The sequence below is a fragment of the Arvicanthis niloticus genome, chromosome 5, assembly GCF_011762505.2.
Source record: "Arvicanthis niloticus isolate mArvNil1 chromosome 5, mArvNil1.pat.X, whole genome shotgun sequence".
Classification (NCBI taxonomy): Eukaryota; Metazoa; Chordata; class Mammalia; order Rodentia; family Muridae; genus Arvicanthis; species Arvicanthis niloticus.
In genome coordinates this window covers 103134042-103194989 of record NC_047662.1, presented here as the reverse complement: position 1 = coordinate 103194989, position 60948 = coordinate 103134042, and the positions used below count along the sequence as shown (strand labels likewise).

At 42.9% G+C, this 60948-nt stretch overlaps 3 protein-coding genes across 4 annotated transcripts; 1 reads left to right on the top strand and 2 right to left on the bottom strand.

Moving 5' to 3' along the window:
* Positions 1-14460: 14460 nt before the first annotated feature.
* Topors (TOP1 binding arginine/serine rich protein, E3 ubiquitin ligase) lies at positions 14461-24752 on the bottom strand. The gene is made up of 3 exons (XM_034503030.2): positions 24612-24752; positions 23229-23426; positions 14461-17985 (listed from the first exon to the last, which is right to left on the bottom strand). Exons 1-3 carry the CDS (start codon positions 24612-24614, stop codon positions 15058-15060), a joined length of 3129 nt encoding a protein of 1042 aa, XP_034358921.1. The 5' UTR covers positions 24615-24752; the 3' UTR covers positions 14461-15057.
* Smim27 (small integral membrane protein 27) lies at positions 24483-25157 on the top strand. The gene is made up of 2 exons (XM_034503031.2): positions 24483-24657; positions 24971-25157. Exons 1-2 carry the CDS (start codon positions 24613-24615, stop codon positions 25073-25075), a joined length of 150 nt encoding a protein of 49 aa, XP_034358922.1. The 5' UTR covers positions 24483-24612; the 3' UTR covers positions 25076-25157.
* Positions 25158-25417: 260 nt separating this feature from the next.
* On the bottom strand, positions 25418-33926 carry Ndufb6 (NADH:ubiquinone oxidoreductase subunit B6). Of its 2 annotated transcripts, XR_013110719.1 has the most exons (5): positions 33624-33926; positions 31902-31994; positions 31366-31470; positions 27431-27475; positions 25418-25602 (listed from the first exon to the last, which is right to left on the bottom strand). XR_013110719.1 is itself a non-coding variant. In XM_034501717.2 (4 exons), exons 1-4 carry the CDS (start codon positions 33801-33803, stop codon positions 25534-25536), a joined length of 387 nt encoding a protein of 128 aa, XP_034357608.1. In that variant the 5' UTR covers positions 33804-33922; the 3' UTR covers positions 25418-25533. The 2 variants fall into 2 exon arrangements, 1 of the variants encoding a protein (XP_034357608.1); XM_034501717.2 differs by lacking the exon at positions 31366-31470 and having other exon boundaries at positions 33624-33922.
* Positions 33927-60948: the final 27022 nt, after the last annotated feature.

Below are 60948 nucleotides of genomic sequence, written 5' to 3'. Positions count from 1 at the left end.
ACTGAATAAATGGGTTTATTTGGCCTCCAGGTTTCAAGTCCATCTGCAGGGGAAGACAAGGCAGGAGAAACTCGAAGCTTTAGAGACCTGGAAGCTGGGATGAAACAGAAACCATGGAGGGATGTGATGTCCTGGCTTTTTTTGCTCTAGGTCTAGTTAGACTTGAGGGAAAAACAACAACAACAACAACAAAAAGCAAACCACTTGCCCACCTGTCTGATCAAAGCATGCTGAATTTAGAAATACACAGGGGTCTGGCCAGATGACCACCTCTTCTTAAATTGGGGTTTCAGAAAGCAGCCTCTCACTGGCTTTTGAGATCCCTTTTATGGGAAAGGGTTAGGGTTCATAGAAAAAGCTGTTAGCCAAACCCTGACAGAAGAGTGAGGACTCAGGGCTCAATGCTTTCTGTGGAGTAGAAGTGCAACAATACATCTTGTGGAAGGGGAGTCTTCACAGGTGCTCAGGAGCAAGGCAACCCAGTGGGTACACATCATGGGGTCACAAGTTCAGCGGAGGCTGAGAAACATGGTTTGCAGGATACATTACTTAGGAAACAGACTTTTTGTTTGGTTGGTTTTGGTTTTTGGAGACCAGGTTTCTCTGTACAATTTTGGCTATCCTTGAAATCACCCTGTAGACCAGGCTGGCCTCCAACTCAGAGATCCACCTACCTCTGCCTCCTGAGTGCTGGGATTAAAGGCCTGGGACAGCACTGCCAGACCAGAAACTTATTCTTGTTAATAAGGCTTAACAGCGAAGTGCAGTGCCTGCTTGGTTTCACACTTGCTCAGCTCCCTTTCTTATACAGCCTAGGACAAGCTGGCTAGAGGGAGTAGTGCTTGAAGTGTGATGGACACTTCCCATGGTTAAGAAGACAGGCACAGAGACCAATCTGCTGGAGGCCATTCTTCAGCCGAGGTAAGTCATTCGAGGTTTCTGTCAAGTTGACAAAAACTATGACAGACGCTCTCTGTCAGATTAATGATACTCTTTTTTTCTACTTTTTAAGTTTTTTTTTCCCCCATGAATGGGTGTTGAATTATTTTCAAATGTCTTTTTCCACATCTATTGCAGTGATCATATATTTTGTTATCATGCCAAATTTTATAGATTGATTTTTGTTTTGTTTGGGACAGGATCCTATGTAGCCTAAACTGGCCTGGAACTTAATATGTAGTCAAGGATGGCCTTTAAACGGTTCCTCCTGCTTCTGCCTCTAGACTGCTGAGATTACAAGACAGTGCTAACATGCTTGTCTCATTGGTTGACTTGTGAAGGCTAAATTGGCCTAAAATTCCTGCACTAAATCTCCTGGTGATGTCCTTTTTATATACTTCTGGATTCAATTTGCTAATACTTTTCATACAATTGGGGGTTTTGTTTTTGTTGGTTTGGGTTTTGTTTGTTTGTTTTTTTGTATTTTTGGTCTGTGCTCATAAAGGTTATTGGCTTGCAGTTTTCATGTAGTGCTTTTTGTGCTAGCATCCTGACAGTCTATGTACTAGCAGCACCTTTTCTCCTTAAATATTAACAGAGTTCACCAACAGACTATTTGGGCTGGGTATCATAGTCGTCATATTTGTTTGGATTCAATTTCTTTACTACATATACTGCTGTTCAGATTTCTTTAAACTCCATCTTGAATGCATTTTGGGAAATTATGATTTTATTTTTTCAAATGCTAAAACAATTAAATGAGAATCTATTAGATTGGGGCAATTCTAAGACCCAGAAAAGAAACCACAGAAACAGAGAAGAAGCTCAGCCAGTCATGGGTAGCCACTAAGCATTCTTTACTTCCTCTTGAACTGCTCACCAGGAAAGTCCAAGTAAGGCCAGAAATGCAACCGATCAAACAAATTTGCTTCCCTCGTGGATTCAATTACAAAAGCAAAACAAAATAAAAAAAAAAAAAAAAACCAACCAAACAAACAACAAAACAAAAGAACTTTTCCCACCAACAGAATTTTCTGGCCAAACTCTGAAGCACTTTTAGTTTGGAGATGACCAGTTCATGACTCACCATCTGCTGAAATAACCATGTTAAAAAGGTGACATGCCCCAAGAATCTTCCAGAACAATACATCTATTTCTTTTAAATTAGTAAAATAGTGTCGTAACTTGTTCATTGCATTGCTTAATTCTTTTTAAAACCTTTAAAGAAACTCATCTTTGCTAGACATTTACCAATGCTACTTTTTTGTTACCAGCTTTTAGTGACACATTTCATTATTATTATTCCTTTTCTATTTTATTGATCCCTGCTGTGATATTACTGCTTCTTGTCCAGTTGCTATTATTCATCATTCCTGTACTAGCTTCTCTGTGTAGCCCTGGCTGTCTTGAAACTCGCTCAGTAGACCAGGATGGCCTCAAACTCAGAGATCTATCTGCCTGCACCTCTAGAGTGCTCTTGTACTAGCTTCTTAAAATAGGATTCTGGATTGCTTATTTTTATAGTTGTCCCTGCATAAAAGCACATGAGTCACCCTGAGTTTCCCCTTTTCAGATGAGAACCTGGAACATTCTAAAAATCTTGATGTTATTTTCACGACATTCCATTTGCAAGTTTCTAGTATTCTTGTGAATTCTTCTTTGACCCCTAAATAAGTATGCTAGAAATTTTCCTAAATAGCTTTTGAGATACTGACTTCTGATTCTGACCTGCTGTGGTGACAGACACTGCAATACTTAGCCTTTTGAAATTTAGTGCAATTTGTTTAGGGCCTGGGCTTATAAAATATTTTAAAATACATCCCAGAGGCAGTTAAGCTTAAAAGAACCAGGGCTTGGGAATATGGCTCAGTAGGTAAAGTGTTTGCCACACAAGCATGAGGAGCTGGGTTTAATCCCCCGAGCCCACATCAAAACGCCGGGTATGGTAACACATGCTTGTAAACACAGCATGTTTACAATGCTGTGAATAATGCAGAGACAGGAGGATTTTGCAGCTCTCTCTGTTCATCCTATCTATCCTAATTGGTGATCTCCAAGCCAGAGAGGAGAGAGACTGTCTCAAGGGACATGGGACCATGTTCCCGAGGATGACACCTTTAGGCACTATATCCACGAACACATCACGCACCTGCAAGCATACACATGTACAAAAGGAAAGGGCAGGTACTGTGTAACTTTAAGGCATAGCGTTCTATAACGTCAGTGAAACCACTACTTTGGTTTATAATGTAGCCCACATCTGCTCTAGTCTTAATAATAGCCTGTGTCTCCTGGCTCTATCAAACACGGAGAGGAGAATGTCAAAGTCCCAACTATTACTGTTTTCTTCATGAGTCCCTTTGTTGGATCAGTCAGTGTTCACAAACACTGAAACTGTTACTAGACACTTTCACATTTAAGACCACTACCTGGTTCTGATAAATTATGTTTTATGTCATTTCAAAAGTGCTTACATCAAAGTCTACATTGTGATATTCTGTAAGGATCAGGTCCTTAACCGAGCTGACTCCATATTGTAATAGGAAAGAGAACAAGTCTGGACAAGTCCAGAAAACAAGTTTGGACATGTTTTAAAGAATTATGATAACCAAAAGTCCACCTGCAATGAAGTCATAGCCCACAGATAACCAGACACACCTGGTTATCTGCCGTAAACGTCAGAAGTACCCCCAATTCAAGCATAAAAGAGGAGGCCCCGGTTGGAGCACTTCATCACATGACTGGCTAGTGTGATCCTCTGTTCAGGCCTCCTCTGCAGCCAAGATAGCCGAGCACTTTGCAGCATGGATCATCAAAGCAGCAGCTGAGAGGCCAAAGCCCCTGTCTTTGTGGTCAAGCACTCTTATGACCTGAGCTGCTGGAAGCCTCAGAACGAACCTATGCTTCGTTAAGCACTCTCTGGACCTAAGCTGCTGGAAACTGCAGTCATAAGGACTCAGGTCATATAACTCATGAAAAATGATGTACTTATGCTTATTTCTTTGGTAATTAGCAACTTATGTTTATTGTACTGATATTGATAGAGTCAATGCATAGGAAACCTGCAATACCTCATTGTTACAATAGCTTTGGCATTGGTGATAATATATTGTTTGCTGTGCATTATTAAAGAGCAATTAAATGTTAATTTACAGTCAATCCTGTATATGATTCCTGAGTGGAGAGGACCTATCGCTCCTCTCCCCACGGGGACCCTAAAACCTTATCACAACCTGCTCACAACAGGTAACATACTGGGCTCGAGACTTATTCTTACAGCCATACCAGCTTCCTGTCTTATTTTCTGCATGCCGTATCTTTTTCTATCCTATTTGTTTCCTTCCTCTGCTTATATGAAAGGTGTCTAGTATACATACATACATACATACATACATACATAGTTGGGCATTACTTCTTACTCATTTTAACAATCGTTGCCATTTCATTGAATTATGTTTAATTATTTAATTTCACTCAATTATGTTTAATTATTGATATGGATTTAAATTTTTGATTTTGCTGTTTGTTGTACCTGATTTTATTCTTCATTTTTTTTAATTTATACAAATATGATTTTACCTTTCACCTTTTAGTCACATATCCTTTTTCAATTATGCATGTATGTCTGTGTACATATATGTCATAGTTAGTGGTTACTCCAAAGATGACAATACTCATCCTCCTTGACTTCGTAGTTCACATGGAGTTGATACTCTTCCTCATCAGGTAAGGAGAGATCCTTACAACCACCACATTCCACCCTCTCGCCTCCCCCCCCACCCCATGGGCTACCATCAGGAACAACCCTTCCATGTCGTGTGTGTAAGACATGATAAACAGATATAAGCTGTGTTTTGAGTAGTCTGCTGTCCTTTCCTGTCATCTTTACTACATCCGTTAGGCTTCCACTCCAACTTAGCCGTTCACTCCTGGAGGCACCAGCTTCCTCCTGATTTCATGCTGTCAGCTTTTTCCAGTCTGTTGTCAGGGGTTGTTTCACTTTCCATTTCCTTTCAGACTTTTTTAAAAAACAGTTCTAGGATTTCAGCTGTGCTTCCTCCTTCCCCTCTGCTTCATTCCCCATGACTCACCTTAAAACTTTTCTCTGCTCATTCATTGTAAACTTTTAAATTTTACATATGCTTTTTTTGTTTTGTTTTTTTGTAAGTGGGGGTTCAAGGACAGGGTCTCACTATGCAACCCTGGCTGTCCTGGAACTCACTCTGTAGACCAGGCTGGCCTCGACTCAGAGATCCACCTGTGTCTGCCTCCCGAGTGCTGGGACTAAAGGTGTGTGCCACTGTGCTCAGCATTACATATGTATTTCTAAAAACATCTTTGAAGTCCTAGCCAGGCCTGACAGGCAGGCTTGTAGTTTGGCCTACTTGGGATGCTGGGACCAGAAAATATTAAGACCAGTCTGAATAATTTAGTGACTGCTGTCTCAGAAGTGAAAAAGAACACTAGGGAGGTGTCTGTGGTAGAACATTTGCCTAGCAGGCACAAGGCCTTGGGTTCAACTGATCCCCAGTAAGGGAAAATTTAATCCTTGTTTGGAAATTTCATTATTGGGTTACTGTTCCTTCTCTTCACTTTGTGTCTCCTCACTTTTAATAATTTTTAATTTTACGGAGGGCACTGTGGATAAATTATGGTATCTCTCTAGATTTCTATGACCTTAATCTTGGGAATGTCACCTTTTGTTCTAACATATCTCTAAATTATTAGCATTACACTCCACTTTGAACTCCCAGAAGCTTCATTTACACACTGTGACAACTCTGTTTCAATTTTGCCCTTAATGTGAATTTAACCCTTAGTCTGGATCGTGGTCCTTCATAAAAATGCCTGTTTCCCTAGTCACTCAGGACCCGTAGGCCTCAACCTCTAGAATATCCTCTGTGGCAGCTCAGACATCTGCAGGTTCACGCATCCTTCCAAGCTCTTCCTTCCATGGGTCCTTCCTATCTTCCCTGTACACAGGCATCTCAGACACAGATAAAAACTACAGTGCATCTTCATATACAACTTCAGGGCTCCCCGGGTCCCTCCTTTCCTTCTGAGCTTTCTCCCCCAGACTCCATGGTCCACCTTATAAAACAGTACGTATGGCTTTCTTAGATTCCAGCTTCCGTCTCGACTGAGGATGGCTCAAGTACTTGTTTCTACAGAGACAGCATTTCTCTGTGTGGCCCTGGCTGTCTAGACCTTGCTTTGTAGAGCTGGCCTTAAACAGGCTTTCATAAAAAAGAAAAGCCAGCTATTTTTATACAGTGCATTCATTTCCCATTTCTCAAAGGTTCAATTCTCTTTACTTTCTTTTGGGTTTTTCCCCAGTGCCTTCATGTGTACCTTTTCTATTTTGTACACTTGAGACATACCAGTCTTAAGCGAATGACTCTCCCGACTCAGCCTCCCGAGTTCTGCAATTACAGGGATGTCACCATATCTGGATTAGGTCTAGTGGAAATTTTTTGTCCTAAGTGCTTGAGACAGGGTATCCCTATGCAGCCCAGATTGGCCTACAACTTTCCCTGTAGTCCAAACTGGCTTTTAACTCCTGGTCTTCCTATATCTACTTTATAAGTGCTGGGATTGCAGGGTATGCCACTAGATTAGGCCCTGAGCATGGGTTTTTTTTTACTGAAAGAAAGAAATATGATCAAGAATTGCTTTCAGAAGGTAAAAGTGCAGCTGGACAAAGTGACAAAACTTGGGAGGTAGAGGCAGTGGCAGAACTTGGGAGGGAGATTTGAGTCTGAGGTCAGCCTGGTCTTCATAGGGAGTTCCAGGTCATCCAGGCTACACAAGTGAGACCCTGTATCAAAAGAAGAAAAAGGATAAAAATGTCTTATTTTATACCACCAGTGGAAAACACTGTATCCTTGAATGCAATGGACTTATTAAACCACAGTTGCAATCTGATTTCTAGGTCAAATGTGACCAAGCCTGGAAAGGGGTGCCAGGATGGTGAGAAGACATTTTTGGCTGGGCATTATTACTTGAAACATTTAGAGTATGCATCGAAGTATTCCATACACAGACACAATTAAAAGCCATCTTTATGAGCTTAAAATCTGGCTGTCAAGGAAAGACAAAGATGTATAAACAAATGTGTACAAACAGAACCGAATAACTGCCAAATGTGAAATGATGTAAAGACAAATTGTTCGACACTGTGGTGGAGGAATGCCTAACTGAGCAGGGCGGAGCTCAGCGAGTCCTTAAGAACGAGAAGGATTCTGCTTTAAACATGCCGGGAAAAGAGAGGTGGCTGTCAGGTATAGGGGCAGAGCTCACAAAAGGGCCAAAAAACCAAGGAGTGCATGTGATCCTGGAACTCTGAGCACTGAGCAGGTGGCAAGAGTTGGTATGAAAATATAAGTGGGGCCTTTAAGACAAGGAATTAAGTCCAGTCGAAGGACTTCAAGCACGGGCTGACGTAACTACATCACTTGTTTACAATCCCTGTCTGTCTCCTATCTAGAATTAGTACACCAGTCTAGAAATGACTCGGGAAGATGAGGGCATGGGTAAGGACAGAAACAGAGGAGACTCAGCAGCGATCGAGCTTGGACTGAGTGGCTGGCATTGTAAAGGAAGAGGAAAACATCTGGCCGGAGGCGACCGGTACCGTGATAGAGAAAAGAGCGTAAAAGCCTCTCACATTCTAGTGTGGAAGATGCAAAGAAAGATCCATATAAACGCAGTGAGAAGAGAAAAGCAGGGTGCTACAGTGTGGTGTAATGGGGGCTACATTTATTAGATGGTTTGGTCAGAGAGACCTTATGAAAACAGGAAGTCTTCAGAGTAAAGTGCAAAGACCCCAAGGCAGGAGCACAGGACCTGGCAAAAGGAAAGGAGGTAGTTAGAGTTGCCGGAGGAGAAAGTCAGGGAAAGAGAAGCAGCCTAGGCTGCTCAAGGCCTTATAGACCACAGGGCTTTGGTCTTAAATACAGTGATACACCAACACAGAAGTTTGAAAGACAGGATAACTTTTTTTTTTTTTTTTAAATAATTGAAGTGACTAGACGTGAGAGGTGCAAGGGAGCAATGGCAGAATAGGGACTAAGGAAGATGCTATAGTACCAGCTGAGTTTCCTGCTCAAAGACTACACTTCCCAGATTCCCTTTTTGGACTCCAGGGCCAGAACATAATATATGGTTAGGGTTAGGGTTGGGGTTGGGATTAGGCCAAGTATCATCTCGTAGCTTCACTTCCTGCCCCGAATCAGCCTGGACGCATCGGTTCAGTAACTCGACAGCAGCTCCCTCAACCATCTCACCCCTGCCCCTTACTGCACAGATGCATCAACCTTCAACCCTAAAACGGGTGGTGGTGGAGAGATGGCTCGGCAGTTGAAAACACTGGCTGTTCTTCCAGAGGTCCTGAGTTAATTCCCAGCAACCACATGGGATAAATAAAGGGATCTGGCCGGGCGGTGGTGGCGCACGCCTTTAATCCCAGCACTTGGGAGGCAGAGGCAGGCGGATTTCTGAGTTCGAGGCCAGCCTGGTCTACAGAGTGAGTTCCAGGACAGCCAAGGCTACACAGAGAAACCCTGTCTTGAAAAACCAAAAAAAAAAAAAAAAAAGGGATCTGACATGCAGGTATATATGCAGATCCTATACGGTTCTCTGCTTTTCCCACTGACATTTACCAGGTTGAAAGAAAGCACAAATCTTAGTGTTCTAAAATTGAAATATTCCATCTCAGATAGACCTCAACATTAATCACCAACTCTTTACCCTTAATTCTTGCCCCTGAAGGGGCATTTACCACTCAAGCCCAGTCTCACTCATCCGCTGTTGTTTTGTATTCTCAGCTCCATCCTGTGCTACTCTCTTCAAATACTAAACCACTTCCCTGACTGCCAACCTGCATCCCTTGAGGCGGTTCACTTTTTTGTTGTTGCCGGGTTTTTTTTTTTTTTTTTTTTTTTGAGACAGGGTTTCTCTGTGTATCCTGTTTTTCCTAGTCCAGGGAAAAAAAGAGCTGTTTTAGGCAACGCTCTATTCACCTATAAAGTTCTTTGTGCACTTTGCCCCCTCTGCCATTTTGAAATCTAACTACTTCAGTAATTGCCTGACTTTTGGATTCTCTACCACTCACTCTGCTTTATTACTGCTTTCAACCTTCCCTTCTTCAAGGGTTCTGTCCCCCTAAATTCAAGTGTGTCCCTCCCTAGGGATTTACGTAACCCATGAAAGCACCCTACCACTGAGCTATGCATCCCAGCAGTACACAAGGCTGCATAAACTGCCCAGGCAGGATCTGATTTTACAATTCCCCTGCCTCAGCCCTTTACCTAGCTGGAATTACCTGTGCCTCTAGGCTGCCGGACCTATCTTAAACATAAAACAAAGCAACCCTTCCCTGGATTTTAAACACCCTTAGTGTAATCCCAGCACTCTTCCTTTCTTCTCTTTGCATCCTTCCTACAGCATCAACGTGCTCTAAGTCTACTAAACTGCTCCACCACTGACTTCCTCAGGCACACTGGATGGCCTATCACTTCTAACCTCAGCCCATCAGCAGCGAGAATATCTTTCAATGCAAAACATGTTACTCTTCCCTCCTACAGAAATTCAGGCTTTGGTGCTTCATACTTACCCAGCTCCCAACTTTTCAGCCTCATCAAATCCCATCACACTTCATATACTAACTACTCGTTTTGTATTCTCTCAGCTCCATCCTGTGCTGTGCTCTTGTACAACCTCTCTTCAAATACTAATCACTCCCCTAACCGCCAACCTGTATCCCTTGAGGCGTTTCACTCTTTGGATGCAAACCACAGACAGCCTTATCTAGTTAGCAGTTCCAGCAGTTGTCTACATGCTGCTCCTTGTAATCAAAAGGATATGGAAGCTGCACACGGCTTCACTAAATGACTAGGTCAAAATCTGAGGATCGAGACAAGTGAGGAAAAGGCTGTAAGCCACTGGGTAGTCCATGGGGCTATTCTAGTAAACAAAAGGAAAACACCCGATTACTAAGTGCCACCTAATAAACTATAGGAAAATAGTTTATTTAATAACCATAGGAAAGCAGCATCAGTAGCTCCTGAACTCAGCAGAGGCAAGCTTATTATAGGAAGAGGATGCTCGTAGGGATTGCAAAGCACCTGCCCACAAATTAACCAAACAGCGAAGCTACTAAGAGTGGGGGGAGGGGGAGCACAACCCAACCAAGTGATCAAAATGGGGTTCAAATGGACAAAGCTCAGATACAACGACGACCTATAGACACCCCAAACATACCATTCCAGCCAAGCCCACAATCGGAATGTAGTCACAACAAAGAAATTCAGGGTTATTCTGTAAAACATATGATTCAAAAGTACCAATGTGGTGACAGACATGTACTAGTCAACTGTTCCAGATTGAGACTAAAAAACAAAGGACATCTTGAGGGCGACCTTATGCGGTAGATGAGTGGGGTATACTAAACACACACGTTTGGCCATAAAGAATGAGATCATATCCTCAGTAAAATGAATGAACTTGGCAATGCTGCTACATGAAATAAGCTAGACTCAAAGACAAGTGTTGTAGTATTTCTCATATATTTGGAATCTAGAGTGTAAACCATCAAAGTAGACTATTTGGAAAAGAAGACCAGTGAGAAAGGGAAGGGGTAGTAAGGATTCCGGATTATGACCAAAGCGTACCATATGCATGGACGAAAGTATCATAATAAAAACTATTCTGTACATTACATGCTAATAAAAACATTTTTTTTTCTTTTTAGTTTTTCGAGGCAAGGTTTCTGTGTAGCCCTGGCTGTCCTGGAACTCACACTGTAGACCAGGTTGGCTTTGAACTCAGAAATCCGCCTGCCTCTGCCTCCCAAGTGCTGGGATTAAAGGTATGCGCCACCACTGCCTGGCTAAAAACATTTTTAAAGTAGAAAAAAAGGCAAATATATATGTGCATGTGTATAAAGTATCTAAAAATGGAAACAACATTTACAAATTGCTAGTGAAGAGTCCTGCAGCTCTTCTGGAAATACTTTGGCAATATCAAACACCACAAAAATGCTAGAACCTTTATCCAACTGGGAACCAATACAAACATCACACATTAAAGCTTCCACTAAAGACAGCTGATGCAATGGCAAACGCCTATTGTCAAATACTTATGAGACCCTGGGGGATGATTTGAGCTGAGGCGAGACCAACCTCAGCAGCACAGCTGGACTCTGTAGCACAACTGTGGGAAAGATGATGCATAAAAATGTATGTACCCTGACTGTAATGCAAAGGAAATCAAGGATACGGTGTTACCATGCACTGCCTGTACTTTAAACTGTTAGCACCCCATGCACAGAACAAAGTTAACTAGAAAAATAAGCATTAAAATAGGATTTCATTCTAGTGAAAACGGTTAAAAAAAAAAAAAAAATTTTACTTAAGCCACACTACAATTTTCATAATTTGCCAACTTGCATCATGAAAATTGTAAAAGACAAAATTATGTGATTTTATGTAAAACAATATATTTTAAGCAACTGTGTGCTGCAGTGTTTGCTGTGAGACTGGTGTGTCCGGGTGTGTAGCCTTCAGACTGATGAGGTACTTTATAACTAATTACCATCAAGTGTTTGAGCCCACTAGTATTCAAAAACCAAAGTCACTTCCAGGGAAAAATGGGGGTCGGTCCTAACCACACTAACGGTCAGCCAGAACGTCCTTGTCAAATGAAGAAAATGCTCGAGCGAACGAAGGTTCTGGCAGCACAGGAGAATGTGGGTGGGGGTGAATGAGGTGAGGGAAGGATAAAGATAAACTTGGAGCCTAGCCTCAGATCTCTAAGCCGTGATATCACTTGATTTGTAATTTATTATTATTTTGGCCTGATTAAAACATCACAATGCAAAACTACTTAAGTATTTTAAGGAAATGGAAATGTAGAAAAGTTGAACAGATTTGCTGCATGATGTCCTCAGAACGAGTGGGGTGGCCGTTATGAGTGAGCAGTACACCTGCGGCAGAGTCCAGGCTCAAAGGTGTGGACTGGGTAATGGTATAAAACTCTCCCAACCAAAAAAGCTTAGGGTCAGACAGATGGCTTTACTACAATATTCTACCAGATTCTCAAAGAGTTAACACCAACAGTTCTCAAATTATTCCACAAAATAGAAACAGAAGGAACATTCCCAGCAGTTCATTTTATGAGGCTGTGGTTACCCTGATACCCAAGCCACATTAAGACCCAACAAAAAGAGAATTACAGACCAATTTCCCTTACGGACATAGATGCAAAAAAAATCTCAGTAAAAATACTCGCAAAACAAATCCAAGAATACATCCAAGATCATCCACCATAATCAAGGTTTGAACCGAATGATGCAGGGATGGCTCAATACACACCAACTGATAAAGTAATCCACCATATAAAACCGAAAGACAAAAACCACAGGATCATCTTACTAGAGGTAGAAAGTACCTTTGAAAAAAAAAAAAATCTAAATAACCCTTCATGATAAAAGTCCCGGAGAGATTAGGAATACAAGGGACATACTTAAACACAATAAAGGCAGTTTACAGTAACATTAACTTAAATGGGCAGAAACTCAAAACAGCACCACTAAAACCAGAATCAAGACAAGGCTGCCCACTCTTCCTACCTACTCAATACACTGCTTGAAGTCTTAACTAGAACAATAAAGGACACCAAGTAAAGATCAAAGGGATACAAATTAGAAAGGTAGAAGTCAAAGTATTATTTTCAGATACAATAGGATACATAACAGACCCTAAAAATTACACAAAAAGATTCCTAAGCTAATCAACACTTTTAACAAAGTGGCTGGATACAAGATTAACTCAAAGAATAAGGAGCCTTCCTTTATACAAATGACCAACAGACTGAGAAAGAAATCAGGGATACACCACCTTTCACAATAGCCAAAAAGAATGTAACTTGGAGTAACTCTAGCCAAAGAAAAGTTTGTATGTTAAAATCTTTAAGACACTGAAGAAAGAAATTTTAAATAAAGTATCAGAGGATGCAAAGCTCTCCCATGTTCATGGATCAGTAGGATTAATATAGTAAGAATGGTCATCCTACCAAAAGCAATCTACAGCTGCGATGCAATCCCCATCAAATCCCAACATGATTCTTTACTGATCTTAAAAGGTCAATTTCCAGCTTCATATGGAAACACAACAACCCAGGATAGCAAAAACAATCCTGAACAATAAAAGAGCTGCTGGTGGTTATCACCATCCCTGATTTCAAGTTGTGCTATAGAACTATGGCAATAAAAACTGCATAGTGTTGGTACAAGAACAGACATGCTGATCAGTGGAATCAAACTCAAGACCCAGACATACATTCACACATCTATGGACACCTTTTTTTAGAAGCCAGAAATACACACTGGAAAAAAGGAAGCATCTTTAACAAACAGTATTGGCCAAACTGGATGGCTGCATGTAGAAGAATCCACATAGAGCCACACTTCTCCCCTCCACAAGTCTGATCAAAGACCCCAACCTAAAACCAGATACACTGAACCTGCTAGAAAAGTGAGGAATGGTCTTGAACTCGCTAACAGAGGAGAAGACTTTCTGAACAGAACACCATTAGCTACAGAAAAGGAGTCGATTCAAACGGAAGAGGTAGGGAGAAACTGGGAGTAAAGGGAGGGAAAACACTGCCCCTCAAGGGCCCTTAAAAAGGCTTCTTGCAATTACAAAGTCCATTCCTTAATCATATGGTTCTTCCACTATTTCTCACTGTGTGAACTTTAAACTGTCAACATCAATTTTTGACTCTATTTGGATGTCATTTCTCTTGCCTTTTAAACAGATTTTTGAACATGATTTTTACCTAAATTGTTTAATACTATACTTTCTTTTAACAACCCTGCTTCTAACATGCTAGGCCCCACTCCTGCCTTTAGATCACTGCATTCTCTGCCTTTCAGATTCTATTGCTGTCAACTTATTTTCTGGACTCTAACTCAACTATCACTTCTACCAAGATCAGGTTCCCACTGTATGTAAGATGTACTGTTCTCCAGAGAACTATATATTCTTTATACAACTGTTTTAATAATCGGTAAAATCCACGAGGGCAAGGGTTCTATATGCCTTGCTCTCCCACTAAAACCCAATAGACTGGCCATGAAGCAAGCCTTCCAATTTCTACTGAAGGATGAACTCAGGAAACATGGCAAACTGAGGCTTAAATTTGGAGTAAATTCTAGCTCTGCTGTTCACTGACAATCCCTTATCACGTTAAATACGGAGCCACCTTATTTTCGCTAAGGATAAAAACAATGAGCCACTTTTGTGCAGAAAAATTGCCAAAGCAGGTCTAGCCAGGGGTTTTGTGACTGTAGTGAGCCAAAGGCTGCAAAGCCACATGCTCCTGAAGCGTGTAAGACACCCAATGTGACAATAATTAAAGAACTGAAGTGGCCACTGACACTGGGCCTGTAAATGTCCCCCCGGGTTTTAAGCCCTTGGCTCTAGCAAAACTTTAAAGAAAGCAATGTTGCACAGAAAAATGTTTGAATTTTTTAGGGTGTACAGTTTTATTGTCTTTTGTTGAATACACATTTGTCTTACTGCCAGTCCAGATAACCAAGTATATAAAGAAAATACTAAACTTTGCTTTTGGCAGAAGTCAAGATAACTTGTGCAGGTTAAAATGACTTACTTCAGTCTAAGAAATGGTTTTGAATCATACAAATCTTTTATGAAAAATAACTGTCCAAAAGCATTCTTCCAGCTTGTAACACACTTCCAGAATAACTCTCAAAAGAAAAAAAAATTCAAAAATACTACCATAAAAATATGTCAATACCGTATGGCTTTATGAAAGAACTTCTAAATTTTTTGATTTTTATTTAAAAAGGTTCCCAAGTTTTAAATAAACAGCTAGCAATTTTCTTCACTTAAAAGTGCATATATCTGGGAATGGGACAGACATAACTTTTTGAACAAATAATGAATTTTACAAATTAACACACACACACACACAAACACTTAAAATATTTTAAGAGGCAAAGTTTTTCCAGGAAAAGTCATCTAGACTGCAAAAGATGACTTTTTACCTTTTTTTTTCCTATAGACTCTGGATTATCAAGGAGATGCTTTGGCAGTTTTAAGACATATCACAGTCTCTACCAGGAGACGCTGATGATAATGAGGTCCGTGGAGATGGCAATGGTCTTGATGGTTCAGTCTGAATGGACACATTACTGGACTGGCTCTCCAAGTCAGAGGCAAAGGTGCTTTCTTCTCTTACATCAAGAGTTTGTTCAACTGAGACTGCCGGTGATTCACCAGTCTCCACAGTTTGGCTGGTATTCAAGTCATTAGTACGTGGTGTGACGTCGCACTCCTTGTCCAGGACACCAAACTCATCTTCTATTGTGACAACATCTTTAGTTTCAAATGCTTCTGAGGAAGTAGTCAAGACTTCATCTTGAACAGGCTGTGGAAGACTGCTCTTGCTACATTCAACACCTGCCTTTACTTCAGAATCCCTGTCGCTATCACTGTCAATGGTTATAACAACTGGCGACCGTGAAGTATTATCTCCATGGTGTTTCTTATGCTTCTTCTTATGCTTCTTCTTTTTCTTTTTATGGTGTTTACCTGTGTCCATAGCCTTTCCTTCATAAACTATCTCTACACTTAGGCTCCGTGTCCTCCTTTTCCTCCTCTTGTGTTTTGTCTCTCTGTCTGATGATCTGCTATCTGAAAAGCTGTCACTCTCATTTTTATAATTTCCATCCAATTTTGATGATTTTTGGTAATGACTATCCTTCACTTTGGAAGCAAACTCCCGAGATGGTTGAGCCTCTTCATCAGCACCTTCCAAATGCCGGGTCTTGTACTTTCGTTTCCCTCCAGGCTTTTCATGCCTCATCCGGTCAGGCCCAGCTGATGTAGTCCTCGACCTGTTAGAGGACACACTCCTGGATCGGCGCCTTTCATAGTAGTAGTATTTCCTTTCACTGTGATTCTTCTTCCTAGCATTTGTTCTTTCAGAGAAAGATTGAATTCTAAATTCTGGACTTGAAGACTGTCTAGAATAATGGGCTCTTGAAAGAGTCCTCCTCCTGAACGATGATTCGTACCCATCCCTGTCCTTGTTTCGGCTATAGTAAGTATATTCCCACTTGTATTTGCTTCCATAATTATTTCTTAAATAATAGCGATCTCCATTTCTGCTTCGTGATCTTCTGTTGCCATGATCACTGCTACGAGACCGTGATCTACTGGTGCTTCCGCTACTTAGAGAAAGTGTCTGGCTTCTTCTTGACCAGCTGCTATCTCTAGTCCTTGATCTCTTTTTGTCCCTTCTTGCTCTAGGTCTGCTACTACTCTCCCTACTTCTGGATCTCTTATTCCTCAGTCTTTTCTTCCCATGATGCTTCCTATGATTCCTTTGATCGTGCCCATTTCTACTCTGGGACCGTGAATCTGAACTCCTTGATCTCCCCCCCTTCCTGTGTCGATGGTTACATGGGGAACATGCCTTGTCACCTCTTGTAGATGAGCTGTCCCTGGGAGTTGGCAATGACGTAGATCGTTTCTCTTCTTTCTTTGAGTTTATTCTCGTGTGAGACTCACGATGGCTTTTACTCATTTGTTCATTTTTCCCAAGGACAGAACGTGGAGACGAAGATCGACTGGCATCACTATCACCTGAACTGTAAGACTGCTCTTGTTCCTGTGTCTTCACTGTTTCCATTTTCTCATAAGAGCCCAACTCCTCAGAATCAGAAGACAGTTCAACAAGTTCTGGGGTCCTCTCAGCTAATGGCTTAACAAACCCAACAATGACACAATTATCTGATGATGAATCACTGTCATTATTTACATCATCATTGGTCTGTACTCCTTGTATCTGAGATGTGGCTCCCACAGAGACAAGTTCTTCATCTGAGCTGTCTGAAGAATTTAAAAGGGAAGACACGCCAACATGCACTTGCTCTGAACCTGAATAAGATGGTCCAGGAGTTTCATCATCCCATGGTGCCTGCCTAACGGTAGATACATTCATATCTAGCTCTTGTGTTTCAGCCTCATCTGGTGATATTGTAATGACTGAAGAGTCAGAACGGCTGCCTTCTTCAGATGAGGGAGGGCAATCATAATTAGCATGCTGGTCAAAAGCTGCCATATTGAAGGGAGATCTAGCAAAACTGATAAATTCATGTATAAAATGCTCAGTTCGATTAAGCAAAAATGGTCTTAAGTCAGACACAAATGCCTGACTCTCCAAATCATAGCGAGTAACATTACTCATGATGATGTGCTGGACAATATTGACTAATGAACCATGGGCTCCAAAAAGAACAGTAAGTTCACGTTTTAACCAAGGAACTAATCTGTGAAGGCAAGCTGGATTTCTACGGAAGAACTCAGCTGAGATATCCCTGTAGCGGCCACCATCTTCAATACTTCTAACTCGAACACCAGCACGATAAAGAGTTCGCCTGAAATTAATAATATCTTGTTCTTGAATTTTCCGCAAAGATCTCTCATCTGTAGTAGTTGGCCCCCTTAACGGCATTTGTCTCATGAATTGAGGAATGTCAACCTCTCTGGGTCTTGTTGCAATGCCTAACCCTTCAAACAGCACTCCACTGTCTGGCGGCGTGGTGGTTCTCCTACTTACAGTACTACTGGATGAGTAAAGAGAGGCGCTCCTTTCTCTTGTCATAGTTGTCCGGTAGCGAAACCTTCGAACCTCAGGGTTGGTAAAGGAACCGTTATAGGAAGGCCTTAGGACATACTCCTTGAAGTCATCTTCAGCCCTCACAGAATGGAAAATGGAATCAAAGGGCTGTTTACACAGTGGGCATTCAGCTTTGTTCTTTGACCACTCTTGTACACAGCGAAAACAGAACTTATGTAGGCAGCGATCTAAGTAAGACACATTATCAAATCTATCCAAGCATATAGGACACTTAGAATCAGGAGATGCATCAGCTGGTACTGTCTGTTGCAATTTGCTAGTGCCAGCTTTAGGTGAAAAGTTGTCCATTTTAAATTCTTTAGCAGCTGAGGCCATTATCTGTAAAAGGGAAAGAAGTGTATCAGTAACTCAGTAATAGGATAACTAAACAAAAATGCTTCATAAAAACTTTATTCATACTTCAGCAAAAATGAACACAAAGACAGTACACAATAAAAGCATAGTAGACAAGCTCCAAGATCAGTTTCCTAAGATTCGCTCCTCTTTGTACTCAAGCGTTACTATCTGTACTTTAATTTCATGTTTCACCTATAGGAAAAGTCTCAGTACATAATAGCCTCTTAAATATAATAGCCTATATATTCCTTAAATATTTTAAGAAGTATTTAACACAAACACATAAGCACAAAAGCAAACAAATACCTGTGTTCCTACTCAGACTTAGTAAGTGACACTTCAGCCAGTCTGTTATTTCACGTTATGGTCATTATGTTCCTTTCTTAAACTGGAGTATTAAAAAACGAAAAAAAGAGGAAAAACCTCTTATCCTCAAATGTTTTCATGTATGGTTTTGTATTTGTCAGACATATATGCCTCTAATACTATGTTCTAATGATTTATTCTATCCATGATATACTGTATATTAGCAGAAAATAGTACATGAAACAATTTTATACATGATATAGTACATTAACTTTTCTGAAACAGCTTTTGTAAAGTACTTCACATATGAGAAAATTCAGCTGTTTAAGCCAATTCTAGTTTCCAGTGAAAGCTTCACTAAAACATTACCTTCCAGTGTAAGAGCCACAGAAGGCAGCACCTGGCTCCAACGGCTGAGTGACTGAATGTCAGCTGTGGAGCCTGCCATGAGACAGAGGCGAGCAACGTCCTTTACCGCCATTACCATGGTATTATGTTCAATCACTGATCATCATTTCTGGGTAATTCTAAGAAGCCTTCACAGCTTCTTTTGCCGTTGTCTTGGTTTTGTTGAGTCTTACTGTGCAGCCCAGATTGGCCTCCCAAACTTAGGCAACACTCCTGCCCCTGCTTCCTAAGTGTACATACAGGTCACCAGAGCTAGCTGAATCTAAAACTGAAGCCACCAGGTCTATTACATGCTTGATGTCTCCTTCCTTACTGTCTGCACCCCATGGCTAGAATGCTAAGATCAATTTTCTTTACATTTATCACATCGGGTTGTAGCTTACAGAGTGAGTTGGCCAAAGCTGACAGCAGATGTGTTGTATTTCATTCCTCTCACGTACACACCCTTTCCTGTGCTAAACGCCGTACTAACCATCTAGCAGATATTAAAACATTCCTTTCTTTCAATTTCTCTGAGCACATTACTCATCTTCCATCCTCTTCAGAGGAAACTCCACCACTCAAATGCTAAGTTGGTTGAATGACAGAACTGCAACTCTCCAAATAATAAACTCATTGATCTAAGAAGAAAAAACAAAAGCACTTTCAAGAAAACCTATATTGATGATAAACCCAAGTGTTACACCATAGGTTTTCCAAATTAAATGTGTTCACTTGGGCATCTTGACTTTCTCAGAACCATACCTTAAGAGAAAGTCAATTAATCCAAACAAGTATTTCTTTAATGGTCCAGGTATTTCCTGTCTTCTTTTTAGAACTCTTCATACATTTCCCAGTACTTCTATTTATAAATCAACCCATTCAGAAAAAGGTTTTTTTTAAAAGACACTAAAAAAAGGAAAAAAGAGAAAAAAACTTTGCAGATCAAAGACATTGTGTGCGCAAAGCACACAACCAGTAGAGAGGGAAGAAACTGACAGATGAGGCAACAGCCTGGTACCCAGGCTTCAACCAAACACAGCTCTAAAAGCCAGAGGAATCTGCTCTGACTTTAATTAGCCAACACACGGAACAGAGGTTAGTGGAGGAAAAGATCAAGATAGAACATATTTTATCTTAATTTGTTTCTCTGTAAGGCAGGCTTTTAGTGTTTTCAGAACATTTCTAATTCACATGAAATTTACAGGTCATACATGAGAATGAATGCAGCAGTTAAGTGGTAGCCCTGCCTGAACAGGTAAAGTAGCCCTGGTTTCTATTCTCAGAACTCAGAAAGGAAAACGAAGGGAAAAACAACAAACCAATTAGATTTCTGTTGACTTTTCATACAGTATCTAAACAAAACTCTGAAGTTTCGTCAGTCATGACACCTCTGACGTAATGACGAAATGCTCATCGCTGTCGATGATGAACAAAACGTGGTTCAGTGCTACCAACACGGTCAAAACCCAAAGTACGTCATCAGCTGAAGGGGAGAACCGCCAGATGGCTCTGCAATGTTTCTCTTGACTGTGGGCAAGGAGTTTGTGAATAAGCACCTGTGAGTGCCCAGCCAGAGATGGGACATCTGTATTAACTTCCTCCCATAACATTCAGGGAAAATTAAGCAAGAGTGGGAAGCTCAATCTTTATGATATGTCACGACTAGCCCGGCAGTGGTGGCGCACGCCTTTAATCCCAGCACTTGGGAGGCAGAGGCAGGCGGATTTCTGAGTTCGAGGCCAGCCTGGTCTACAGAGTGAGTTCCAGGATAGCCAGGGATACACAGAGAAACCCTGTCTCAAAAAACAAAACAAAAGATATGTCAGGACTGTTGCACACAATCAACTCGTAGCTGTGGTCACCTGCCCAAGTTCAAGCCAGTTAAAAATTACAGCATGGGCGAGGGAGATGTCTTACAAAGGACCCAGGTCAGCACCACCACGGATGCAGCCACAATCAAACACCAATGTGTGTCTGCGTGTGTGTTCAAACCACCATGATGAATGAGAACGACCAAAGAACTCCCAAAGCCCCACCGCAACCGAAGATCTATGGGTAGCTGATGGGTGCTGTGGGGAGTCACTTTTCTTTGAAAAGCTAGACTGCCCTGCCCCTTTGGATAACCCTACAGCCATATGGATATAAGCAGCACTAACAGAACCCAGTGGGTTATATATTTTTTAAAAAAGGTGTGAACGCAAAATTACTTAGTGATAAAAGTAATAAAGTACTGACAGCTACAACATAAAATCTAGTAAATGACGCACACAACACCACATATTGTATGGTACCATTCATACAGTTCAATAAAGAGGAAAAGCTTTGACTTGAGCTGCTATTTCTTTCTGAGAAGATCAAAATGTTCCTTAATTACATTTGAATGATAACTACACACCTTGGTAAACACACTAACAACTATAATGGGATAGCTAGGAAACAGACAGACTGGGAGATTTATTTGCACAAGAGGTCCCGATTTAGGCAGCAAAGATGGACCCATTTACATTTTGTATTTCGTATTCTAGAAGAAGCCCTGTAAGTGTTCCTTTACCCCAGTAACCTAGGAATCAGGGCTACAAACTAATGCCTCCAGAGCAGATTAATCAGTTCTTCATAAAAACCCAAGTCCAAAACAAAGTCTATTCTTACTTTAGGATGCACTGAACTTTTCCTTTTTTAATCTTCCAATCTGCTGATTCTAACAAAGATTAAAAAACCCTTTATACTATAATTTTGGGGAAATTCCAGGTAATGGGGTCAAACATATCTAGGGAAAATAGATGGAGATCATGAACTTTAGAATTTTCTTTTTTCTTTTCCTTCCAAGTTAAGACTTTCTACAAAAGTCAGCTTCTACAGCAGTCCTTAAATTATCACTCAACACAGAACTTAATCATCTGATTGTACTTTAACACAGCGCCAGTTAATACTGAGAAATGCTATTTTGAGGGTGGTGGAAGTGGGGTCAAGAACAAGGTCTCACTATGTAGCCCTGCCGGCCTGCAACTCATAGATCTGCCTGCCTCTACCCCTCGAGTGCTAGAATTAAAGGCACGGACACCACATCCAACTAGAATCAATGCCTTTTAGTTTCATCTCCCTAGAGATCAAGCTGGGACAAAGCTGAAAGTTAGTTCTCAAATATTCTCAATTCTAAAATAGGTGTAGTTTGAAAATGCTTGGCCCAGAGAGTGGCACTCTTAGGAGGTTTACTCCCTTGTTGGAGGAAGTGTATCACTGTGGGGGTGAGCTTTCATACCCTCCTCCTAACCACCTGGAACACAGTCTCCTACAGTCTCTGAACCTGTATGCCAGCCCCAATTAAATGTTGTCCTTATAAGAGTTGCCTTGGTCATCGTGTCTGTTCACAGAAGTATAACCCTAACTAAGACAGAAACAGGAAAAGGAAAGCTTTTAAAAGAGGAGGAAAAGGAAAGCTGTGTGAAGGGATATAATTTCTCTGTGTAGCCCTGGCTGTTCTGGAACTCACTCTGTAGACTAAGCTGTCCTTGAACTCAGAGATCGGTTTGCCTCTGCCTCCCGAGTGCTGGCATTTAAGGTGTGCACCGCCACTGCCCAGCTTTAATTTCAACTCCAGTAATAAAAGAATTGTATTGGGACCAGGCACCCTGGAATATCTCTGCATTCCCAGAAGACGGGAAGATGAAGGCAAGAGGGTCAGAAGATCGGGTCACCTTTTGCTACTTAGGTAACTCCAGACCAGTCTTGGCTACCAGAGTCCCTGCCCCAAAAATAGAGGGGTGGGGGAATGCTTGGAAGGGAGTCCAGTGAAAGCCACTCCTTGTTGATAAGCACTGATTGAGTGTGGCTGACTAAAGAGCTTTGCGCTTTGCATTCCATCTATTAAGAAACCAAACCCTCAAATCCTCTCAAATGAAAACCTCTACCCAGTACTGGCTTAACTCTTAGACACATGTCTTTCAGTTTTTCTCCCCTTTAACAAAGTAAGGTACCCACCAGAAATGCTTTCCAGTTTCCTTCTTAATCTCTGTGCCTTCACCTTTGCACTGCCCCTCTCCAGTCTACCAGTCAGAATCAGCAGCCCATGTGGAAAGGGCACTAACTAGATGTGTAATGAAGTCACAAGGCACACAAGCCCTGCCCACAATGTGTAGCACTTCACAGCAACTCTAGCCGTGACAGCTTCTTTAGTCGACAACTACTGTTTCGGATGGAAAGACAACCACACCATGTACGTTACATAACCACGACTAACTTAAATGCTAATCCCATTTCACAGACAGGGTCCAGGGCTGGGGACCTGCCAAGGTCACACTTTCCATCCGTGGCATCTGTTTTGCGCCACACGGCTTTCCCGTATTCAGCAGCGCTCCAGCCTTTCAGGCGGTGCTGGGAGACACTCCCCTTGCTTGCCCACCGGTGTCGATCCACAGGTGCCCGGCAGCGTGGCGACCCCAGCCCTTGGAAGCTCGGGCAGTAGAAGGCCCAGATCGTAGGGCTGCTCCCCGGCCCACGAACCCCTCACCCATTGTTCCCGGACGACTCACCTCCGAGGACGCGGTGGCAGGGGCTGCTGGGCCGCTAGAAGCCAGCTCCCGCCGGCCCAGTAAGCTCGGCCGGTGGCGGCAGGATCCGCGAAGGCGTACCCGGCGGCTTCTGCGCCTCCCCTCCTCGGCAGGCGCCAGAGGGGGCGCTTCACCCTCCTCGCGAGACAGCGGAGACCCCGGTGGCGGCGGCTGCGACCCCTGTGACGTAGAACGCTCATCACCAAAGGCAGTTTGAGGGCGGAGAGAAGGCGAGACCAACCCCGCAGCCCGCGCAGCAAAACACGGCTTCTCCACCCCCCGCGCCCTGGGCGCATGCGCCAACACCAGGCGCACGCAGGGGGCGGGACCTGCGGCGCCGACACCAGACCCTGCCCTGCCCCCACCGCGGGGGAGCACAGCACAAACTCCATAATCAAAGCCAAATAGGCAGAAAAGCTGCCTCAGTTATCAGTGGAACCTCACCAACTTCAACAAGTTGTTAGAATTCTCTAATGGTATCAAAGAACTGGCCTGATCTCCCAGAGCACCCCGGTCCTTCCATCTATTTCAGATGGGATGAACATCAGGCAGCTCTTTTACCCCGCCATTATTCCTTGCGGCCTGCTTTCCTCTTTCCATTCTCCGGAATCTACACTGAAAGTGTATCTGACACATCTGCACCCAAAGCCGCGCAGCTCAGCCTCTGCCGGCCAGGCTCCACTGTGCCCACTGCCAACGTTCTCAGGGTGAACTGCTGGTTCGCCTGCCAAGCTGCCTTTCGCGGGACTTAGTATTTCAAACTTGCTGCAGTCCTAAGCATTCGATAAACGTCCCGTTCAACACTCGTTGACCGGCAGATCCACCATGCGCGTAACGTGTGCCACATTTAAAAATATTTCCAGCGATCAGCGATAATATTCTATTTGGTCTTGATAAATGGCTCAACTGACAGTTCCCAGCGATTTTTTTTTTTGTTACGTAAAACAGTGGATGACATTGTTTAAGTCAAACATAAACATATGAACGTCTACCCGCATTTTGTGGAAACGGATGTGGGTGTGGGGCGGCAACTTTGATTCTTCCAGCGTGGACTATTTTCCAATAAACTTTTACATGCACACGATGGCACACTACTTCGTATTAATACCGCACAGCAACTGCAGGATAAAGCAGTTAAGGAATTCCTATTTGAGCGGAAAAAGGCGCGATCTTAACATTTTCTCTTTTTCCCTCCGCTGCCTGAAAGGCGGGCTAGGCCCGGATCACGTGACGTGCTCTAACTCCGGGCGGAAGCCCGCGGAAGCCCGCAGAGCCCCGCTGAAAAAATGGCTGCTGCATCGGGGTGTACTGCGCCCGCGAGCGGGCAGTAGGGCCCGCGCCACCCCGTCCCCGCTGCTCCCTTACCATGAGGCCGGTGAGTCGCCGAAACCTGGACTGGACTTACTCCTCGGTAGGTACCGGGGACAGTGGGGCTCCAGAGTGCCTCATCCCAGGGCCCGCGAGCCGAAGGCAGACTGTTTGCTCGCAGCTTGGAACTCCAAACCCATTCCTAAATTGAGCGTTCACGCCCTGCCCTCGGCTCCGCCTCTTCCTGGAGGACACGCTTTTCCGCCTCTGACGTCAGGGGTTGCAGGCCCTGCTTGCCTCTAGGCTGCGTGTGAGGGTCTGTGATGCCTTCCCACCTGTAGCAGGGAACCAGGCCTACGTAGGGAAAAGTACCCAGCGCATTGATTTTTCTTTTTGCTTTTCCTCCCCCCTTTTAGTTGCTACTTGCAATCGTCTTGCTCTCTTGGGGATTCGTCATCTATGCATCAACTGTAGCTGCACGACGACAGCTACAGAAGGAGTTTCCAGACAAGTTCTTCTGAATGAACTTTCCTAATTCTTAGCAAACAGTTCTTTTCCTCAAATGGCGCCTATGTAGACTCAAAAATAAATTCACAATACAAAGTTGTGTATGGTCTTTTGTGATAAAGCGTTAACATGCCAATTTTTCAAAAAGATCAGAGCATCCTTTACATTCTAGTGCTCCAGACACTTCACATCCTCATGTCAAATCAGTATGTAAACAAAGCCATATGTCTAAAATGTATTTTGCATCCTGTTTATCAAAATGGACAGGAAAAAAGTAGCTAATAGCTGTTTAGTATTTGTCTATTTACTGTTCGTCTCAAATTAGAGAACCTTTGGACAGTAACAAGGACAGTAACAACACTCTGAGAATAAGCTTTATTAATTACTTTCCCAGGAAACAGATTCAGTAAATACAGCATGTTAGGAATATACTTGTGCTGTTACACAAGTCTTTTAAGTTTTTAAGGGCTCTTCAATGATGTTGATCAGGAAAATCTCTCATTGGTGGAATTACTTCTCCAGTCTCCAGAATTGTATCACCCTAAGGAAAACAAAGAAGTGTTTAATAGACATTTTTTCCCTAAATATACATTTCATTGTAAAATATTCCAACATTTGCTCAACATAAGAAATGACTATAAACATACTATAAACATTTTGTTAACTTAAAATTAAGCCAGGTATGGTGGTGCATTAATTCCAGTACTCTATAGAGGTAGAGGCAGGCGGATCTCTGTAAGTTTGAAGCCAGCTGGTCTACTTAGCAAGTCTCAGGGCAGACAAGACTACATAGATTGACCCTGTCTCAAAACAAACAAACAAAACCAACAAAAAGAACCCTCAAAAAAGCACCTTCAAAATTATTTTGCATTTTGCCTAAAACATTTCAATTTGGATGCTAATTTTTTTACCTGTACTGATTTGTATGTGAAGTTAAAAAGATTAATCAAATTATTACATGAGGACTTAAAAATTAAAAAGGATAGACATACTAAAGTGCATATTTATACTGCAGACTATAGTTCTGAAGTCTGGATATACCTGTGAGATTATCTCCACAATCAAGGTAATGACATCCTTCTCATTACAAGATTTAGTATTTTATTCCTTCAATCTACTGTCTCAACCTCTACCCCCAGGTTTCAGAAAAATACTGTGCATATGTGGTCACTATATGCTATTCCATGCTCGGGCACTGCATGAAAAAGCAAGTTATGCTCTATTACTCATTTTAATAAGGGCTGGGAGAAAATAGACTTGGAGGATAGCCTGACTCTTACTAGTCTATCATGTCAGGAAGAAGGAAACTTGTTCTGTTAAGCCAGAGACTTGCAACCCTGTCATGGCCTGGTCTACTCTAGAGGAAATGGACGTTGTGCAGTTTCTCAAAAGAGAGACTCTGGAACTGGTCAACAACACAGGCACAGGAAAGGACTGCAAAAGAGAACATTCAAAAACTAAAGAAATTCGACAAAACCACTGACACTGCATAGGACTGTCTTATCCTCTGATCATGAATGACAACATAAACACATAATAATCAGGCAAGCAAAGAATAAATAAATACTAGCTAACAAAACCATCAAGTTAATGTCCCATCTTGAGGCTACCTGGAGTCTGACACACAATCATTACATGTAAGTAAATAACAGACATTTCCTGTTACTTCCTGAAGCAGAGTTCCAGTGTGGACTGTTAGGCAAATTTGATGGTTCTCCCTAAAAGTCTCCTTTTGCAGCTGATAACAGATAACTGTAACATACGCTACTTATTTCAAGTTTGAATTTACCATTATGGTGGCTTATTCATTACTTATATGTTAGCAGCCATTTATTGTGTTGAACATCCTGAATGCTAGGATTAAAAGCATGAAAGAACTTTTTTTAAAAATTACTTTTAGACCTTTCATGTTTGTAACATAAAATTTAAATTCACACTAATGTGTCCTAACTTCACAGATTGAGAACTATAGGCACAAGGCAAAGAAGTTAGAATCTGGAAATAACAGAACTTCAGTTGTTAGCTGCCTATACATATAGCTCTTCAGGCTCATGCTGTAATTCCCTGAAAACCTGGTGGTGCCTTCTACTGTAGGGCAGTCAAGGTCCTAAACAAAATGGAGAAATGCAGTATCCACTCCTCATTTTCCACTATCACACTAGCCCTCCTCCTTTTCTCCCCTATAATACGCAAACTGCATTTAAGCTGACAGTAAGAAAAGATCATTTTATTCTAATAAACTTGGCAATCATGGGGGGGGGGGAACCGGAAAAGGGGATAACATTTGAAATGTAATGAAGAAAATATCCAATTAAAAAAAGGGGGAGGAGGGTAACATAAAAGCAAACAACTGGAGTTTTGAGACTTACTGGGAATATTCTGGTCCTCGACTCAACAATGGCATACGGTTTAGTCTGTAATAAAAAAAAAAAAAAAACAGTGTGTAAATTACAGTGTTACAATTTTTCTGAAAATATGGTAGAGCTTATCCCAAAATTTTTACTTAGATCTCCAATTTCCCCAGAACTCCGGGCCCATGTTAATTAAACATCTCCACTTAGTTGTCAATAAGCTCCTATTCGTGCTCCCAACAACACATACGAGCTTTTAACATGGATCACATTTCTGCTCAAAGTTTCAAAATCCTTTAAAGAAAGAAGATGGGAGTCCTTACTGTGACCTCTAAAACCCAGCAGGACTAACACCTAGCTCATCATTTGACTTCCTACACTCCTCCTCCCTCATGGTCCCTTAGTCACAATGGCTCCTTAGCAGTTAGTCCAATCAATAAAGCTTCCTAAGTCCCAGGGCTTTTGTGCTTAGTGATTCCTCTACCTGACATGTATTCCTGGTTATCTAATTGCTCCCTCTCCTCATTCCAGTTAGGTACCTTTTAGTATCACCTTTGCAAAGAGGTCCAATTAAAACAGCAGCTCCCTGTCAGTCTCTAGTCCTTTACCATGATCAACTGATCACCTCCTATAACGACCCATGTCTCTTATGCATGTGCTTATTGCCAGTCTGTAAAACTAGAATAAGCACTTCATGAAGCAGAGACAAAATCTGCTGTGTATACTGCTGTACCCATGTTTATAGTGCTTTGCATACAAAAAAGTACTCAATATATAAATGTAGAATAAACAAACTATTAAAGCATGTATATCTGCAGAAGACACCATATTAAAATATTTAAAAATTATTGGTATAATGTAAGACATAGCGTTATATAAGGCAAGGGGACCAAGATTATGCAAGAAACATAAGACTACAATACAAGGAAATGTCTTTATTATATGAACTGTGGCCAGGGCCAGTGAGGTGATTCTAGGTAAGAAGCACTTGCTACACGGCCTGCCAAAGTGAGTTCAGTCAGAATCCACACACAGATAAAGGAGACGGCCAACTCTACAGTACAGTCCTCTAACCCCCACAAACACATCATGGACATTTGTAGCTCCATATACAACAATTATACATATTCTAAAATTTCATTTTAAAAAGAACCATGACCAAAGTCAGGAAGATGCTAGAATGTTTTCCAAGAGATGTAGCTGTTACTAAAGGAAATGTTACTGTAATGGAGCTGCAGAACTCTTAACCTAACCAAGAGGAAGAATAAAAGGTGTGTGGCTCAGACCCCAGCAAGCATGCAATGTTGGAATATGTCCACTGGTGGCTAAGAAAGCATGAATTCTTCAGAGTAGTAACTACGTATTAATGTCTCTTTTTGTCAGCCCAATACTGCAGTTTATTAAATATGCTTCTGCTGGAGACAAATGTATTTTCAGTCTTAAGACAACTCAGTCATAGAGATAATAAAGGAAACTACACTTAATATAACTAGATACACTTTTAAAAGTTGGGACAGGACTGGAGAGATGGCTTACATGTTAAAGCACATACTGCTCTTCCAGAGCACCAGTGTTCAGTTTCCATACCCACAGTGCCTGGCTCACAGCTGACTAGAACTCCAGTTCCAGGGAGGTCTCCTTGTTTGGCTTCCATGAGCATCTACATTCATGCATACACACCCTCCCCCACACACCCTCCCCACACACCCTCCCCACACACCCTCCTCCACACACACCCCCACACAACCCCTTCACACACCCCACACACAGATGGAAATATAAATCTTTAAAAATGTAAGTAAGAGTGAGTAGAGAAGGGAAGTGATCCATATTCTACCATCAGATCAGAGTGTTTATAATACATAAAATAATCTGGCTGCTTCTAGGACTAACAGATTAGACTCAGGAAATGTATAATAGACACACTTCTGATTTAAAGTTGAATAAAAAAAATGCTTCTTAGAGGCACTACTTTACCATATAAATACCTAAACTTAATACTGAACAAATAAATTCATAAATGGGTTTAAAGTACTTAAGAAAATGTGATTATATGTCTAAGTGGAATTGTCTTAAGGGTTTGAATTCAATTAATTCAAAGATGGTAGGAACAGAATAACTTTGTTCCTATTTTATCAGAAGTATGACAGTTTAAGATAAAAGTACACTTTAATTTAAAATAAAAACTAACAAACTAAATTCCCAAGTAACGCTCTGCCCAGTTCTGCACAACAGCCACTTTTGGATGTTCCAAACCTGCCCTGCAGAAGGCAGCGCTCTCTTCTAGGGATCAGCATGCTAAAACAGCAATGAAATAACACAGACATGACTGTTAGAGATATAAGCTGTTAGTCCATTTTATTGTTGCAGAATGGTTTCTGCTGGTTTCTGAAATGGAAACAACACCATTCAAATCCCTACTGGCACCTATTGATCTTACACACATCAGGCAGACAAGGACAACATGGACCCTCCAGAACTATTATGAAAGCATGTAATCCGAATCATTTTGCCTTTCCCCCAAACTTCTAATTTGTACCAAACTGTGACAGCCTCCAGCTGATCTGTCTGGGGTAGAACTTTGTTTCCTTCACTCTGTGTTCAATGTTTCTCTACATTTCCCTCTCAATCCTCATGTCTTCTCCCACTTAATAGTGGAGAATTCTGCTGGAGTGGAAGCTCATGCATGTGATCAGTTGAGAGCAAGAGAGCTAGGGTTCAAGGCTAGCTTGCAGAATATATGAAACCAAGTCTCAATACACACACAATCAAGGGTTCCCTCTACTTGTTACACCTCTACTTGTTAGCTCACCTCTTCTCCCTAGATTTTGAAATTTTCCTAAATTGGTCTCAGCTTATGGGGTCCATAGAGACCCTTTAGCCATTTCCTCAGTCTGGGGGACATGCTCGTCACAGACCTTCTGCCTGTCCTTCCAACTGGCTTAACTTGTTCCCTCCATAGTCTTCCTTGAATTTGCTGTCTTCTAACAGTACATATTCCTGGATGTCAAGTACTTACTTTTATATGTTCTTTCTACAACAATAAAGAGGCATTCAATTCTTGTTGCTCAAAGAACGTATTGTGGGCCAGGGAGATGATTCACAGGGCAAGGGCTTGCTGCTAAGCCTAACAACCTGAGTTTGATCCCTGGAGACCACATGGTAGAAGTAGAGAACCCAGGTCCTTGAAGCTGTCTTCTGGCATTCTTTAGCCTTCTTGATCTTAACACTTTTGAAGGGTAACAAGCCAATCATCTTGCTCCACTGGAACATTTCTTCCAATGGGCTTCCTTCATGATTCCTTGTGACTACATCCCGATTATGTGCACTGGAGAGGAACATCACGAAGCTGAGGCTGCTCTCCTCTTGCCACATCTATCAAGCAGCACACAGTTCAGTCTGCCTCATGGCTGACAACCCTGAGATGCTGCCTGCTGGACTGTAACTTCAGAGATAGCCCTGTTTCTAAGCCTTCTTCATGGACAGACTTGGTGATCATGCATACAGACGCCCACATTCGCATTTGTGGTTATTTCTCCATCTACCTGTGAATTCACAGGAAGAACTGTAAGTTCATACCAATGCTTCCAGTTCTAATTCCATTCTCCAAGGTGTCCTTCCGTTTCATTTAAATAACTCCTTTCCATCGGTGTACTTATGTGATCAAGCTCCTCGCAGATAACAAATGTCCTGTCACCGTCCCCACACCTTATGATGTTTAACCTCCTCACCTTATTTGGGTTCTGATGTCTTACTCCACCTCAGGTTCCTTACTTAACTTCCTTCTCGAATTCCAATATCCTATACCAGGTTGCTGTCACTAAGGCTCCCCAAACAGGCATGCTCAGCCTACGCTAGCAACTCTCACTGGACACGGAACCCCCATTTACACTATTTGAGTTCCAACACTCCACACCACTGTTCCCTCCTGCTTAGGATCCACCAGCATGTACCAGCCTCACTGTGCTGCCCCCTGTCTTTAAACCATGGCAAGGGGTTCAGTCAACCCATGCAAGGTCTTTCCATGAAAAAGTTCGTGTTTTTGGACACCCTAGATCCTAAAGGAAGAGAATTATGAAAAATCAGATTAAGAATAAAGGAAAGGGAACTGAGACATGACAAACCTGTTTGGAATTATATCACATACCCGACTGGCCTAAAGAAGCAGCAGAAATCACCTTTATACCTACTGCTCAGGTCTCCAGGTTAGACAACCTGATCATTAAACTACTTCAAGGAAATGCACTGCAAAAGTTATAAACCAGCTGTAGATATATGAGTAATCTTTTGACTTTCAAGTTTTGAAACTACTTGTATATAAGAGTACTTAAAGTTCAATTAAACCTTTTACACCAACCCCCCCAAAATTCAAAGAACTTTAAATTCTACTTATCATGGCATATTATTTACTGAGTATAGCACAGCCACAGGAAATTATTGGAAATATTAAAAGTAAGTTCTGGAAAGCATACATTTAAAACATACTTACAGCCATATGATATTTGACGTAATAGTGAATGAACCAGAGAGGTATAAGGACATGAGAAACAGTGAAGAGACTGGAGCGGTATGCCTTAAAGATCTGTGGGGGAAAAGCACATACAAAATAAACACACATCACCTTTTTACATTTTTTAGACTTACTGATTTTATGCATATAAGTGTTCTGTCTGCATATATGTATGTGTACCAGGAGTATGCCTGGTGCCCTCAGAGGGTAGAAGAAAGCATCAGATACCCTGGAACTAGAGTTACAGACAGTTTTGAGCCACCATGTGTATGCAGGGAACCAAAACTGGGTCTTCCAAAAGAGCCAAGTGGTCTTAAGCATGGAGTCCTCTCTCCAGCCTAGCCCCACCCCTCACTTTTATTTTTCATTAGTTCATTTTAAGACAGGGTCCCACTTGTTAGCCAAGGTTGGCCTGCCTCACTCTGCAGTCCAGCCTGCCTTCGAATATGCAGAGATCTCAGCTATCTTCCCGACTCAACCTCTGGAGCTGCCGTGATTACCAACATGTGCTACTTACTATGCCTAGCATGAGATATCTCATTTTTCAAAGTGTGTGGAACAAAAATCAAACCAAAAACAAAACAAAAACAAACAAACAAAAAATTCCACTACCACCAACAATGAACAGTGTGATAATTATTTTACAAATTTCTAAATGGAACATATTTCCTGACAGATTGGGGCTAACCTACCTACCTATTCCAATGATTTTTACTAACTCTGGGGCTTCCTACAAAATATCCATACACTCTAAGACTTAGGATAAGTACTATTTTGCAAAACTACTAGACAAAGCTTATACTGGGTAACATTCTGCAAGACAGAAGGCATTCTTGTTCAAGAAATAAAGTAACCAAAACTTTGTACTATTAATATTGTTGTTGTTACTATTATTATTATTATTGGAAGGAACTGAAAGCTACATTTATTATTATTATTATTATTATTATTATTATTATTATTATTGAACTGAAAGCAATTCCCACACAGCATTCATTACTAATCACTGACATGACTTAATAGCAGACTCCAAGAAAATATCTGGAATCCTTTCAATAAAAAGTAGTTCTTGAGTGAACGGTTTTTCTGCCTGGTGAAGTCATGGAATACAATTTAAAATTAACTAAAAGCGTGTTAAACGTACACAGTGATGAGTGGAAAGGGAGCTTTAGAGTCTGACAAAGCATGCCAAATAGAACCCTGTCTTCTGTTTCGATCCCATGAGGCTGCATTATACTAGGTGGCCCTCCGGTAGCTGAGTGAGGCGTTGGCCGGTCTCTATCACTCAACCTTACACATCGCCTAAGTGTTCTCAAATACTAAAATTAGTCTGTGAACTCTAGTTAGTTCTGACCGGTTTAACTTGAGGAAAGGTATCTACACTCGAAAGAACTACATGTGCAGCGTCCTGTAAAACCTAAGGTCCGACTTCTCGGTACACCTGACAGCCACCGGGGATCATCCTTTCGAAGCCAACCTGCTCCTGGACTCCAGATCCCCGCCCTGGACTCTAGGGACGTGACGACGTCTCCGCTAAACCCGAGCCCCTGGACTGATTGTCCCTTGGGGCCCTCCCGGGTGTGCGGGCTCTAGACAGGGCCGGGCCTTAATGGGACTGAGAGGAGTGGGTGGGGGGGAGGCGGGTTGGCCGGGCTGCGACCTGGGGTGGGAAGCGGGGCACCTGTGTGGCTCATCACTCACCATGTTCTTCCACAGGGCCCCGTCCCGCAAAAAGTTCTCCCAGAATCGCTCCAGGGGCCACATCCTTCGCGGGGGCAACACAGGCTCTCGGGGGCTCAGCTCCTGGTCCTTCAGCCATCGTCTTCTCAGCTCTCTCAGCTGCTGCAGCCGCAGCTTCTCATCCGGCGTGTACCCCGACATGTCGCCAGCGAGCTTACCAGACTGTGACGGCGCGCGCCCGAACCCGGGGCCGGTCACTTATGCGCGCTCCCGCTCCTCAAAGCGACCTTGAGGTGCCCGGGAGCGGCGCGGTGTGATGACGTCAGGCCAGCCCAGCCTATGGGGGCAGGCCGAGTCCTCCCGCGGAAAGCAGGTTCTGCTCATGCGCAAAGCTCTCTAGCTCTCCCACCCTGGTTTTTGTTGTTGTTGTTTTATTTTTGTTTTTGTTTTTTTCGAGACGGGGTTTCTCTGTGTAGCCCTGGCTGTCCTGGAACTCACTCTGTAGACCAGGCTGGCCTCGAACTCAGAAATCCGCCTGCCTCTGCCTCCCAAGTGCTGGGATTAAAGGCGTGCGCCACCACCGCCTGGCAACTCACCCTGGGTTTTAAGAACCCGGATTAAGTACGAGCCTATGCAGGTCTCTTGGTTACTAAGTGGGCAGTGATAGAAAGTGTGAAAAGTCCTGGTGCTGGAGTAGAGAGAAAGAACTTGTAGGTGAGGGGGCCGGAAGTACAAGGAAGATAGTTTAGCGAACTCTGTACCGCCCCCTTGAATCCCCTTCTTTTTGACCTAGAGACAATTGCATCCAAGTTCAGCTCTCAGCCCTGTAGTAACCCGTTAAGCGACCTTGAGCGGCTATCTCGGTTTCTTCCCTCGACAGTACTGCAGAAATAAAGAGCACCTTATTTGGGAGGCTTACATAGGCTCGCTCACCCTTGCATACTGCCGTCCCACTTTGTAAGATATCCTAAAGGTATGGTGGTAAAATTTTGCAGGGGTATGCACGAATATTCATCACACTATTTGTAATAGCAAAACATTGGAAATCACCTCCCAGATTCCTGAATGGTGGATAAGTTGAAAAGCTTATAGTACTGTAAAGCATTGGGATGCTACTGCCATAAATGAGCCTTCTATTCATAATATCATAAATTCTATTCATAATGAGCCTTCTATTCATGTGGGATGACTTCTACAATCTATTGATAAGGGAAAATAAATAAAGCCACCTACACCAAGTAGAAAGAAGTGTATACAGTATGCTACCTTGTATCCAAAAGCGGGGAGAGTAGTGGTCATACGAAATATATATACATGCTCACTGAAATTTTTATAGAGTAATAAATGAAAATAATTTTGTTATTTGTAGTTGTTTTTGGAGACAGGATCTCATGTAGCATGGGCTGGCTTTAAACTTGCTATTTAAGGGAGGCTGGACTTAAACTCTTAATGCTCCTGCCTCCACTATTCATTAGCTAGATGGAATACGCCAGTATGCCCAACTTAACAACTGCTTTAAACACCACCACCATGAATATTATATAGGAAAGAGAGGATAGACACCAAAGTAGAAACTAGGGAGTTTAGAGATGGCTTAGCGGTTAAGAACACATTCTGCTCTTTCAGAAGGCCCGAATTAGAAGAATCGTGGGGCTTCTGGTTACATCGTGGGGCTTCTGGAAACTGAAAGCTCTACAGAAGACAGGAATATGATCCATAAGGCTCTCTCTAGCAAACCAGCGCTGGGGAAGTTTCTAAGACAAGTAGGCAACTTGATTATCAGGTTTCTCTGGTCAAAGATGAAAACATTTCAGTATCAATAAGTATGAATTGAATGATTTTTAAAATATAAAACACATCACGTATACCAAGTCAAAATAAAAAACCTCATTTTTTACTTTTGGATGATTTTTTTTCTTAAGATTTTATTTATTTTATGTATATGAGTACCCTGTAGCTGTCAGACACACCAGAAGAGGGCATCAGATCCCATTACAGATGGTTGTGAGCCATTGTTTGGTTGTTGGGATTTGAACTCAGGACCTCTGGAAGAGCAGTCAGGTGCTCTTAACCGCTGAGCCATCTCTCCAGCCCTTGGATGGTGTTAAAAACCAACTTATTTTGAAATCTGGTAAGAAAAATAATCAGGCATTTTTTCTAGCCTTTTGTACAAATTACATCTTACAGTAACAAAAAGCTTATGGGGAAATTTTCTTCAAAGAAGCATTTTAATACTGAACACAGGAAGAACTGGCAAGCCAAACTTCACCATTCTTTTTAAAATTATTATTATTTATTATTTTTTTTTTTACAGTTCAGTCGTTACTCCCCTCCTGGTCTGCCTTTCCACAGTTCCACATTTCATTCCTCCTCCCGCTCCCCACTCCCATCTCCAAGAGGATAACCCCCCCCCAAACACATACACATACCAGGCCTCCCCACTCCCTGGAACCTTAAGTCTCGAGGGCTAGGCTGGTCTTCTCCCACTGAGGCCCGACCAGATGTCCTCTGCTGTATGTGTGTCAGGGCCTCACACTAGCTCGTGTATGCTGCCTGGTTGGTGGCTCAGTTTCTGATGGATCTCAGGACTCCAGGTTAGTTGAGACCGACAGTCTTCCTATGGGGTCGCCCTATTCCTCAGCTTCTTCCAGCTTTTTCCTAGTTCAACCACAAGGATCCCCAACTTCTGTCCATTGGTTGGGTGTAAGTATCTGCATCTGTCTCAGTCAGCTGCTTGTTGGGCCTCTCAGAGAGAGCTCCTGTCTGTAAGCACACCACAGCATCAGTAATAGTGTCAGGCCTTGGAGCCTCCCCTTGAGCTGGATCCCAATAAGGGCCTGTCACTAGACTGCCTTTCCCTCAGTCTCTTCTCCATTTTTGTCCTTGCAGTTCTTTTAGACAAGAACAATTTTGGGTCAAAAATTTTGACTGTGGGATGGTATCTTAGGGTTTTACTACTGTGAACAGACACCATGACCAAGGCAAGTCTTATAAAGGACAACATTTAATTGGGGCTGGCTTACAGGTTCAGAAGTTCAGTCCATTATCATCAAGGCGGGAGCATGGCAGCATCCAGGCAGGTGTGGTACAGGAGGAGCTCAGAGTTCTATATCTTCATCTGAAAGAAGCCAGGAACCGACTGGACATCCTCAGGCAGCTAGGAGGAAGGTCTCCAAGCCCACCCCCACAGTGACACACTTCCTACAACAAGGCCACATTTCTAATAGTGCCACTCCCTGGGATGAGCACCATCACAGATGGCAACCCCATCCCTTCACTTGATGCCCTGTCTTTCTACTGGAGGTGGACTCTATGAGTTCCCTCTCCCCACTGTTGGGCATTTCATCGAAAGACCCCTTTTTTGTATTTTCTAGAGGACCCCCTACATCCCAACCTCCCCACCCCCAAAGTTGCATATTTCCATTTATTCTGCTGGCCCTCAGGCAAACTTCACAGTACTACAACTCGTCCTTAATGAATCAGCTTGGGGATTCATTGTCCCTGTTACTATGGCTGCTAATGAAGAATGCGGCGGCGCCCTCTTGTGGACAGCTATCTTGTTGCTTATAAAATTGAACTGACATCTGTAGTTTCTAGAACTACTCATTTGAAAGAAAATAGAAGACTGAAGAAATTCTCATTGGATACATTCAGTATAACGACACATTCAGATAAGCCAAATTATTGAGACGTCATCCAGATGAGTTTTTTTTCTGAAACAAAAATATAAATATAATTAGGAGAAAATCAGAATGTGGACCAATAAAGAGGCAGAGGGCAATTTGAATATCACTATGATATTTTATGGTATTAAGGAGGTATTAGATCTTGTGGTCATATTTTAAATGGGGCTCCTGGTACTTAGCACATCTATAACATTTATACATGGGAGAACATGGTGTCTGGAGCTTACTTCTCAATAAGGGGTTTGGGAGAAGAAATACAGTTGATTAGCAATTGGTGTGTGATAGGTCACTAAGGCTCATTGTATTCCTTTCTTTTAAAAAATTTGGTTAAAACTTGAAACACAACGCTTTAAAAATCTGTGCTTCGAAGTGTTGAGGCATTATTTAGACTATCATCAATCTGTGTATTCTTCTCATGCAAAACCTTTCTTACCTACAGACCTCAACTCTGTTATAATGAGATTCAAATAGTCTCTGGCAGCCTGACCGTGCAAGAAAGGACTGTCTGTAGGCCTCTCAGTGAGGCGTTTTACAACCCGAGTAAATGTTGCTTTTAATAATGGGATCAAATACATCTAGCAATTTCTTTGAGGGCCACCATCCTGACTTTCTGTAGAAATCATTCCACTCTCATGCTTAAACAATATAGTCAATACTAATAATACTAATACTAAACAAAACCACCGTTTTCAGCCAAACACAATTCTTCTGCCACTGGCTACTATCCACTATTCCTTCCCATGACCTCAGGATGTGAAAAAAAAGCATTAAGACAGACTCAGAGCGAACCGCCGGTGGCTTGGCCCTTAAGGCTCCCGCCCGCAGAAGGCGCACCGTCTCTTGGTGCGCGGGTTCGAGTCCCGCTGTCGCCTTGTCCCGTTTCCCGCGTCTTGTGGGGAAAAAAAAAAATTCTGCCGCGCGGTGGTGGCGCACGCCTTTAATCCCAGCACTTGGGAGGCAGAGGCAGGTGGATTTCTGAGTTCGAGGCCAGCCTGGTCTACCGAGTGAGTTCCAGGACAGCCAGGGCTACACAGAGAAACCCTGTCTCGAAAAACCAAAAAAAAAAAAAAAAAAAAAAAAGAAAAAAGAAAAAAGACAGACTCAGACTCCACAGACTCAGATGGAGTGGGGCACCTGCCAGGCATTCCCACCAGATGCCAGTCCCAGGTACTGAAACATTATAAATGCAACCAAAAATGGGTGTTTTGTCTAAGACCTCAGTAGCCAGCCAACAACCTGGGAAAGGACTTAGAGGGCAGAGAGAAGACGAAGCCAGGAAAGGAAATGTCTATCGGTAAGCTTGCTTGACTTTGGGTCTGTTGAGAAAGAGTCTACGTTTCCAACTGTGTTTTTATAGCCCAGAAGGGGATTTGGGTTTTCTCTCTGGCAAGGTGTGTTAGAGCAGACAGGAGGACAAAGCCATGAATTTCATGGGGGTATAGAAGGAAAGCTGTTCTGACAGGAATGCGTGGCTACCAGACTAAGTCCAAGTGAGAGATTGGCTTGGCATCAGAGTCCCTTCCCCTTCTTTCAGTCCCTAACTTAAGAGCCTTACATCTTTCCTTTAGGCACTGGCACTGTTCAAGACAAATGACTGAAACACAATTAACTTCTTTATAATCCCTTTAGCTCCTATAAAAAACTTCAATCTTATTCTTTAGTTTTAAAAATGTATCACCCATAGGCCGGCAAGGTGGCTCAGCAGGTAAGGTGTTTGCTATGTAAACCTGAATTAATCTCCAGAACCCACATGTGCTTGTTTCCATGGAAACCGTCCTTCATAGCAGGCGTCTGAACACTTGGTGGCACTATTTGGGGAAGCTTCAGTGGTGCAACCTAGCTAGAGGAAGCATGTCACTGGGGGTAGGTTTTAAGATTAGAAGCCATGTGCCACTTGAAGTTCCCTTTGTCTGTTTCATGCTGACAGTTACAAGAAGTGAGCGCTCATCTTCCTGCTGCTGTGGCAGTCCCCACCATGATAGACTGTAACCCCCTGGAACCATAAACCAAAGTAAAGTTTCTTCTGTAAGTTACTTTGGTTATGGTGTTTTAACACAGCAAGAGAAAAGTAACTCACCAAGAAGAGATGGGAGGAGAGAACTGGCTCCACAAAATTACCCTCTGACTTCCACTTGCATGCCCACATGCACACACCACATACATACATACATACATACAATAATTAAATTTTGTTAAATGTATCACTCTATCATACAAGGTAATATTTGTCAAATAAAAAAGAGGAAGCCTCCCCATGTTGATCAGAGAGTCTGTAAAGACGTGAGAGAGATCCTCCTTCTAGATGGTCTTACCTTTTTTGGAAACGTACAGAAACCAATAGAACCAAAAATTTCCTGCTTGAAGCAGAAGGTATGTGCCAGCAATGGGAGTGTTGAGCTGGTCCCTCACTGAGTGTTAGTGTCCTCTAAGACTACCTTTGAAAGGAGTTCAACCTTAATGCCCTTTAGATTAGAAAAGCAGCTGCCCTATGGGGCTTTTGTTGGTTGTTTGGTTTGTTGGTGTTTGGCTTTTTTGAGACAGAATCTGTGGCTGTAACTCCAACTGAAGCTGGACTATAATGAACCATCTAGTATATGCTGGCTTCAAACTCATTGTGGTCCTCCTGCCTCAGCTTCCCAAATGGCAGAATTGTAGACTTGAGCCACCATTCCTGGATTTTGCCTGATATCTCCTTCGTCTAGGAGTCCTAGGAGGTGCTTCTCTGCCCACACGTTTACTTCTAGTTGGATCCTTGTACCTCCAGATCAAGAAATGTCAACTAGAGATCCCGGAAGTGTCTGGTTGAAACCTCTAACAAAAGGAGACACCTCAAGTTCTAGTTTGTGTTTTCTTTCCTTCTTTTAGTGTATATATTGTCTGTATCAGCCAGGTAACCACCTTATAACCAATGCCCAAATCTGCATGTGTGTTTACAGTCACACAGATAGCTGGAGACCACGTGATGTTCTGGCTCACTGAACAGGGGTTTGGCAGTCATTCAGAGGCAGGGAAGTGGTGACGGGTCACTCGCTGCCAAGTCTCACAGCACACAGATTCCATTTTTACACAGCCACTAACAGAAACCTCATCTGCCAAATAAGGTAGGCAAAATGGAAAAGTTAGGTTCTCTCATTATTAAATATTAGTTAACATTTCCATTTGCAGATGGCTATTAAGCAGATCTGCTCAGCAAAGTAATGAATCGGTTGAAAGAAATGCCATTATTCATAAGAAAGAATGTTAACAGCTCTCAGTGACTCAACTGATATTCTAGCAGGTGAAAGGTCAATGTAATGGAAGCCTCCCCAAAGACATTTCCCATGACTCAGTCCAAATCATTGCTTTTGTTGGATTGAGATACATCTACAATAGAGGAGATAGCGCAATGGGTAAAGGACTAGAGTTAGAATCCCCAGCACCTACACAAATGTCTGTCTGCCATGGTGGTCCGCCTGTAATCTCAGCCTTGAGAGGTAGAGGCAGGGGATCCAGGAGCAAACTGGCTGGCTAGACTAGCAGAATTGGTGTTTTCTGGGTTCAACTGGGAGGCCTTGCCTATTGAGATATAAGATAAACAGCATCTATTATCAACCTCTGGACTCCATATTCATGTACACACATGAGCAAACATGCACGTGAACATTCACACACACATACATACATACACACACACACACACACACACACACACACACACATTGGAAATGTATTAGTTTTGTATGTTTGTTTGCAATTAACAATAATTTCATTTTTATACTTGAAACAAATTATACACCCAGTTTAATACTGTTGACTTGTAAATAAAGGTGCAACAAAAACAATTTCTCTCTTCTATGGTTTGGAAACAATGTATCTCCTTATACAAGGGTTTCTCCTTTGCTAGAGAGTAAGTAATGATCAGCAGGGAATGACCTAAGGACAACTAGAGTACAGAGACAAATGTAAGTAGAGCTGCCCAGCCTTTGGGGACTAGAGTGACAAGGAGCACTGTAAGCACCTCCTAGCACTGGAGGTGTTAGCAGGATGATCAGGAGTTCAAGACCAGCCTCAGCTATATAGCAAATTCAAAGCCAGCCCAGGGTATACAGAAGCTCCTATTTAAAGTGATGTTTGAAGATGAAGCATAAGAAGAGAATAAAACTAGTTAAAACATGAATCATTCATTTCATACTCGCTTACTCATATACACACATGCACATACATACACGTGCACACACATGTGCAGCTAGGTTCTACTCAACTCACCTAATACTACAGCCTCCCTCATTACTTTACCTGCCTGGCAAATTTAAAGTACGCTCACAATAAATAGTTGAGTTTCGTCAAGTCCTAAGTCTCGATAAAATCCTGTCCTTGATGTTTATTTTAGGCAGAATTATGGTAGTGCTTACTGGCATTGCCCTAGCCATCGATGTTACTTGTACTTTATATGTTCAGGGGAAGGAATATTTCACTCATTGATTACACGAGGCACTTAGTCACTGAAAACATTGTGCAGACAGTCCTAGATAAATGTCTCAAATGTCTTAAAGTGTGTGTGTGACAGAGAGAGAGAGAGAGAGAGAGAGAGAGAGAGAGAGAGAGAGAGAGAGTCAGAGGACAACTTTTGGAGTTGTTCTCTCCTTCCACTCTTCCACTGTGGGTTCCGGGATCGAACTTAGGTTTTCAGGCTTGCACAGCAAGCACTTCATTCACTGAGCCATCTCTCCTGTCTGTAAAGAACATTCATGTATGTATCTTGTTATTGCTATAACAACCTTTTAAGCCTATGGACGTTTATTTTCTGTTCTCATTCTCTTTCTCTCTCTCTCTCTCTCTCTCTCTCTCTCTCTCTCTCTCTCTCTCTCTCTCTCTCTCTGTGTGTGTGTGTGTGTGCCCACATGTGTGCATGACAAGGTCTCATTATGTAACCCAGCCTAGAATTTAGAATCCTCAAGCCTCAGCCTCCCAAATCCTGGGTTTAAAAGTGTTTGCCACCATACTTGGCTGAGACTACAGGTTTAATGACTTTGTATTGTTTTAAAAAGCCCTGGAGTTAGAGGGGCTAGAGAGTTGGCTCAGTGGTTAAGAGCATGTTGCTCTTGCAGAGGACCTGTGTTTTATTCCCAGCACCAGTGTGTCGTCCTCCCACGTATCTAGGGTCTGTTCCATAAGACCTACACCTAGCACGTTTACTTTTTACTTTCCCCCACCATCCACATAGATTATTCTGTTACTTACTAGGGAGCAGACATTGTCCTTCTTCTTCTGATACAGAGTTAAATGACCCACTGTCCACCCGCCTCGAGAATGTAGAGTTTGTGTGGGAGCCGCATAAGTACTTGTAATGAGCAAGAACACCAGAGAGTTATATATCCAATACTGGGGCTGCACAAAGAGTCGGGGTTAGCTACACCGGAGAGGGATTCACAGCAGAGAGGGCAATATACAGCGAGAAAAGACAGGGAAGGATCTAGAGCAGTGGTTCTCAACCTGTGGGTCGTGACCTCCTAGCAAACCTCTATCTCCAAAAACATTTACATTACTACCCACAACAGTAGCAAAATTACAGTTATGAAGCAACAAAAATAAGTTTATGGTTGGGGTTGCCACAACATGAAGAACTATATTAAAGGGTCGCAGCCTTAAGAAGGTTGAGAACCACACGATCTAGAAGGATAATAAGGTACTTTTGTCAACAGTCTGACAAGAAGAAAGGACACACAAGGACACAGTACAAAGAGGCACTTCCCATAATCTCTGAGTGTTTCTATTTAGGAGCAGGGTGTGCCATCATATCTCCTCCCATCTCGAGTGTGCTTTGGGGCAGAACTGAAGATAGCAGCTATCAGAGCAGTGTTTGGCTCGATTTAGCGTGTCTTCGTCCTTAACTGATCTGGAGCTCTGACTTAGCTTTAAATTCAATTCTCAGTCATGGTTTTTGGGCTCTTGTTATCCTGCCTCCATCTTGGCTAAACCATTCAATTCTTCCCTCCCCTTCCCCCACTAAGCCAACGGCTCATTCCCCTCCTCATGTGACCAGGCTTGCCTGCCTTTCTTTCTTCAAAAAACAGCTTTATGCCAGTTCTTCCTCTGCAGACTCTGGCCTCTGTAACCCACTAGCTTCTTCTTCCTTTTATTCATCCAAGGGCTTCCTTAGGTGTTGAACGTGTGCTGAGTGGAGCCCCACGAATAGCTCAGTTGAGAACTCTTTACTAATGTCGCACGTTGTGTACCTTGCCTATAATGGAAATAAACACATACCATATATTCCAGGCCATCTTGGAGTGGAGAATATTAAGAACTTTAATTAGTGTGGACGCGGGATTGACAGCATGAGGTGTCACCGCGTCTTGAAAGAAGGCGTGATGCCGCTGTGAAACCCACAGGCCCCTTCCTAAATACCCTACAGCGCAGGCGCCTCACCTGGACTCATCACGAGTAAAGCTGCAGGAAGCGTTTCAACCCAAGATTCATCATCTCCACCACAGCCTGATTATCTGGCTCCCAAACTCACACTGCCAGAGTGCATTTTGCGGTTATGCTTTCCAGCTGTGTTGCTGATGTTTTCGATGTTTATCAACCTCGCGCTTACTCTGAGACCAGCCCAAATGGGTCAGAAGACCCAGGCATCTTCCTGAAGGAAAAGCCTGTTCGCTCACATACGTCTCTCCCTTTGCTTTCATTTTCTTTTCTTCCATACTCTTCAGTGCAGTTAACAAGTAAACCTCAAACCTCCAGTTTATGGTAATAAAATGTGTTCAACATCACATCACAGTCCCTTGAAGGTCGTGGGGCTAGAGTAGGAGGCTAGGCTGTGTGGGGACACTCAAAGCTCCCAAAGTCTGACTGGATAATCACAGTTATCAGACAGGGATTTGGGAAAGGTAAGGAAAATTTGTAGGATATTTTAGAAGCCAGGTTCTATCCGTATTCCACATATCCAAATCCAACCCCAGAGCCCCGAATAACTGCAGGAGAATCTGACAAATGGAATTTAGCTTTTTCCCAGTGGGAATATAAAATAAATTTGGAGAAGAAACTCTCTACATCCACTGGCTGTTCTCTTTCACCACCCCACGGACATGCATTTTGACACTTCCCATGATGCCAACAATGTGTGTGGTGCTGTGTGAACTCAGCTGCATCTCTTAACAAGCACATGTACCTGTGTGACTTCCCATTCTGTGAAAACTGCACCTTACCTTGTACATGATGTCTGAATTTTCCCGTGAGATTTCATGGCCAGTGGTGAGGAGCAGTGTGAAAGGCCTCAGGTCAAACCAAACTAAACCAACCCAACCCAAAGAAACAAACAAACAAACAAACCACCACAAAAAAAAAAAAAAAAAAAAAAAAAACCCAAAAGCAAAACCAAAACCAAAACAAATTTTAAAAAACCAGTTATCCATGGTACATGAAATCAGTAAATAACTGAACTTTTGAGAAGCTGATTGAGTATATATCTGCGTTCAAATTCATCGGTGCAGAAATTGAAATTGGGATGCATTCATCAGTAAGCTGAACGATATCCGGAACAATTAATTTGTGACCTTTCCCCAGTACTAGGAATCCAAACCAAGGTCTTGGACGTGCTAAACACTTGCTGTTCCCCTGAGCTACATCCCCAACCGCCCCCCCCCCCAATCCTTTTATTTACTTGTTTTGAAACAGAGTCTGGCTGTGTCTATCCTCCTGCCTCAGCCTCCCTAGGCCTGGGATTACAGGTGCCATCACATCCTAGAGCTAAACATGGCATTCAGACTCAAGGATAGGGTGCTGCGGTGCGTTTATAGTTAGAGAACTCCACTAGGTGGCGCTGTTTAAAAGCGTCTCAAATTCCAGGGAGTGGTAAGGCTTTCTGATGAACTGCAACCCCACTTCCTGCCTTTTTGAGAATTTAGGGCGCTTCGTTACCAATTGTAGAATTGTAGCTGGTTTTCCTAAAACACCATTGATGTGGTAAATGTAATCTTTTAGCAGGACATGGAAAATGTTTTGGTAAAATAATTCAGCCTAAAGTTTTCTTAAAAGAGAATAGTATTTCATTTTAAACAAACCATTTAAAGTGAAAAAAACCTGCCCTGAAATGACAGCTTGTCGCCTAAAGTGCAGCGTCAGCAGCAGGGACTCAGAAGGCAGCCCGAGCTGGAAATTTCCCTTGCTCAAAGTGGATTTTAAAGCCAACACAGATTCTACTCCCCGTTTTTTTCTAAGCTCTATTTTGAGATAACATATTTTGAAATTCCTAAGGTAATCTGCTAAGTTATATGGATTCTGTCAACTCCAAATAAGTCCAAATCACCCAATTAAAATGCTCCCTGTAACTAAAATGTAATTATAATAAAAGCGTCAAACCCAGAATTTAATAAGTGTTGCCTCATTTGCTATCATAAGGCAAACCCACAACTGCTGATGAGACAGAACAGGGACACGATGTCCCTCCGTCCATGCATCCATTCATACAGGTGTCCTGGGTCCCAGGAGATGGCTCATAACATGAACAGGGGGACTTGAACTGGGGAGATGGCTCAGTGATGACTCACTTGCCAGAGTTTGGGTCTTTAGAACCCAAGGACAAAGCCAGGCATCCGTGGTTCCTGTGGGCAATGCTAACACTCAGATGTCAGGGACAGGGCAGCCTCAGCTAGCTAGCTAAGCCTAGTCAGCTCTCAGGACAGCACATACACAGAGCATGTGCCTGCAGATGTACAGGGGTTTCATCTGGCAATGCAGGGAGAAAGTTGACTTATGTTCTTTCTCCAATCCTTGGCTTGCTCCAGGGAGACCAGGGATGGAGCTCCTGTCATTTCTGCTCTCACCATCCCTCAGGCAAATGTGACAGTAGCGTTGGTTTGTTCCTAGCAAGAAAGAGGTCCACATGAGAGTACCTACTCCTTCCATTCCCCAGGATTCTTCATTCACATGCATCAATGGAACCCCTACCCTACATTCAACATCACCCAACAGTTCTAAAACATTGACAACTGTGAACTGAGAAATCAGAACACTGCATTCTGGTTAGTACCAAAGCTTCGTAAATGACCTTGGACAGCTTACTCAGAACACTTTCCACTCTTGTTCTTATAAAACCATGGAAGCCATGTGTTTCCAACCCATGGAAATTTAAGGCCAGAAACAGTTGCATAATTCTCTTGTATTTTTGTCTGTGTCGGGGAATTAGAGTAAGGGGTTCAGAGTCAAGAAATTAGGGTTGGTTTGGCTGATAGGTGAGTTATCCCAAGATTTGGCTTTCCTTTTTAAAAATAAACTAGAAATGGAGCAAAATACATGGAACAATGGCTTACAGACATCAGATAATAGGCAGCGTGGGTTCGTGGTACAGGATAGAAATGAGAGAAAGGACGTGAAGCCTTGGCTACCTTGATTCTGCACTGGAGGGAGATTCTAGACTGCATTACAGGGAGAGAACTTCTGAACCAAGCAAGATAGAGTCATTAAGTTTAAGAGACTGTGACTGAGGTTTGAGGAGACAAAGACAGCTAGAGTTCCTCTCAGACAGGAAAGGCTACATCAAACTCAAGTTATCAACTGAAAAATGACCTGAGTAGATAGGAGGGGAAACTTCCAGAACTTGAGATATTTCGAGACATCAGTACCAAGCCTGTGCCAGGCATGAGAAAAGGGAAGAGGATAAAACCTGTACCCGAGAGATTAATCAATAGCAAAATGATAGATGATAGAATTATCAATAAAATATTCAAAGCCTTAAAACACAAAATCTGTGAACTAAAAATACTGCTATAGAATCAAATATAAAATGACAATAAATGTTATTCATTGAATTCATTGTTCATCAATGACTGACCTTCAAGATTTCATCCTGATCTAAGAGTCTACTATTATCCCGGAAATTCTGGAAGAAACCAGATTGTTGTCTTACTTCTGTTCAAATAAATTAATTCAAATATTATTAACAATATCATAAATATTATATTGCTATGTCAAGGAAGTGATGTCAATAGTCCTGGTGTAAACATGTAAGAGGAAGTAATGATGCCTACTGTGGAGCTAGCTCCTCCTGATGGAAACATCTCCTCCTGGACCCAAGGAGGGAGACTGTGGGACTCACATGGAAGTTATAAGAACTCGGGAGGCTGGAGGTCACACGAGCAATGAACTGTTGCCGAGGCAAAGGAGCATCATTGGAGGAACTGCCTGCAAACTGTGCAGGACCTGCAGCAGACACCATGCTGAGACTGAACTTCCGAATGATTTAACTGCCCGAGAGTCAACCATGTTCCTGTAAGTAATCCAAAGAAACCCACTGTTTCACCAAGCTAGAGAGGTGGGGTGCTGGCTAGTATGATATCGTATTGTTAACTTGATACAAGGTAGAGTTATCTGAAAAGAGGAATCTCAGTTGAGGAAATCCTTTTATTAGATTCCTTGTAGGCAACTTCATCTGGGAACTTCTTGTTTGTTTGTTTGGTTGGTTGATTGATTGATTGATGTGGGAGGGCGCAGCTAACTGTGGGTGGTACTGAGTTGTGTAAGAAAATAGGCTGAGCAAGCCATGAAGCACAAGCCAGTTAGCAGGTTTCCTCTGTTGCCTTGTTGCTACATCATAATTGTAATTTTGCTAACATTATGAATCATAATGTAAATATCTGATATGCAGGATCTGATATCCTATAAAAGGGTAGGTTGATCCCCAAAGGGGTCACAACCCACAGTGGAGAACTTCTGATCTAAGTGTCAATGGGGAGGTGCTAAGAGCATAGTTTGTATATATCATTTGAGTCCTAAGTAAGTCCAGCCTAGTCAACTGTCCTTAATATCTAATGACGGGATGTCTTAGGGCCTCATGGAGAAATGGCCTGAACTATCAGGTGTTATTCTGGGATTCCTGAACCACTCAGTGAGGATAGGGGATGCACAGTGCTGCACACAAGCCAACACAGAGACACTAAATGGTTTGCTTACTAGAGAGAATAGATGTTTCTTGTTGTGGTAAATCTCCAATTCAAATAAGACCACTCAATAATTATGAATACAAACTGCACGCCTAGAGTAGGCAGATTCACCACTACACTACTCTATTCCCCAGCTATGAGATCCCTTATGACTTTTGGTTTTTCCAAGCCACATGTTTCTCCTCCATTGTCCTTCCACCTCTTTCTCCTCTGTTGTCTTCCCCTCTCTCTTCTCCCCCAAACCTTTTCCGCTCCACCTCCCCTTCTACTGTCCAATCACTGGCTCTGTCCTTTATTTTACAAATTAAGGTAGGCAGAAGGTTCACACGAAGTCACCAGTGTACTGATTCACTCCTCCTCTGCAGCCCCTCCTGGGAAAGTGGAATTAACATCAAAATACAAGACCACGGCTATCCACAGTTTCTATAAGCAGTCCATGCACTGTCTCATTGACAGCAACAGTGTTTAAAAACTAACCTAAAAACCGAAGAGGTTGGCCTCGAAACATAAGAACTTGGAGGCAAAACAAATCAATCATGAGACTGGGACAGATATATAGTCCTCTTTAACTCAGTAATGGGAGATCTATGTGTGAGAAATGCCAGCAGCAGTATTGGCAAGATGTGGCAGGGTGGCCTGAATGTACAGAAGAGAGACATGTTAAGAGGGGAATCCGGGCCTACAGAAGGCCAGCTTGTAAGACACACACATCCAACAATAAGTATCGTTCATATGTAGCTGAGAGAATAGCAGCAGAATCATCAAGTCTCACATATGAGGTGCCCCCCCCCAAAGGCTATCAGAGATCCCCTCTGTGGACCAAAGACCTGCAATATGCCTCTAGTTTTCTTGGATATTAAATCCTGGTGGGCCAAGCAACAGTGTTGGATCATAGATTATGTTACCAGGAAGATGATGGAACCATGAACTGAAGCAGAGACCAGCAGGAAGTGTCCTGTGCACCTGTAAGATGCTATTCACTTCCTGGCAAGCCAGGGGGCTGGTGTCTAAGGGAGAAAGGTAGTGTAATGAAGATTCCAGAAACAGGCAAAAGAGCAAAGTTCCCAGAGTACCGACAGCTATATAGCAGAATGCCTAGGCAAATAGAACAGCATCTCTACGGAAGATTGACCAAGCTGCTGTAGGAAGGGACTCAAAGCATCTTTGCCAGAATCTTGGATCAGAGACCATGAAACCATGAACGGAACGAACATAAATTCCATCTGGCTGGAAGGAGGATGGGGCAGCACAGCAGGGAAGACTTTGGAAAAAATTGCAATCCAGATTCTTCACCTCCTCGTCCTCATTTTGGGGCCATGCAGAAAATTGTTGGAAATTCTACACAGTGAGAAATTCATAGCCACCTGCCCTGCAAAGACTGTCTAAAGAAACAGTATGGCAGAGGGCAAAGCCGTGGAAATCCACAGAGCCAGGAATTGTCCCCTCTGTTTACTCTGACTCTGCTGCATCTATATAGACTCTCCATCTGTCTTAGGGTTTTACTGCTGTGAACAGACACCAGGACAAGTCTTATAAAGGACAACATTTAATTGAGGTGGCTTACAAGTTCAGAGGTTCAGTCCATTGTCCTCAAGGCAGGAACATGGCAGCATCCAGGCAGACATAGTACAGGAGGAGATGAGAGTTCTACGTCTTCATCTGAAAGCTTCTAAGAGAATACTGACTTCCAGACAGCTAGGATGAGAGTCCTTGAAGGAATCTCAGGCCTCAGCCTAAACATTAACTTCTCTGGGCTCGTGCATTCCAAAGACTTACACACATTCCAGGAAGGGCCCAAGATAAGGGAGTTAGAAGGTTATCAGGAAGCTGGACCCTTAGAGCAATACACCTGTGTAAACAGGAGCTATGGTATAACACTCATTGCCATAAGATAATGTTGCCAAGAAACCAGGCTTGGGAGCAATTGTTTGAGGTCAGCCTTTGGGGTTAACACTGTCTAAAAGGTGAATGAAAAATTGCCCTCATAAATCCTGTGAAAACTGTATAAAAACTGCTCTTAGCTATAGCTCAGGGTTCCTCTAGCCTGCGTACAGGGGAACCCCAGTGCACTGGTATCAATAAACCTCTTGCTTTTGCATCGAACCACCCCCTCTCCTCGAGTGTTTCTGTGGGAGCGCATCCCCCGGTTTGGATCTTAGGGTCCAGCATCTTAAAGAGACAGTGACACACCTACCCCAATAGGGCCACACCCTCTAGTAGTGCTACTCCCTGGGCCAAGCATATACAATCCATCACACCATCTCACTGCATCTTTAGGGATGCTGTAGTCCTCATTGCCCTGTCAGATTCAGCCCCAGCCCAGCAGAGTAACATCAAGTTCACAGAAGAATCTGTGTGTCCTGGAAGTCCAGGAAGGGGAAGTTACAGCACACAAGCAGAAGAAAGGGCAAACACCACACTACCTTCTCACCCTCAAAAGTCTCCCCATGACGGTGCTCCAGCCAAGGCCTCTCTCAGGAACACCTAACTGTACAGCAGTCCTCTCCTAGATTCTTATCCTGCAAACCCCCACTTCCAATTTTTCTTTACCTTCCCCCTTTAAAGATATTTTATGTTATATGTGTGAGCTTTTGCCTGCATATCTGTCTGAGCCATGGGTGTGCCTGTAGTCAAGGAGGTCAGAAGAAGGCATCAGATCATCTGGGATTGGAGTTACAGATGGCTGTGGGCCACCATGTGGATGCTGGGAACCAAACCTGACTGCTCTTAATGCTGAGCCATCTCTCAAGACCGCATCTCCCCTGTCATGTGCAATTAATTTAGCTAATTCTCCAAATCCAACTCAAATGTGCAAACTCTAGTACATCACGAAGCCCACAAAATAAGAGCGAGCCCCCTCCTAAGGGAGCAGCAATGGTCATAGGTATGGAAGCTTTGTTGCTATTTCTTATGTAAAAATGCAAACATCCCCAAGTAAAATGGTATTAGTCATTTTACCTCAAAGAGCCCCTAATCTAGAAGAAAGAAAAAAAAAATTAAAAAGATTAGTGGCCAAGCCAGCTCAGTCGGTCAACAGGTTCTCCAGCACAGGAGTGAGGATTAGACATAGGTCCATGAACTATCACAAACTGAGAGTTGACAAAATGGCTTACTGGTTGAAGGCACTCAACTCTCAAAACCTGGCCCCCTGAGTTCAAACCGTGAAACCCACGTAAAGGTAAAAGAAAAGGACAGACTCCATAGGTGTACTCCAATCTCCACTCAGATGGCATGGCGTGCGTGCTCCCTCGAGTACATGATGCTCACAGCAGCAACGACGAGTCCCAGAACTGAATCCTGATTCTAGTGCCTTGTCTGTGGCCCTTGACACAATGCTGTATCATTTAAAGAACGATTTGCTGGGAAATGTTTAGCTTGAAGCCATACATTCTTCAATCTGACAAACCACAGTGGCAGATGAAGCTAAAATGAGCTGGAGTTGAACAAAACAAACCACATTGCCCAGGGCTGCTATCAAGGGACGGGAACGCAGAAGAGCGCGCATGCTCCATTTCTCCGGCCGCAGCAGGGTCCATGAACAGCATTTATGTGATTAGGCTTTTTCTCTGTCCCTTGGGGAAAATTGTTCTTCTCTTGCTATGTACCCCAGGCTGCCCTTGAATTTGTGGCCTTCTTGGCCCAGCCTCCTGGGTGTTGGAATTACAGGCATGTGACACCACTTCCGGCAGGGCTAGTTATTATTGTTACTGTTACTGATGATGCCGTGGAGCTTAGGAAACTTTAAAGTCTGTCCCTGGTGGCTTTCTTTTTCTTATCCCCTTCAATGTTTCCTTATTTCCTGCCTATTAATTCTGCCAAAATTGGTGGGGGTTCTTCTTGAATTGGGAAATCTAATTCTGGACAATATCTGGAAATGATAGATACTTTGACTCTCTTGATTCTGTCAAAAAAGTGTGTGTGTGTGTGTGTGTGTGTGTGTGTGTGTGTGTGTGTTAAGTTCAGTAAGGTCTGTCTCTAGTCTTCTAGTCTGCATGACAATCTGGCATTCTGTAACGTTAGTCAGTCAGTCCTGCTTCCCTCCCACCAAAGCTCAGAGGTGTGCTCACCTGGGTTTTGAGGGAAGCAAGGGGCCCCGCCCGCTTCTCCACTTGTAGGTGGTTAGCATTTTCTGCACGGACGCCAGAGAAAACTCTTCTTTATCCCTCTAGTTGAATGCCTTAATCAATGTCTATTGTTTAATGTAAAAGCCTCTCAGCTAAGCAGTGTGCTCTTTCAAGTACAGGTTTTGCTTTTCACTTCAGGAAACTGTTCCTTCACAGCATTTCCAAAAATGTCAATTTTCTGTTGCTCGTACTTCAGAAGCAGTGATTGTACTTTGTGTCATCCTGGTCTGAACAGTGTATTGGCTCTCCATTTTACATTTTAAACTTTCTGCCATCTCCAGCAGTGTCTCCCCTTTTAAAACTCATTCGTTGACTGGCAGCACCGTTGACTGTGGCTGCTTTCTTTGGATTTGCAATTGCTTTCTTTAGCATTTTGTATTTATGCTTTGGTTTTATTGAGATCTTGTATTTGTTACTCTTTCCTTTAGCACGAGGCAATCTGGGGGAGTCATTCTGTTTGGGGGGTCATTCTCTTGCCAGTATTGTTCCCCACGCCCCCCCCCCCCCAGCCCATTCACACAATTGACATAATTTATTTTCACTTTGCTTAAGTGGAACTCGGGCAGTGCTTTGCAAGCTTCTGCCTTCTCCAGTCTTCTATAGCTCCTCTTGAACCTCCTCTTTAGAAATCATCACGCTATAGGAAACCCCAGGGCTAGAAAAAAGGCATCTTCTTTTCTGTAGCCTGAGAGCAAGACAGAAGTTCTATTAGAATGCCTGCCAGGATGCTCACTGCTTGCCCCAGAGTCTGCCTTCCTGGGGTGGGGGTTGGGGGTATACTCTTATCTTGGGCTTTAGTTGGATCCCTAAGCTGGGTCAGTGCCTTGGAGAATGGCCCATCCTGCTGACCCCTCTTGGCTCATCAGGGACCCAAAGTGACCCAGAGAGCTCCTGTGCCCTGTGCATGGTTGCTTCCTCAACTTCTTGGCTTCCAAGATTATTTCTCTCCACATCCAATAACGGAAGAGATATAGAAGAGCATTGTTTCTCCTCAGGTCTCTTTGGGCAGCAGGTGTGGTGAGCAGGTTGTCAAATGTTTGCACCTAGAGTTTTTTTCTTTGACTCTTGATCAATGATAGGTTATTTCCTTGTTATTTCTCCCGTGAAATAAGCCAATTCAAACCAGATTAGATTACATTAAAGGCAGGAATTTGGGGAAGCTGTTCTTGGGTGGGTGAGTTCACTGGCCCCAAAGACCCTGAGGCCAGGGAAGTTGCCATGGGAAAGGGGGATGGGGATGGGGGTAAGGGAAGGAGAGAGAAAGAGAGAAAGGGCCCACGTGCAGAGAAAGAAGGAAAGAAGAGAGACAAAATGTCCATATAATATAGGGAGGAGCCTCTGGGGGAAGGGCAGCCCTGCCCCTGGGCTGGAAAGTTCAGGGTTGGGGGCAGAGTGTGCCAGGCAGGGACTGAGGGATGCCGGGAGAACCTGGAAGCCAAGGTCTGCTTTGGCATGTAAATATGTACCTTGGATTTTTTTGTCTTTGAAAACAATACTGTGTTCCTTTTCTCGGGTTCTGTGGTAGAAACACTCTCTGACTGACTTCATTTGCTTCAGACTTTAAGAACAGTGGAGTCCTGAGAGGTGAACCCAAGACCCGTTGCTGGTTTCTTCAAGCAGGTGGTTCCTGAGCTATTCTTAGGGGTAGGAGGAGCACAAAGCTGAGGGTCAAAGTAAAAACAAAATTAACGCTGGAGTAAACCAAGATTTTATTGATTTTAAACACTGAGGTGGAGTAGGTAAGCACTGTTGGTATCAGGCTCCGAACCCAGTGACATCGCATCTAGGTGACCAAGGCAAGCGCCATACATTCCCAGAATCTGCCTGGCTACCTCCCACCCTTACCCGAAAGAGGCTATGTCATTGCCCATATACAATAGGCAGAACCCCCTGACTCACTCTCTTCTTCCTCTTCTTTTCTTCTTCTCCCCCTCCCCCTTGCCCTATCTCCTGAATAAACCCCACTTGGAATCATTTGGTCTGGTGTGGTCTGTTCTAAGCAGCATGCAGACATATATCAAGCATGAGGCCCAGGGTTCTATTCCAGAACCCACTTAAAAACTACATTTTTAAGTGTATCTATAATCCCAGCACTTCTGTGGGAAGGTGGGAGGCAGAGGCAGGAGACCCTGACAGAGCTCACAGGCTAGCTAACCTGAAGTTAAAAAGATGACACAAACCCCATTTGTCTCCATTTAAGGACCAGGCCTGATTTGGAAAAAAAAAAAAAAAGGCCATGGGCACCAGCTCCAGGAACAGACCATAAAATCCAGGCACAAAGTCATAAACCTCCCTCCCAGACAACAGTCTGGGGATAACCACAAGAATGGAAAAATATCTTATCTCAGGATGGAGCATCTGTTCTGGGCAGCCCTATTTCATCCTATGGTTAAACCTTCATGACATAGGAATGCAGACCACTGACCACCTGTGACTCCCTAATACCCATCAATGAAGTTTTAGATTACCTGATCCTTCTAGAAAATCCTCTAATTCCCTTTAAGTAGGCCTACACACCTTTGCCTAGGGTTGCCATTTGGAAGAATGGTTGATCCCTACATGCTGGTTGTTTCAACAGAATAAACGTTCTTTATCTTTGCATACTATCCGAGTCTGGGGTCTTCCTTAAGGGGATTTTGGACACTTACAAACTTTGCACAAAAAAACTTACATATTTTGCAGCAGGAACATGAAAAGAGATTCAGGAAGTGAAGGAGAGAATCCACTCCTGGGAGTTGTCCTCCTACCTCCATACAATACTACACACCCCACAAATAAGTAAATAAATAATAAATAAGTAAACACATGCATATCTTTAAAAATCAAAGTAACTTCCCATTTGGTATTTATTTAAATTATATATTTGTTTCCAAAAGATTCAAAAAAGAATACAGAGCCATGTAAGATTTTACCCTCCCAATATCAAAGAGCACTGAAGGCAAACAGCTTTAGGTTAAAATTTTCATATATGATACAAACCTTAAAAAACGACTTCCAAATGGCCTATACAATCACAGTCTCACACGCTTATCAGTGGTATTAAAATGGTTTCCAGACACATCGCATCCTTTCCCCAAGATACCTCCTCCTCAGAGCAGCTGGGAGACCACCCAGACTCTGCCGGTCTTTGCACTCTATCTTAAAACTAATTCTTTCATTACTCCTGAGAGATTAGTTCTGTGTGTTGACTTCAACAAGACTTGATGTTTTCCACTTGTGCTTAGCCACGTTTTAAGAAGCACCCCAGGAGACAGTTGGTGCTGTGTGCAGGGATTTAGCTCCACCGTACACACCAGGATCAGCAAAAGACCTGATAAATCCCTGGGTGACTGGTTTAATTTTGTTGCCAGAAAAAGAAAAACCCAACTAGTGTTGAGAGTCCATCAGCTCTTTGATATGCCTCTTCGAAGAGCAATGGGCAGGAAACAGTCCATCTTGGAGCTGGCCTCCCTTGGAGAGCAGCTGCCTGCCAGCCTCAGGAGACTGGGTCTTTAGAGCTATATACCATGTTGTTCAGCATTGCTGGGTCACAGGTTCTCAATGGCTGCTTATCTGCTTCTGCACGTTTGGCAGGTGTGCTTTGACATTAGCTTAATTCTCCCTGTGTTCCTTGGGTGAGTCACAGGCTCCACATGTCACCCTAACCCAGTGAGTGCATTAGGAAGAGTGGCTTATTCATCTAACAATGTAACAATCCCTTCCTAGTCACAGAGGGTTGCAGAGGCTTATGGTAATCAGCCATTACCAAGATATCCTTGTGTGTGTCACAAGGAATAGTTGGATCTAATTATAGGGGTAGGGTAACAGTAGCGATGCACCTGGGCTCTGGGCTCAGGAACTGAAACCCAGGTTCTATTATTACCTGCATAGTGGGGCAAGGAACTCAGCCTCATTAAACCTCAGACTCCTATTTGTAAAATGCAGAGACCTTTAAACCCATTGAGAGGATTCTAAAACCTACTATACAAAAAACTCTTAGCTCCGTGCAAAAGTTCTCAATGATGTGGATGCTGAAGATAATTTGCATCTGTTATTTAAGCCTAGATGGTAAAGTTCACCTTATATATCTAAAATGTGTACTAAGTCACTTACCAATGAAAAATTTTATAATGAAGCACTTTTGAAAATAGATGATTTTTATATGTATGTACACACACACACTCACAGTCTTTTGTTATCTATTTATCTACCTACCTATCTATCTATTCATTTATTTTTAGTGCTAAGATTGAACCCAGGGCCTTTCACTTGCTACATAAACACCCTACCATTGAGCTAAATCCCTAACCCCATTATATGTATGTGTGTATATATATTAGGCTAGCTTGGAACTCACTATGTAATTGTGAAATTGTATTTATCATCTAGAGACTCACATTTTAGCAATTTTGCCACAGAGCCAGCCTGTATGTTGGTAATTTCACATTTTGACTGTTAGAACAGCTTAACATAACACTGTGTTAAACAAGACATTTATTTTTCATAGTAAAGTCTAAATAAGCAGTTCAGGGTTGATATGCAGGTCCTGAAATCAAACACAGAAATTCAGGTCCCCCTTTTCTCAATCCCTTGCCCATCTCAGTGAATTTTATCTCTCTGGATAAAGATTGCTACTTTAGTTTTTGCCAGCAGTTTCAATTTCCTGTCAGTAACAATGTGGATGGAGGCAAAAAGGTGTTTCATACCTTCTCTTTAAAAGCACACATCTGACTTAAACGCAGAACACTCTGCTAAGTAGTGTGGGGATTTTGGTTTGGTTTGGTTTTTATTTTTCACAAAAGTAGTAGAGTTCCAGAGTTTAATACACAGATGGGAGCTGTTATGGATTCTCAGCTTCTTACAGAGAATAAATCATCTAGTTCTTGAAATATGACTGAAGATATCAGCTTTGTACTTAAGGGTGTATAAAGGTGGTATGGGGTCTGATAATACCTTGAAGAGGAACTTTGGAACACTTCCCTCCCATCCTCCCCTCCCCCATGGGAGATGCTAATTAACATTCCTCAGTCAGAGGACACTTGCTGGATTAACATTCCTCAGACCACATGGAAGGGAACCCACCAGAGGGTGGGGAAGGCCCAGAGCATGTAGACACTTACAGACAAGGGAAGTCCCTGCCACCTCACTTCCCAAAGACCAATCAGTTTAAAAGTCACACTGTTCTGCCAATCATATTGTGCCTAGTCACTGTTTCCACCCCTTAAACTGTATAAAAACTGACCAGATGGGCTGCCTAGGGCCGCCACTCCACCTTTGGTGTAGGACAGCCCCAATGCATTGGAACATTACGATTTCTCTTGCTTTTTACATCGATTTACATCTCCACGTGGTTCACTCAGGGGGTCTCTGGTAAGCTAAGACTCCCCAAGAATCTTACAACCTTTCTTTATAATATTTACAAAGCCAGTGCTTAAAAAAATTAGATAATAACAAGTATTGACTGTTAACATATCTTCTAGGCTGTACCCCATAGTTACCTGGCAACAGCCAGGTATGCCTAACTAAAAGGGGGGCTGTTTGCTCCCTCTTCATTACTCTCTTACTCTCTTACTCTCTTCCTTCTCTCCTCATTCCCCTCCCCCCTCTTTCCATGTGTTCCTGGCTGGCCTCTACTCTCTCTATTCTTTCCCTCTCCTTTATTCTCATTCTCTCTCTCTCTCTCTCTCTCTCTCTCTCTGCCTTTATCTTTACTTCATCCTCAACTCCCCTTTTCGTGTCCTAAATAAACTCTATTCCATAGTATAATCCATTCTATGGCTGGTACCTCAGGGGGAAGGGCTGTTTCAGCATGGGCCTGAAGAGGCACCCCGTTCCACCTCACCATACTGCGCCTCTACCAAACATATTCCCTTTCTTTCTTTCTTTCTTTCTTTCTTTCTTTCTTTCTTTCTTTCTTTCTTTCTCTCTCTCTCTGTCTCTCTCTCTCTCTCTCTTTCTTTCTTTCTTTCTTTTTAAAACACAACATTGACCAGTGAGCGGTAAGTCTTACAGCTATACTACCCACTTGTTTTGTTGCTATGACCAAACACCCAAGAAGCGACTTAAGGGAAGAAAGGTGTGTTTTGGGCCATGTTTAAAAAACAGCCCTCCATCCTTGGGAAGGCAGGGCAGGGGTGGAGTCAGGTGACTGGTCACATTGTAGCACAAACAAGAAGTAGAATCAGGTGACTGGTCACATTCCCTTACAAACAGGAAGCAGAAAAACAGGAAGTCTGGCTGGGCTGAGCCCCTCAAAGCCCATTACTAGGGAACTACTTCTTCACAGAAGTTCTATCTACCTCAAGGCCTGCCCTCAGCTGGGGACCAAGTGATTAAGCCTGAGCCTTGGAAGACAAATTTCATTTAAAACACAACTAGTAAAAAGTGAAACAAGGTAGCCACTTTGTAAAGTATGTGGCATTTTCTTAAAATGTTAAAGTTACCATATAACCAAAGGATTCCTCTTACCTACACAGAAATGAAACCCATGTTTTCATAAAGACCTGTATGTAATGTTTATAGAATCATTATCTATAATATACCCCAAGAAGAAACAACCCAACTATTCATTAACTGGTGACTTAATCAATTATGGTATGTCCATACAATCAAATGCTATTCCAGCAATATAAAGGAATTAAAAAAAAAAAAAAAAACCACTACCATAAGCTTCAAATGAATGCCTCTCAAGAACATTGGAAGTTGACAGATAGGCACAAATAGCTGCATGTCATACAGCAGTTTATACTTTCACTTATATGAAAATTTCATCATAGGCAAATCAACATACACTGTAGATCTGTGGTTGGTTGAGACAGGGAATTGAAATGGGGAGTTATTTAGCCTGGGCACAAGGTTTCTTTATTGGAATGATAGAAATGTTCTAAGATTGGGGTTGGCAAGATGGTTCATAGGACAAACACATTTGCTTAGAGGCCTGGAGTTCAAGTCCTGGAACCCATATAAAGGTGAAAAGAGGGAATATCACAAAATTGTCCTCTGACCTCCATGTGAGCACCCATGGGGTCTGTACCCATAAAGGAATCTCAGGTCTCAGCCTAAACTTAAAAATTAACTTCTCCAGAGACACATTCCAGGAGAAGCACATTCCAAAGACTTGCACATACATCCCACAAGAAGGGCCCAAGATAAGAGAATTAAAAGGTTATCAGAAGGTCTACTCGAGCAGGTCTGTGTGCTTTCTGTTTTGTGTTTTGTGTCTGTGAAGTGTCAGGGCAAGCCACAGAGAGTAGTCTGTTTTAGACCCTGGAAGAGGGTCAGGTTTTGAGTTCTGGGAGGGAACTCATTGGATGTGGCCAAAGTAGTGAGGTAGACATACCAGCACACAGAGGGCCAAGGGACACTGGAGGACACTCCAGAGTCCCTCTGGGAGGTGGGATCAGAAACAGTCCTTCTCCATCTGGAGGTGGTGGATGGAGACAGACCAGATGTGGCTTCTGTTGCTCTCTTGTGGCACTCTGTGGACACCAGATGTCCGTGTCTGATTCTGTTTGTATTGTTCATTGTCTGTGGTGTTGGACTGGTAATCTATTTTGACCGACCTAACATGGGACAGACACTTTCTACCCCACTATCTTTGACTCTTGACCACTGGACTGAAGTTAAGCCTAGAGCTCATAATCTGTCAGTAGAAGTGAAGAAACAGAAATGGCAGACATTGTGTGCCTTGGAGTGGCCGTCTTTTCAGACGGGATGGCCACTGGAGGGATCCTTCTTTCTAGAGAAAGTTAGACAGATTAAAGGAAGAATTTTTCCAAGAGGTCCTGGTGGACATCCAGACCAGGTCCCCTATACAACCGTCTGGAAAGACCTAGTTCTCTCTCCCCCTCTGTGGGTCCACCTGCTTGTTTCACTTTCAGGTTCACTGAGGATCGAGGTGTTCATACTGAAGGACGGTAATGAGAGGAAAGCCTCATGTCCTGTGGAGGAGACCAGGAAAAGAAGATCCTTCCCACATCAGATGCTGACCTCCTCCTTTTAGGTCCCCCTCCCCTTTATCTTCCAACTCCCCCCCACCCCATGGCAACCCTGGTCCAATCACCAGGGGCCCAGGGGTCTGTGGTGCTGGAGGGGCCCTCAGCACCCCTGGAAGAGGGGGACCAGGAGGGTCTGGCTGCCAGGATGTGGAGTAGGCAGGTGGGGACCCCTGAGACCACTGTCTTGCTTCTGTAGGCCTATGGACTCCCCGATGCTCAGGGCCGCCAACTTCTTCAATACTGGCCCTTTTTGTCATCAGTCCTTTATAACTGGAAGACTCATAACCCTTCTTCTTCTGAAAACCCCAAGTCTCTGACAGGCCTGATTGATTCTCTCCTCTTTTCACATCAGCCCACTTGGGATGATTGTCAGCAGCTCTTACAGACACTCCTCACTAGTGAGGAAAGACAGCGTGTCCTACTGTAGGCCAGGAAGTACATCCCTGGAACAGATGGGAGGCCCACCCTCCTACAGAATGAAATAGATGCAGGGTTTCTGCTGACCAGACCAGACTGGGACTTCAACATGCCTGAAGGTAGGGAGCACTTGAAGGTCTACTCCCAGGCTCTAATGGCAGGTCTCCAAGGGGCTGCATGGTGCCCTACTAATTTGGCTAAGGTAAGAGAGGCAGTCCAGGGGCCTG

Excerpts from the sequence above, each read along its gene's own strand:
- Smim27 (XM_034503031.2), top strand. The coding sequence starts at position 24,613 with ATGAGGCCGGTGAGTCGCCGAAACCTGGACTGGACTTACTCCTCG. Across the intron at positions 24,658-24,970 it reads TGGACTGGACTTACTCCTCG|TTGCTACTTGCAATCGTCTT; the intron begins GTAGGTACCGGG and ends CCCCCCTTTTAG.
- Topors (XM_034503030.2), bottom strand. Across the intron at positions 17,986-23,228 it reads CTGCCACCGCGTCCTCGGAG|ATAATGGCCTCAGCTGCTAA; the intron begins GTGAGTCGTCCG and ends TCCCTTTTACAG.
- Ndufb6 (XM_034501717.2), bottom strand. The coding sequence starts at position 33,803 with ATGTCGGGGTACACGCCGGATGAGAAGCTGCGGCTGCAGCAGCTGAGA. Across the intron at positions 27,476-31,901 it reads ACGTCAAATATCATATGGCT|ACTAAACCGTATGCCATTGT; the intron begins GTAAGTATGTTT and ends TTTTTATTACAG. Across the intron at positions 25,603-27,430 it reads CGAGGACCAGAATATTCCCA|GGTGATACAATTCTGGAGAC; the intron begins GTAAGTCTCAAA and ends TGTTTTCCTTAG.